The 72,089-nt window shown below is 43.8% G+C and overlaps 1 protein-coding gene and 1 long non-coding RNA gene across 2 annotated transcripts; one reads left to right on the top strand and one right to left on the bottom strand.

Annotated features, from left to right (window-relative positions):
* Positions 1–17,903: 17,903 nt before the first annotated feature.
* USP27X (ubiquitin specific peptidase 27 X-linked) lies at positions 17,904–21,945 on the bottom strand. Its single transcript, XM_051826916.2, has 2 exons — positions 21,871–21,945; positions 17,904–21,140 (listed from the first exon to the last, which is right to left on the bottom strand). The coding sequence occupies exons 1-2, from the start codon at positions 21,943–21,945 to the stop codon at positions 18,804–18,806; spliced, it is 2,412 nt and encodes an 803-aa protein (XP_051682876.1). The 3' UTR covers positions 17,904–18,803.
* Positions 21,946–28,362: 6,417 nt separating this feature from the next.
* LOC138847661 (uncharacterized) lies at positions 28,363–51,536 on the top strand. Its single transcript, XR_011385574.1, has 3 exons — positions 28,363–28,387; positions 28,477–28,528; positions 50,625–51,536. It is a non-coding gene; the product is annotated as an uncharacterized lncRNA (long non-coding RNA).
* The last annotated feature ends 20,553 nt before the right edge of the window (positions 51,537–72,089 follow it).

The raw sequence follows: 72,089 nt of genomic DNA, 5'->3' as shown, positions 1-72,089 counted from the left end.
CTGGATGCTCCACCTCCAATCCAGCTCTCTGCTATGGACTGGGAAAGCAGTAGAAGATGGCCCAACCTTGGGCCCCTGCACCCACCTGGGAGACCCAGAAGAGGCTCCTGGCTCCTGGCTTCGGATTGGCCCAGCTCCAGCCATTGCGGGCATTTAGGTAGTGAACCAGCAGATGGAAGACCTCTCTCTCTCTGCCTCTCCTTCTAAATCTGTGTAACTCTGACTTTCAAATAAATAAATAAATCTTTTAAAAAAAGGTTATGTGTGAGTATTGCAGATGATTCCATTTATATGACATTCTCAGAAAGATGTATCTACAGTGACAGAACACAGATTAATGGTTGGAAGGGTCAGGGGAACTAAGAAAGGAATAGCCCAGTGGAGGTTTTTGAACACTAGAACTATTCTTTTTTTATTTTATTTTATTTTTTTGACAGGCAGAGTGGACAGTGAGAGAGAGAGACAGAGAGAAAGGTCTTCTTTTTCTGTTGGTTCACCCCCTAATGGCCGCTGCGGCTGGCGCACTGCGGCCGGCACACCGAGCTGATCCGAAGCCAGGAGCCAGGTACTTCTGGTCTCCCATGGGGTGCAGGGCCCAAGCACTTGGGCCATCCTCCACTGCATTCCTGGGCCGCAGCAGAGAGCTGGACAGGAAGAGGAGCGACCGGGACAGAACCGGCGCCCTGACCGGGACTACGAGCCTGTGTGCCGGCACTGCAGGTGGAGGATTAGCCTATTGAGCCTTGGCGCCAGCCACTAGAACTATTCTTTATCCTCATTCGGGTGTTGGTTACATGAGCCTATATCATGGATCAGGTAGACTCAGGAAAACTGTATGGTGCTTTTGGTAGAGTGATAAATTCAAATAAATCTCCATATCACTGTGAAAAGAGTTTCAACTTTGTGGATCTTGGAGCTCCCTGAGATATCCAGACCTCTCTTTCATTATCACTGGAGTCAAAATTTATCAAACTGCATGCCAACAGTTAACTTTATTATATGTTGATTTTAAAATTAAAATTAAAAATTGCTAGAAATCCTAAAGAACTTTTGTTTATGTGGGATATATATTTGCCAAAATACAAGTTAAATGTGATCAAATATTCAAATATTAATTCATTTAAAATTACAATACTGATGACATGTTACATATATGTTCATACCCATAGTGGAAAATAACTATACATTTCAAAATATGTGAAAATCTATTCTACTCGTTTACATTTTTGAAAATCTCTTTAATGTCTGGCTTAATAGAAGACAGCTGAGGGCCAGCGCTGTGGTGTAGCCAGTAAAGCCGCCGCCTGCAGTGCTGGCATCCCATATGGGCACCGGTTCGAGTCCCAGCTGCTCCACTTCCCATCCAGCTCTCAGCTATGGCCTGGGAAAGCAGTAGAAGATGGCTCAAGTCCTTGGGCCCCTGTAACCGCGTCGGAGACCCAGAGAAGGTTCCTGGCTCCTGGCTTCGGATCAACATAGCTCTGGCCGTTGCGGCCAACTGGGGAGTGAACCAGCGGATGGAAAACCTCTCTCTCTCTCTCTCTCTCTCTCTCTCTCTCACACACACACACACACACACACACTCTGCCTCTGCCTCTCCTTCTCTCTCTGTGTAACTCTGACTTTCAAGTTTACAAGTAAATAAATAAATCTTTAAAGAAAAAAAGACAGCTGGACTCTCCTAGCTTCTTCTATATTCCATCTGTTGTAACATCATAGATCAGATAGCTTTGGGCCAGTTTCACTGTGTACTTGATAGAGTGATAAATTTGAATAAATCCCAGCATCATGGTGAAAATAGTTTTGACTTTGTGGACACCCCAATGGACCATGGAGTTCCCTGACCATGAAGTCCCTGTCCCTTCCATTATTACCACTGGTGTATGCCAAAATCTGATACTCTCCTTAAGCGGTTCAGCTTTAGCACAGGGTCAATGAACTAATTTGTCTTCCCTCTTTATCCCTGGTACTTGAGATCTCCCTTTCCTGATTTTGAACATGGCTATATCTATGAGGGTGCTTCAAAGCGTTTGTGAGCTATGCAATTGTAGGATAAGTTATTGGCACCAAAAATTTTGGAATCCATGCATATGAGGGGTTTTCCAAAAGTTCATGAAAAAGATGCTTATTATAAAAAAAACTATGAGTAGATTTCAAACATTTTTGAACCAAACTCAATTTACCTTTCAATTTCATTTTTCTGTGAATTTTCTGAAGTGCCCTTCAATTACATTTCATACGGAATTTATATATTTGCAGTGGGATGAAATTTGTCACATCAACTTTATCTACCTTATAGTTCTGATTCTCTTTATAATCACTGGGCTATTGGTCTTTCCCATTTTATTTGGCGTTGTTTCCTTGAGCTTTTTCACAGTGTTTTTATGCTTTCAGTTACAGGTATTGCTTATTTGATTCTCATGTAACTTTATCATTTATTTTTATATTTTGTTCTGAGATTTATTTAGTCTCCTATTATCTTAAATATCTTTTTTGAGCCCTTATATTTCTTTGTCATGTCCTTTTAAAAAAGATTTATTTATTAATCTGAAAGAATTGCAGAGAGAGAGAGAGAGAGAGGTCTTCCATCCACTGGTTTACTTCGCAACTGGCCGCAATGGCTGGAGCTGAGCTGATCCAAAGCCAGGAGCCAGGAGCTTCTTCTGGGTCTCTCACATGGTTGCAGGGGCCCAAGGACTTGGGCCATCTTCCACTGCTTTCCCAGGCCACAGCAGAGAGCTGGATCAGGAGAGGAGAAGCCGGGACTAGAACCGGCACCCATTTGTGATGCTAGCACTTTAGGCCAGGGTTTTAACCTGCTGCACCACAGCACTGGCCCCCGTCATGTCCTTTTAAAGAGCCACCATGATACCTATATAATATCTACATACCTTCTTGGTATCTATCATACTTCCAGTGCTTCTTCCTCTCATTTATGCCTAGGTCTTGAGTTGGTTCCTTTTTGATTAACTCTTATTTTTTTAATGGGCTGGCAACCCGTTGGAAAATGCTGTAAAGCAGTCCACATTCCTGACATAGGTTTATTGTATCAAATACCCTTTCTCAAATTATATTAATGTGTTTGTCGCAGGAGAATATCTCTCTTCTATATTTGCCATCCCCTACCAAGGGTAATCGTGGTGGAAGCAGCCTCCTGCACTCAGTGGCAAGACAATTAGAGAAGGAATAGTCTTTAAATAATTTTAAAATAATAAAAACACTAAAAGTTGGTCTGCTTTTTATTATTGCCAAGCACCAACAATTCTAAATAATGCCAATGACAAATGCCGACTGCCTCCCTCCACCCCCACCCAAGCTGCTGCGTCATCAAATCCACATGATTCAAGCCCTTTAAGATATAACAACTTTTATAAAAGACTCCTCTAGTTTTTGCTGAGCTACTTTGTATGTTCAGGTTGGGAGGGGGCAAACTTGATTGTTTTATAGGCAGATCTTTAATCCCTTTCACTGATTTTAGTCCCACTTCTCAATCTTACCAACCACCAAATCTTATCTAAGATTCCATTGGCAATAGACGGACTTCAAGCTCCACTCCAGCCTCCTTATAAAAATATTCTGGACTCAGGTTTCCCCTCTTTCTGTAGAACTTAGGCTCCATGAAGGCAGGGAATTTTTATCTGTTTTGTTCACTGCTATGCTCCAGGGTCTAGTACTCAATAAGTGATTGTCCACATATCTATCAATTATGAGCAACAACGTATTTTTGTATTTCTGTATTTTTGTGTACTGCATCTCAACAGACGCTACCAGAGGTAGTGTTATGGATGGGTTACAAATCCCAAAAGAAGCATGGACTCATCTGAAAGTTGCCAGATTCCATGGGACTGTAAGACTGGAGATTTCTTCAGCAGCAAACTATGTGGGCAGATGATTGAAGACCAGCTACAAATTTCTGATATCAGGATTGTGGCACCATCTCAGGGCTGGGTGGAGTAGATCTCAAATAGGATGACTGGTGAAATGGGAACTCAAAGATGAAATTAGATCAAATTATTTAAAATTAAGTAAATTTTTAACTATTGATTCAACATTTTTGGTATTCCTATATCTTTCAGGGCTTCTATTTATCCTTGTGTCTTTTTAAAGGTTTATTTATTTATTCAAAGAGCTGACTTACAGAGGAGAGAGAGAGGAAATCTTCCATCAGAAAGGGAGAGAAAAAGAGAGAGATCTTCCATCTGCTGTCTCACTCCCCAGATGGCCACAATGGCCAAGCCAGTAACCAGGAACTCCATCCAGGTCTCCCATGCCGGTGGGAAGGACCCAAGGACTTGGGTCATCTTCTACCACTTTCCCAGACACATTAGCAGGGAGCTGGATTGGAAGCAGAACAGCTAGGATTTGAACCAGTACTCATACGGGATGCTAGTGTCACAAATAGCAGCTTCACCCACTGTGCTCCGACACCAGCCCCTTTCTATTTCTTCTTTTTTTCTTTTAAATTTATTTGAAAGGCAGAGTTACAGAGAGTGAGAAGGAGAGATAGAGAAGTCTTCCATCTGCTGGTTCACTCCCTAAATGGCTGCAATGGCCAGGGCTAGGCCAAGCCAAAGCCAGGAGCCTGGAGCTTCTTCCAGGTCTCCCACATGGGTGGTAGGAGCTCAAGGACTTAGACCATCTTCTGCTGCTTTCCCAGGCACAATAGCCGAGAGCTGGATCAGAAGTGGAGCAGCCATGACTCCAACTGGTATCCATATGGGATCCAAACATTGCAGGGGGCGGCCTTGCCCACTATACCACAGCATTGGCCCTGTCTTTTTTTCTTAAATAAACTATGAAAAGTTATATTTTTATAGAAAAATATTTTATGTAAGATTTCATATTATTGGTAGAAAGTTGTCTATATATTTTTCAAGATTTGTTTATTTGAAAGTCAGAGTTACAGAGGGAGAGGAGAGAGAGAAGAGTGACAGAGAGAAATCATCCATCTGTTGGTTCACTCCCCAAGTGGTCACAATGGCCAGGGCTGAGCCAGGATGAAGGACGGAGGCTGAAGCTAGGAGCCTGGAGTTTCTTTTGGATCTCCCATGTGGGTGCACTTGGGTCATCCTCTGTTGCTTTCCCAGGTGCATTAGCAGGGAACTGGATCAGAAGTGGAGCAGCCGGGACTCAATCAGGCATCCAGATGGGATCCTGGCTTTGCAGGTGGGGGCTTTACCCACTGTGTCACAGCGCTGGCCCCAAATATTTTAAAATCTCCATTATATCTATAGTCTTGTTCCTCTTTTCATTCTTAATATTATCTACTTGTGCTTACTCTTTTGTTTTCTTGTCCAGTCTTTCTGGAAGTTTGTCTTTTCAAACAACCAAGGTTTGGTTTTATCAATCTTATTTATTGCATCCTTGTTTTCCATTTCTTCTATTTATATCTTTACATATATTATGCCTTTATTTTGGCTTTCATTAAACTTAATTTGTTGTTGATTTTCTATCTTCTTTAATTAGATGCTTCAATCATTACATTTTGGCCTTCTTTCCTAACGCATTCAAGGCCATACTATTTGGGTGAGTGCTACTTAGCTTTATTTCACAAGGCTTTTTTTTCAGTCATTGATTGTATTTTATTTATAGTTTTGATTTATTTTTATATTTACCAAGGATTTTGTACATTCTTTTGAATAACAAGCAATAATTGTGCATGTGGCTATACAGTACTGTGTGATACTTCAAGATATGTATACAGCATGTATACTCTTCATTTCCTTATCATTACTTTGTGTTTGGAGTGTTCAAGATCCTTCCTTCTAGTTCTTTATAAAACATAAAATCAGCTTTTGTGAACTGTAGTCACCTCTGTGTTCTGTGCAGCACTACAGCACATTGCTTCTATCTAACTTACCTGACAAGTTTTGATACCTACAATATCATCAAGTTGTACACACTCTCGCCAATAATTGTTTAAAAGTGGTTTTTAGCATTCCAAACATTTTTTTAAGTTTTTGCTTTGTATTTCTCATCAGGGAATGTGATCAGAAGGAAACTAAGTCCGTGGGATTTGCTGAGACTTGCTTCATAGCCTAGAATGTGGTCAACATCCCAGGTGTTCTTAGATGCAGACGTGTGTGTGTGTGTATGTGTGTGTGTGTATCCATTACATCAAGCTTGACAGTTGTGCTGTTCAGATCTATGCTATTGTTGATGTTTTTGTCTGATTAACATTCTAGAAGGGGAGGATGTTAAAATCTCACACGATGACTATAGTTTGTCGGTTTCACCTCTTTGAATTCTGCCCATTATTCCCTTATATAGTCAGCCCGCTGCATATGTGGATTCAACCAATCATGGATCAGAAATATTTTAAAAACCTGTCTATATTGAACATGTTCAGACATGTTTTGCCATTATTCCCTAAACATGACAGTGTAACAACTCTTTACATTGCATTTGCATTGTATCAGGTGTTACAAGTAATCTCAAGATGATTTAAAGTATATGGGAGAATGTGTATAGGTTCTAAACAAGTATTATGTCATTTTATATAAAGTACTTGAGCATCCTAAAATTTTGGTACCTTCTTAGAACCAGTTCCTCACAAATACTGAGTGATTACTGTACATTCTGAATCTATGTTGTTAAAATTTATAAAATATAAAATTTAGATTCTTTATATCTTCCTACTGATTTGTTCGTTTTAATAATTTGGGCTTTCTACCTATAATCTATTTCATATGTTATACACAGAAATACATTGGCTTTCTTTCAGTAAGTACTTTCCTGGATATCTTTTGTCATCCCTTAATACTTCCAACCTGTGACTTTCTGTTTTATATATGTCTCTTTAAAAAAAGCATATAGTTAGATTTTTCTCATAATCAAACCATCTATTGTTACTATTGTAATATTTTATTTGGATTTGTTTCCTCCATTTCATTTTGTGCTTTGTGTTTAGCCTAATTTGTCAATGCCTCTTTGTTTTTCTCCCCTCTCCTGCCTTCAGTTTGACCAATGAGATTTTCCTCCATTTTTCCATTAAGTGACTTGAAGGATATATATATATATATATATATATATATATATATATATAATCTTTAAAATGATATATAGTTTTTTTAGATTTATTTCTTTATTTATTTGACAGAGTTAGTGAGAGAGAAAGGTCTTCCTTCCGTTGGTTCACCCCACAAATGGCCGCCATGGCCAGAGCTACGCCGATCCGAAGCCAGGAGCCAGGAGCTTCCTCCTGGTCTCCCATGTAGGTGCAGGGCCCAAGCACTTGAGTCATCCTCCACTGCCCTCCTGGGCCACAACAGAAAGCTGGACAGACTGGAAGAGGAGCAACTGGGACTAGAACCCAGCGCCCATATGGGATGCCGGCGCTGCAGGCAGAGAATTAACCAAGTGAGCCATGGCGTTGGCCCCAATATATAGTTTTAAACATTTATTTAATTGAAAGGCAGAGTGACAGAAAGAGGGAAATCTTCCATCCACTGGCTCATTCCCCAAATGGCCACAACAGCCAGCTCTGGGCCAGGCTAAAACCAAATTCCATCCGGGTTTCCCATGTGGGTGGCAGGGACCTAAGCACTTGGGCCCATCATCCACTGCCTTCCCAGGCACATTAACAGGAAGCTGGATAGGAATCAGAGCAATCAGGACTCAAATACTCAAATAAGTGCTCATGTTGGATGCCAATATCACAAGTGGCAGATTGGTCCCATATTTTATTATTTTAAAAAATCATTCCATTTTTTTCCTCTACTAAGGCATAAGTTAGGAAGTAATGCAGTCCATTTATATCTTTTAAATGACTAACTCAGAAATAATGACATGCAGAATTAACATACAAAAGTCTAAAATTTGGAGGGAAAATCCTTTACCTTTCTTACAGGTAATACAAGAACTCAGAACTGACATGCTTACTGTTTTCTGGTATTCCAAACCCCACAAGCAAAGATGGTGATTGTTTTATGCCTGAATATTTATTTACATTTCTTCACGTGATGACTATCACCTCTACTTTTCATTCTTTGGCTCATCCCAGACCTTCTGCAGGGGACAATTTTCCCTCTACTTTTTACTTATAATACACTTTTTAAAAAATTTCCTTTAGTGAGAATCTGCTAGTGAAGCATTGTCTCAATGTCTTTCTGAAAATGTCTTTATTTCACTCTCATTCTTTGAACACATTTTCACTGATTGTACAATACTAAATTAACAATCAGAAGATTGAAGACTATCCTCTTCTCTTCTGCTTGTTGAGAAATCAGCTTTCTAATTGTTCCTACAAAGTGAGCTCTCATCTTCCTCTGGCTCTATTTTTCAGCTTTGTTTTTCCACCATGTCAATCTGTGGATGTGTTTTTTAATTTAAATTACTTTTTATCTGTTGAGTATCTTGCATGTGTGGATTGATTTCTTTCATTGACTCTGGAAAAAACTCTCAGCCAGATACTCTCAGCCATTATCTCTTCCATTGTTGCCTCTTGTACCATTAGTATTCACATCCTCTTTCTCTCAGTCTACAATCAAATATATGCCAATTCCCTCATTCTATCCTCCACATCTCTTACTCTCTTATCTGCATTTTCTATTTCTTGATAATTTCTTCTAGTTCATTAACTGGCTCCTCTTATGTCCACATTTCTTCCAGATGCTTCCATTGAGTTGGTATCTTTCACCTCTAAAAGTTCTTTTCACCCCAAATATGCTATCTTATATGTTCTTATATATATCTTATATGTTCTTCCTTGCAGATATTTTTTAAAAGGTTTATTTATTTATTTATTTATTTATTTATCCAAAAGGCAGAGTAACAGAGAAAGAGGCAGACACAGAAAAAGAGTTCTTCAGTCTTCTGGTTCACTTCCCAAATGGCCACAATGGCCTAGGCTGCCCCTGGCTGAAGCCAGGAGCCAAGAACTCCATCTGGGTCTCCCACGTGAGTGACATTGTCCCAAGCACTTTGGCCATATTCTGCTGCTTCCCCAGAAGCATTAGCAGGGAGCTGGATCAGAAGCAGAGCAACTGGGACTCAAACCAGCACTCTGATAGGGGATGCTGATATCACAAGCAGTGGCTCCCCTGCAGATATTTTCCAATTAACAATTTGCTTCTTCTTCTTCTTCTTTTTTTTTTTTTTTTTTTTTTTTTTTTTGCCAGGCAGAGTTAGACAGTGAGAGAGAGAGTTATAGACAGTGAGAGAGAGAGACAGAGAGAAAAGTCTTCCTTCCGTTGATTCACCCCCCAAATGGCTGCTACAGCCGGCACTGCGCCGATCTGAAGCCAGGAGCCAGGTGCTTCCTCCTGGTCTCCCATGCGGGTGCAGAGTCCCAAGCACTTGGGCCACAGCAGAGAGTTGGACTGGAAGAGGAGCAACTGGGACAGAACCCGGTGCCCCAACCGGGACTAGAACTTGGGGTGCTGGCGCCGCAGGCGGAGAATTAGCCTAGTGAGCCGCGGCGCTGGCCAATTTGCTTCTTTAAACATGGTACAAGGGCAGGCATTTGGCACAGCATCCAGATGCCACTTGGGATAAGCACATCCTATATCAGAACCTATGGGTGGGGCCAGCGCCGTGGCTCACTTGGCTAATCCTCCGCTTGTGGCGCCAGCATCCCATATAAGCGCTGGGTTCTAGTCCCGGCTGTTCCTCTTCCAGGCCAGCTCTCTGCTGTGGCCCAGGAAGGCAGTGGAGGATGGCCCAAGTGCTTGGGCGCCTGCACCCGCGTGGGAGATCAGGAGGAACCACCTGCTTCCTGGCTTCGGATCGGCACAGCGCTGGATGTAGCAGCCATTTGTGGGGTGAACCAATGGAAGAAAGACCTTTCTCTCTGTCTCTCTCTCACACTGTCTAACTCTGCCTGTCTAATAATAATAAAAAAAAGAACCAATGGGTTTGAGTCCTGGCTCTGCTTCCAGCTTGCTGCTAATGTGTACCCTGGGAGGCAGTGGTGGTGGCTCAAGTAGTTGGGTTCCTGCCATCCATGTGGGAGACCAAGAGTGAGTTCCAGGTTCCTAGCTTCAGACTTGCCCAGTCCTGGCTGCTGTGAGCATTTTGGAAGTGAACCAGCAAATGGAAGATCTCTCTCTCTCTCTCTCAAATAAAATGAAAATAAATAAAATTGCATGTGGCACAGATAGTTATTTTACAATATGTGTGTGGTAATTCTATGGTCTGAAGTCCATATGTTTTCTTTCTGAAGTCCATTGTTTTCTTTCCCTGGTGATTCTAACTCAAGTTGTCATGTTTCCTTCTGCACTTGACTATATTAGTCTGTTTTCTGGTCATTTCTCTGGAAAATTTACTGGGGTGGGGAGGGTTGTTCCCTAAGGCCTGGAATGGATATATTCTCTTCTGGAGGCTTTGTTTCCACGAAGCATCTTAAAGTACTACCCAACTGAGAACCATCTAAAATCAAATCCATAGCTTGAAGTTCTGACTGATGCAGGCCATGGGTAATAGGCAAGTGAATCTGTATGAGGGCTGGGGTACAGACTTATCTTATCAGGAATGGATTTTTTACCCTCTTTTTTAAACCCTTTCTTTTTAGCAAGAGAGGTTTACTTAGTGCCAAGGAGGTCTCCTATACAGCTCTCTGGGATTGTTGGGGAAAGGGCCAGGATTAGTTCTGGTTGACCGTTATGCTGCAACTATAGCCCCTTGGGGTCTCAGCTTAATGTGGAGGTGGTCTACTATTAAACTCCCGCCTTAGGCGCTCCTGAGCCTTGACTTTTATCCTTCTAGCCCTCTGTGTCCATTGAATCAAAGCCCAAGTGGGCAGTGCATGTACATGCTCTCAGAGGAAGTTGGATTTGATGCGCCAATATCCTGCTTACCTGTCTAGTTACAAGCTTTCATCCCAAAATTCGGCCGGGAGTTTCCCTCTTTCCTCTCAGCTCTTTCATGTTTTTAAAGTAGTTTTGAAAGATCTGTGTACTGCACTTTTCATTGCCTCAATAGGAAAGTTGAATCAAATAACCAAGACTGAATTGCCAGAAACTAGAAGCCCATACTTGACTTCACAAGGTCTAAATTCAGCCAATATCCCTGCTGTCTCCCCAATAATACAAGAACCTTAGAATGATTTAAATATTAATCATCCCCTGCTGTCTGGTATATTTTTGTGCTTCAGTGTTTTTAGTGTCAGCATGGTTTTATACCCCTATATTATTCAAAATTATTACTATTATGTATACTTAGTGCATGCTTGGATTTTCCCATATTTAAATTTTTGTTCTGTTCCTTGCCTCTTATTCACCCCTTCTCTCTGCTTTCAATTTCCACCTTTCTAAAGCAGATTTTCAGCAGTTGTTTTAGTGAGAGTCTATTATTGCTAAACTTCTGTAGTAATAGGGGTTTTTTTTTTTTTCCTTTTTGGAAAATGTCCTTTTGTCAGTCTCAATAAAAGAGCAGTTCTTCTCACCAATGTTCTTTGGAGGCACTAGTTCTCCTTCTTGGGGCAACTGGTTGCTCTCATTTACATTGTATCATTTCTTTGCAAGGGCTGTACAGTTGACCCACTTATATCCACAGGTTCTGCATTTGCAGATTGAACCAATCATGGATAGAAATGTTGGAAAAATAAAATTGTCTCTGTACTGAACATGTACAGACTTTTTCTTTGTCATTACTTCCCAAGCAATAGAGTACAATTAATATCTACATAATGTGTACATGGTATTCAGTATTATAAGTAACCTTAAGCTGGCTTAAAGTATATACAGGAGGATCTGTTTAGGTTCTATGCAAATACACCACTATTTTACATAAGGATATTGAGCATCCATGGATTTTGGCTTCCTTAGAGTATCCTGGAATCAAACCCCTGTGGATACTGAGGAACAACGATATTTTTATTGCTGATTGTTTCTGCGCACATCTTCAGCAGATACATTCTTTTTCTGTGGGGTTCCATGTGCCCTGGATCATAAAAATGTATTCTATTTGCTTTAGCTGAAGTTCTGAAGGTTTCAATGGTTCTGCCCCAATTTTTATTTTAATTTTTCAGCATGTGGTTCCTGTCACACACACCAGGGTAAATTTAGATCCCACATCCACATAGAAGATAGGTCTGGGGTTTTTATTTTTCCCCATGGTTCCAAAGAAAGCACAAGCCCTTTCATTGCTTGTTTTCCATCCGCTTTTCATGGACAAGGGAAGCTGTTAAAGGATTTATCCTGAGGTTTCAGTTGCAGCTCCTCTACTTCTGGTATCCCCAAGGCTGTGCTGCCCCAACCTGGAAGAAGCTCCTGGCTCCTGGCTTTGGCCTGGCCTATCCCTGGCCATTGTGACCATTTGGGGAGTAAACCAGCTGATGGAAGATCTTTCTCTCTCCCTCTCTGTCTATAACTCTGACTTTCAAATAAATAATCTTCAAAAAAAAAAGAGTTCTTCAAAAAGGCCATGGAAAGTGCATATTATGAAAAATAATGCATGGATTTCAATTTCTTTCTGCACCAAAATAAACATGTCTTTTTAGTGACTTATTTATTTGAAAGACGGAGTGTGGGGGGGGGTCTCCCATGCACTGGCTCACTCCCCCAACCACCCACAACATCCAGAGCTGGACCAGGCTGAAGCTAGCAGTCTAGAACTCCATCCTGGTCTCCCCTGAGGGTGGCAGGGGCCCAAGGACTTGGGCCATCCTCTGCTGCTTTCCTAAGTGCATTTGCAGGGAGTTAGATCAGAAGCAGAGCAGCCAGAACTCAAACACTCGCTCAATATGGGGTGCCGGCATCACAGGCAGCAGCTTAATCCGCTGCACCACAGCACTGGCCTCATAAGTGTATCTTTTAATTCCAGTGTTCCACAATCTTTTTGAAGTACCCTTGAATGTATCTGTAGTGGGAGTAGGTGCTATTCATGCAATAACATGTGTTATGTTGCCAGAAGAAACCATATTTTATACATACAGTGTTGCACCTTATTTACAATTAAACACTTTTTCTCATCATCTCCATCCTCAGAGACATCCCCTTATTTATGTTCCAAAGAAATGTTGATCCCCCTCGGGAGGATCTAGATTATGGGCACACATGAGGCCAGGTATCATGTCGGGTTATCTTCCAGATACACCACCCATGTGGTTTATTTTTTTAAAGATTTATTTATTTATTTGAAAGAGTTACAGAAAGGAAGAGCCAGAGAGCAGAGGTCTTCCATCTGCTCGTTCACTCCCCAAATGGTCACAATGGAAGCCAGGAGACAGGAGAGTCTTCTGGATCTCCCACGTGGGTGCAAGGGCCTGAGCATTTGGGCCATCTTCTTCTGCTTTCCAGGAAGCTGAATTGGAAAAGAGGCACCAGGGAATCAAACCAGCATATGGAATGCTGGCACTGCAGGCAGCGGCTTTACCCGCTGTGCCACAGCCCCACCCCACCCCCATCAGTCTCTTGGGGTCTCAAATGTCTCAGCAATTTTCAACTTTAAAAGTTTTTATTAATAGAATCCTCTCTTCAAATATGATTAGGAGCCCCCAAACGAAACAAGTGAGGTTGAGAGTTCTGATCCTCACCAATTTCCCCTCCCCCTCATTCTGGTGCTCCCTAGGGCATCCTCATAGACTCCTTAGGCTTCAAGAGCTAGTGTAAAAACATAGAAAATGGATCAATGGTTGTCAAGGTGTGGTCCCAGAACCAGAAGCAAGTGCGTCACCCAGGAACATATAAGAGAGGCAATTGTTAAGCTCCTATCCCAGATTGAACCAGAAACTATGGGGCAGGACCCAGCAATCCATGTGTTAACAAGCCTTCTGGGTACTTCCGATGCATGTTAAAGCCTGAGAACTTACTAAAATCCAGTATTCCTTTCGGAAGCTATTGGAAAGGCAAAAAAAAAAAAAAAAAAGCTGGAGTCTTGCCCAATATTAACTTTACTGGGTATTTAAATTATCCCATTTCTCTGGAAGGCTGTTTTCCATGCATCATTTTCTTGTATCTCTTTGACATTATAGACACTCTTGAGATTCAACTTTGCAATGGCCTGGGTCCTTCTGAATTGGTTCAGTGTTTCTGAAGTCACTGGTAAGAATAGGGATTCCTGTTATTATTTCATTAGACAGCAATCATGAGGTGCCACTTTCTTTTTCCTGGCAAAAAGACTTGAGGTCTAAGGCTCATAAAATTCTGTTGAGCAAAACAAGCCAGACACAGAGGAGTACATACACACTGAACAACTGCATTTATAGAAGGTATACGGGAAACCCTACTCCACAGTGAAAGAAGTCTGGCTTTAGGTGCCTTCGAGTTACAGGTAATATTCTATTTCTTGATCTGCTGTTGTTCACAGGGATGTGTTCATTTTGTAGGAATGCCTTAAGGTCATATGATATGTGCTCTTTTTCTGTATATTCCATATACTTCAATACAAGTTTTAAAACAGTGCTGGGACAGTCACAGGAGAAAGTTTTTAACGACACACTGCTGGGAGCGCTGAGCTCGCCACACATTCTCAGAGGACTAGGGTCTTTGCTTCTGTATGTGAAATACACATTTGGAGCAACCAGCCTCTTGACACCAGGTCATATTGCGTCTTGACAGTATGAGTCAGTTGTATGGGGGCCACTCTGTTTCTTGGCTGGAAAAGGCATTTTGGTTGATGGTGTCCCTGATCAGGATTCCCTGTGGGAGATGAAGTGGCAGGGCTGTGGATTTTTTTTTAAAGATTTATTTATTTATTTGAAAGTCAGAGTTACACACAGAGAGAAGGAGAGGCAGAGAGAGAGAGAGAGAGAGAGAGAGAGAGAGAGAGAGAGAGAGAGAGGTCTCCATCCGCTGGGTCACTCCCCAAATGGCTGCAATGGCCAGAGCAGGGCCAATCCGAAGCCAGGAGCCAGGAGCGTCCTCTGGATCTCTCACACGGGTGCAGGGGCCCAAGGGCTTGGACCGTCTTTCATTGCTTTTCCAGGCCATAGCAGAGAGCTGGATCGGAAGAGGAGCAGGCGGGACTCGAACCAGTGGCCATATGGGATGTTGGCACTGCAGGCAGCGGCTTTATCCACTACGCCACAACACTGGCCCCAGGGCTGTGATTTCTAATCAGGTTAGGCCAAGAAACCAGGGAAGAATGTGTAATGGGTGACAGGGCAGTAACCCATTGTTTTCTCTCCCATTCAGAGCTCTAAGGGTGGTTAAGCACCCACAATTTACCTATGCCCTTCCGGGCTTAAATAATCCCCTGGCCTTGCCAGCTGTGGATGTACAGGACATCTCAGTTAAATTGCACAGGTTCTTGCCATGACCTGTTCACGTAAGAACCCCAACCTGTATAGAAAATAACCCAATTGTACCTGAAAGTCCCCAATCTGTTGTCATCATCCCTCATTTTTCCTTAATTATTCTGGGCTCTATTTTTCTGTAGCTACCCCTTCCCCCATACACATGGCTGCTGCTGCCATGTTCACCATGGGAATGTTGGTAAATGTGCCCCTAAAGGCCCCCAAAGATGGAAATGCCCAGTCGTAAGCCAGGCATGCTCAAACATACCTGAATCTCAGTTATGGGTTCAAGGCTAACACATACCTGCTAAATCCATGATGCCCTAGGTTCCATGATGGTGTAATCTGGAAAGAGCTCCCAACTGCGGTTATATTCCATGGCTCGATTTAGGGGTTGGTGACTGGGAGAGGCATAGTGCTAGGCCTGGATGGCCCCCCTGCTGCTGATACAGTGGTGTTCTCAGGATGCAGGAGGGGACAGGTTCAATCCAAAAGTGCCAGGCACAGGTCATCCCTCTGGGGGTGGCATGGAGGTCAGTTTCAGCAATCTTCTACCATTCCTACTTCAATGAACTCCTCTTAGAACTATTCCTGAGTGCAGGGTATTTAAAAGACAGCTTTTGCATCACAAAAATCTAAATGAGACTTTTACCAAAAATGTGAATGCTGGGGTGGGTGTTTGGCATAGTGGTTAAGTCTCTGCTTAAGTATGGGATACCTACATCCTGTATCAGAGTGGCAGGGTTCAAATCCCAGCTCCTCCACTTCTAATCCAGCCTCTTGCTAATGCCAGCCCTGGGAGGCAGCAGATGATGGCTCAGTTAGGTCCCTGCCATCCATGTGGGAGACCCAGGTGGAATTCCGAGCTCCTGGCTTCAGTCTGGCCCCAGCCTGGCTGTTGTGGGCACTAGGAAAGTAAAACGGTGGAGGAAGCTCTCTCTCTCTCTCTAAAAATGAAAATAAATATAAAAATTTGTAAACGTCAGTGCCCTACCAGATGAAGAAAAGTTGGGGGAACGTTGCAGATTACAGGAAGCTAAAGAGACATGACAACTAAGTGCAACACTTCACCCTAGAGCAGACCCTGTAATAGAAAGAGGAATGCAATAAAGGAGATTAGTGAGTGGGTCAACAGGAAAACTTGAGTATGAATGGTAAAGTATGTTTAAACAGTGTTACATCTTCTGAGGCTCTACTGGGGTGATTAAGGAAATATGCCTCTTCTTCAGGAACATACCCTGAAGTATTCAGGCCCATAGGGCCATGCTGTGTCAATTATCCTCGTATGGTTCAAACAACACATTTATGAAGGAGTGCTCACGTACACAAAGGAAAAAGTAAATGGAGTAACATGTTAACAGGTACACCTAGGTAACACACATATGGATGTTCTTTATACTGTTTTTATTTCTGTCACTTCTCTGAATGCTTGAAATTAGTCCCAAACAAAAAAAAATTTTTTTTTTTAATTTAAAGGACCATCTCTGCACAGTCAGAATCTATTGACACAGGGCTGCCTGAATTCTTCTCATGGCAAAGATGAGCAATGGGGACGTGGCTGCATCTTCCCAGACACATCCCCAAAGGCAGCCAGACACCCTGTATGAAGTTGCCAAGTGGTATCCGAAGTCACCCATATCTTGATCTCCCCCATCCTATAAGACACTGAAAATAACAACTTTTTACTCTTTGCTCCTGAGGATTACAGACCCTGGGTATCGATAAAATGTTGCTTATAAAAGGAAGGTGTATGAATTTATTCATATATTTATCCACTCTTTCATCCATCCATTCATCCACCCACCCATTCACCCATTAAATATTTTTGAAAGCCTACTTACCAGGTGCAAGGCTCTGTGCTAGCTAGCAGGAGACACAACCCCTGTCCTTAAAATCTATTTGGGGATGCACAAACAACCACATAAATTTCTATTTGCAAACGACTTGACCACAAAGTAGACTCGTGAAGCCATGGGGAACAAGGCTGTTACCAGAGGCAGTGGATGCAAGCCCCATGGATCTGGTAGATTGTTTTCCTCCAGGCAACAACTAAGTAACACTTACTCCTTGTGTACATGGTGTTCAGAAGAAAAGGACACAGCCCTTACTCCCCCACCCCTTCCCAGGCTCATCCCATCTGGTTTGGCTTAGTTCTCTGCAGGCTGTTCTGCCCTGTGAGGTCAGGAAAGGACCAGCAAACCTGTTTGTATATTTCTGGCCTGATGGACCAAGTGAGCTTGGGAACAATCTTTCTCCACTGATCCGTGCCTCTGGGTGAACACGGCAGCTAAACCCATAAAGCTTTTAGAAGACAAGAACCACCAAATGCCCTCAAGTACAAGCCCTGCAGCCTATGAGAATCACATCACTGGGCTGCTGAGTCATGAAAACAGTATGACTGTCTTCCACATGGATGGAATGATGACCTTCATGGACTCTTGTGGCTCTCCCCACCTCCAAGGCCAAGTGTAACACTAACCGTGATGCCCTGTATATAAGGGACAATGGTGGAGTCCATTGACTTGGGGCTCCAAGCACACAGTGTTGGGGGCGGGGTAAGGGGTTAAGAATGTGCACACACATGCATGCGTGTGACTACATGTGACACAACATGTTCTTTCTGTTGCCTGAGTCTCAGGCGGGACTGCCTCTCCCCTCTGACACATTCACCGCCTGGCCCAAAGAAGCTTCAGATTGGGGATCCAACAAACGTTTACTGAGTCCCTACAAAGTTCCAAGCCTTTTACTTTATACTTTGACACATTTATATCATTTAATCTTTAACAACAACCCATTAAGGTAGGAATTATCTGCATTTTACAGATGAGAAAACAATCGCAAAGAGGTTCATTGATTTGCTCAAGTATATCATACAGCTTTTTTTTGTTTTGTTTTTAAACACGCACACACTATACTGTCAGCTGAGGCCTGTCTGTGTTGATCACTTATCTTACAGCATTTCTTGTCTTCTCTACTTTGGGAGCACTCACCACCCCCCCTTACACAAGCCCCCTTATTCCATCTCCTTTCACTAGCCCATGTGGGCTTGTCTTTCTTTTTTTTTAAATACTGCATTTAATAGCACAAAAATCACTAATACAAAGAAACTGGCAAAGGTGTTTGTCAATGAAGTATCCCTGCCTCCTCCGCTTTTCTGCTTTCACACCCATGTATGTAATGGGCAACGTTTTTATAAGCTTTTCTTCCCCCCCCCTCCAAACGTATAACTGTTATGTGATTGGTCAATTGAAGCTGAAACACCCATGGAGAAAGATGTTTTACGGTTACAAGGGCACACCCCCCCCCACCTCCCCCCTCCCCCCCACCTTCCCACACAACCTTTTGGAGGAATATAGGATATGTACCAGTGTCAGATTTTCCTGCTCTTGCCTTCCCCACCCACAGCGTTCCTGCCATTTAGTTTTCCTCTCAGTGACTACTTAGACTAGAGCCTCATCTCCCTCCCCTTCTAATCCTCTTCCATTCAGGACCTTCGGGACACTGGGTACTGTTCAGTTCTTACTCTGTCAGGCCCCTAGGCCATGGTCAAGTAGGTCCTTCAAATCTTGATGCCAGTTGTACTATGGGTGTCGTCATCTTCCGTTCCAGGTAGATCTTGTGTGTCACTTCAGTAGGCTTGCGTATTCATTTCTTTCACTTTTTCTGACTCATGTTCCAGGACCTGTTTGTGATAGAATAGTAAATACCCTTCACTGTCCAATACGTCCTTAATACTGGCCTTGGTGATGACGGCATCATCACACTTGAACCACTGGTCCTTGTGGTGCCGGATGAAGCTGGTGTAGTGGCCACTCTCTAAGGTTCCCTGGTGATTAACCACAGCAAACAAGGAATACTTATTCTCGTTGCTTCCACTGTTGGTTGGCAGCTGCAATTGTCCATTTATTCTGCTCTCTTTACTCGAGGCCATAAATGGTGTCATATCCAGCTCCAGAGGAAAGGAAATGTATGTAGTGATCTTGCGCCTCTGTTTGGCTGAGTGTTCAAACCGTTTGAAATGAAAACAGGCAACAACTGGCAATTTATTCATGGTGAGCTGTTTGGTGGATTCTTGGTAGCTTTGGCACCCACCGCATTTGATTTTGGCACTGCTACCTAAGTGCTCTGGCCTCGTAAACCTTCGCAAGCAGTCCGTGAGGGTGCTGATACCTGGTAGGTGGCTTTCCCCATTCACGCTGCTCTCCCTCCCTGGGCTCATGGGCCAGAAAGATGTGCTGGAGCCAGGCAAGTCCAAACTGATGTCCCAGCACGGGTCTATGGTGGTGGAGACGCCATGGCAGGCCTGGCAGGTGACATCCGACTGCAGGCCCCCCGTGAAGATTTGGTCTATGATGCAGTTACAGTGGTTGGGATTGTTGGCCGCCTTGCCCACGTCATCACCCTTGCAGTGCCTGTGTAGGACATCCAAGGCCGCGATGAGGAACTCGTGGGCATCCTGCTGCCTGTACCCTGCTAAATGGCGAGCGTGGATCCACACCAGGTGCAGTAACTTGTAGGGAACATGAGGAGACGGGTTTCCGGAATAGAGCTCCCGAAAGAGCGAGGACATCTCACAGACCAGACACAACTCCGGGCTCGGCATCTCACAGCGGTGCCGGTCAGAGAGAAAGAAATCTCTCAGGATGGGAGTGTGCGTCAGGGCCTGGACGATGCAGTTCATAAAGCACGTGTTGCCGAGGTTGATGAGTCCCCTTAAGCCAATGGTGAAGCTGGAGGCAATTCTCCTTCTCCTGGGGTTGTGTCCTAGCAGTTCTAACTCGGGCTTGGTGGTTTCCCAGGTCGGGTATTTGTCACCAAGCCCAGGCCCTGAACACTGCTGGTGAGAAACCTCGCTTGAGGCGGAGGCTTGTAACTTCAGAGCTTCTCCTTGCTCTTCTTTGGCAATCTGCTCAATGTCTTTGTCATACACATAGTCCTTACACATGAAGCAGTAGATCCCCCCGTAATAGAGGTCCACGGCTAAGGTGTGTTGCTTCGCCTCGGCGTGCTCGTGAATGTGCTTCTCAGTGAAGCAGCCAAAGAAGACACAGGAAAGGCAAGAGTGGAGTCTGTTCAGATGGGCACCGCACACATGGCACACGCAAGACTTGGCCTTGCTTTTCCTGGTCTCGGGAGTTCCACACCACACGAAGCACTGGTAGATGACCCGCAGTTCCTGCCTCCAGTTCTCTCCCACCTTAAAACTGTTCACGTGGGAACAACCCGGGGGCCCCAAGGCAAAATCCACATCCAGGCATCCGCCCCCAGGGCCGCGTCGGGGTCGGGGCCGGGGCGGGGGCCGTGGCCTAGGCTGTGGAGGGGTCCGGAGCCGGGTCTGGGGCCGGGGCCGGGGTCGGCGGCGCGGGGCACGACTGCGACGCGGAGAGGGATCGGGGGGCCGCGGCGGGTCGGAGGGGAGGGTGGGGGGAGGAACCTCGTCGCCGCTGCAGCCACCGCCGCTCCGCGCTGGGTCCTCATCCTCCAGCTCCTGCTTCGGCTCCCCCTCCGGCTCCTGCTCCGCCTCCCGTACCGGCTCGGGTTCGGGCTCCAGCTTGAGCTCAGCCCGGCGGCCGGGACCCTCCGCCGTCTCTACCTTCCCGGCGGCGTCCACCTTCCCCGCCGTCTCCACCTTCCCGGCGGCGTCCACCTTCCCCGCCGCCTCCACCTTCCCCTCCACCTTCGCCTCCGCCTCCGCCTCCACCTTCCTCTCCGCCTTCTCCGCCGTCTCCGCCGTCTCCGCCTCCTCTACCTCCTCCGCCTCCACTGGCGGCGGCTCCTCCCCCTGCTCGCAGGGCTCAGGCGGCCACTGGGCGTGGCGGCGCGGGGGCCACGCAGACCTGGGGTGTCCCCCGCCCGGCCTGAGGGAGCGCGGCGGCCGTGGCAGCTGGACCCAAAAGGGACTTTCACTGAAGGAGGCGGCGGCGGAAGCAGGCGACGCCCCCGGGGATCCTCCCGCCGAAGCCCCCTAGCGGAGGCCGCTTCTGCAGCCAGGCCCCGTTTCCTTTAATTCAATATTTCCCAAACTTGCTTGTTCACGAGAATCACGTGGGGGAGCGTGTTCAAAAAAAAAAATCACAGAGTCCTCGGCCCCACCCGCAGGCCTACTGAATCAGTCTGGAAGGGAGGCACTCCGGAACCTGTATCTCTAACTGGGGCCCTAGAGGCTGCTTCTGATCAGGCAAGTTTGGGAAACACAGCTCTAATTCATTGAGGCTGGCGGGAAGGGGGGCGGGGACCGCGCAGTCTCTTTAAGGCGCTTCCAGTTCTCAGCTCCAATCGCTGCTCTGACCCCCTTCATCGTCTCCTCCCCTCTCCTCGTCCTTCCCTTCCCCTGTTCAGGCTTCCCCCAGCACTGCGGGGCGGGGGGCGCAGCGGTTGCCCAGTCCAGAAACGTGTCTCCCGCTAGGAAATGCCCCCGCAGAGGAGAGTCCGGAGGGCAGGCCATCCTATTCGGCGGCCGAGGCTGCCCTCAGCCCTGCCCCCAAGCTCCCCTCCCACCCCGGGACCTGCCCTTCCTGAAAAGGATGAAGCTCCTACTCCCTTCAGATCCGCAGGGGCAGTGCCCCCAAGGCCACTGGGCCTGGAGAGGCACATCCCCTGCCCATCTTATCAGCTCTCTGCTGAGTCTGGCTCTGCCCCTCGCCTCCTCCCTGGGCTCCCAAGGCCAGGAGTGGGATGCCAGCTAGCCTCCTGACCCGGCAGACGCTGAGCAGCCCGGAGACAAAATTCAAGGCCAGCGAGCGAGACCAGGCCAGCTCCACAGCCAGCATCTCCCCTACAGCTGGGAGAGGGGCGCAAGCTACAAGACACAGTCCCAAGACCCTTGCAACCTGCAGGGTCCCAGGCCGGGCAGCAGGTAGAAATGTGTGGAGCGGCCAGTGGGGAGAGGGGGCGGGCCTGAGTGTCAGGGGCCTCTGGGAACCCGTGTGTGGAGGGGCCTGCTGTAGCTACTGGTTCTGGGGAGTGCAGCCCAGGGCAGCGGGCGAGCCTGCTGCTCTCCGAGTCCTGATAGCTGCTGGCCATGGCCTAGTGCACACTGCCGGGCTCGGGCTTGGGCTTGGGCTCGGGCTCGGGCTTGGGCTCGGGCTCAGGCTCGGGGGCTGTGCTGCCTGATGATACCCAGCCAAGCTCTCCTTGGCCTGCACAGGCGGCCCGCACCCCCACACACACACCTGTCCCCTTCCTCCAGGGAGGGGGCGGGGTGGGGCAGGCCTCCTGGGTTAGCAGCAGGTGTTGGTCTTGAGGACTCGGGAGCCCTAGACTGCCTGGCTCCCACACAGCGGAGGGTGGCCTGCTGCCTGCCCTTAAGTCACCTGCTTAAGTCAGCTCTTCAGTTCCTTGAAGCACCCAGCATCTTCCAATGGATGCCTGCCCTGTGTGGCCTGCAACCAGAGGAACCCGACCTAGCACGTGAGCTAAAGGAATTTTCCTGCTGTTGCTGCTGCTGCTGCTAAAAGTGACTGATGTCATGGAGTGTGCCGAGAGGACCAGGGGTTACTCATCCCAACTATCGGACGAGAAGGAGAATTAACCATCTCTACCGTGCCTGGAACTCTCTGCCCTTAAAGACCACCCATGTTAAGCTGGTTGCCTTACTGATCAACTCCCTGCAGAAGCCCACAGGCCCACCCCGCCTCTGCTCAGGCCAGCATGTTCTGGCAGTGGAGAGTTTTGCCAACATTCACTCAACAGATGTATATTCGTCTTTGACCCACAGCCAGGTGTTGTATTAGGAACTGTGGGCACAGCACTGAACCAAACTTACCCCAGGGCCACAGTCGGGGCTAGCTTCTCCCAAAAGGCACATTAAGGAAGACTTAAATCACTAGCAGGGAAGAGATACTATAAAGCAAACAGTCAACGTATATATACCAGAAACACTTTCTTGTTTTTTTATAATAGTCCTCATGGGAAAAAAAAAAAGAGAGAACTTGGTTGAACTTTCTTACAATCCCCCCCCCCCCCGATTGCATGCTACTTTCACTTGGAATCACTGGTGGAGAGTGCCACCATAATCTTTAGATGCTTAGTGTTTGTATGGGTCTGGATTCCATCCCGAGGCCAATGTCACCATCTCTGCCTGCAAACACCTAACAAAGCTGGCAGAAGGAGCTGAGCTTAGGAGAGAGTTCCTCCTTGCAGTTGCTGCGGCTAGGCTAAATACAACTCTGGCCACAAGGTGGCAAAAGAGTAAATGACAATTTCTCCTTTTTTTTTTTTTTTTTTTTTTTGGTATGTTTACATAAAACTATTGGTTTATATCAAAATTCTCTCTAAAAATATTTGAAAAATGGTATGCTTGATACCAAGCTCCTTCACACCTTCTTAGACTGACGTCTGAATTTTTGTATCACAAATGTCAGTTGCTGCAACAGTGTAATTTCTGACAGGTGTTAAAAATAAAACTCTTACGTCACTATTTTACATGAATCCGGCGAAATCTAAGGACCTTCGTGATTTGAGAGCCACTGTCACTTGGCTTAAAAATTCATAACTGAGCTTTTGTTTGATACTTGGAGGTTTTACATTTTCCCTATTCTCCTTGAGTTCTTGATTCCACTCGGTTTCAATAGAATTTGATTGCAATAATATACATTTTTGCTGTTGAAATGATTTGATTGGTTATCCTGTATATTTCTCTGCAGCAATATATATATATATATATAGCTATTTGTCTGTTAAATGTTCCTGTGATCACAAAACACTAGGTATTGTTTATAATTTTGCTCTTACTTCATTATCATGACTATTAGTATTAGAATATGAGGAATCGAAAGATTGTAACCATATTAATCTTCATAGGTAAGTATTAAACATAAAAACAAAAGTTTGTTGGAAACAAGACTTTTTTCAGGAAAAAATGGTGTATCTGTGTATAAATATTATTGCCAGAATGAGACAGGATTCAGCATCAATTTTCATTTTTCTGTTTGGTCCAATGTTAGCACACAGAAGTAAATGGAAATGACATTTTTTAAAGCATCTTGCAAGTCTTTGGATTCCTTTGAAGATAGATGGGAAAATTACACAATGATTTATCTTCAACATTGTTTCTCATGATGTATCAGCTAATAACTCCACTGGGTTTTCCTTCAATTTTATTGGAAGCAAAGAATTGGATACCATCTGAGTTGCAGAAGGATTTGATTCCCATTCATTTGTGGCAGCAGGTTTTTTTTTTTTTATTGTTGTTGTTGTTCATCACTTACAGCAGTGTTTGGAATTGTCTGTCTGGTACCTTGAGGGTCTTATGCCACAGGGCAGTGCCCCCAGGTGTGATTCAGGATGAGCAAAAGATATACTTTGCTTTTGTGATGGGCAAAAAGGGCCACTGGGAAAAGGAGACAAAAAAGAGAACCTACTTGATTTCTCCACTACCAGTATGTTCTCTGGCAGATCGATTTTCAAAGACTGAATACAAAATTTGAGGATTTAGAGATTGATACCCTTAAAACTCCTGTACCCCAGGGTAATGCATACTCCATTTTGAAAGTTACTGGTTTGTATTGATTATTATTAAAGTAGTATATCAATATTTGTGGTTTATAAAAAAAAGGTATAAAAGAGGGCATGCCATGAAAAGTTAAAGTCCCTCTCTCCCCCACCAATCATACCCAGTTCTATTTCCCTGAAATAACCACCTGTTAACATGTTTTCATTTATCCTTTGAGAAATCATCTATGCAAATACCATTGTCTTATACATATATCCCTTTTATGAAATGTAAATCAAACTGTAATATACAGAAGTTTTCTCCAACTTGATATACACATCCAGTGCAATGCCAATAAAAATCCCAATGAGGTTTTTGGGGGGAGACTTTATAAAGTGATCCTTAAATTAATACAGAAGACTTGACTAGAAGGCATTTTCCCCCTTCCTAGTTTCTCTTTCTTCTCCTGCAAATGAGGGTTTAGTAGACATCTTGCATTCAGTCATGAGGAAGTATAAAAAGTACTGATCATTACTATGCCTATTCTAACATGAGGAAAAAAATGCTATGGTGTATTTTATCAACACAGTGGTACATCACTTCATGTTTTGACATTGCTGAAGCCTTTATTTAGGCCTTTTTTAAAAAGATGCTTTCAATGTTGCAGGATTCATCATGTATATACAGTAAGAATGAAAAATCTTTTAAATGAGCATTGATGGCTATATTCTGACCTGTTCCAAATAAGAGATCCAATTGTTGTTAGGAAGTAGTTTCAGAAAATAACAAAAACAAAACACAAGTGACCAGTAAGGTTTACACTTCTGATGAGAATAAGAGAGCTAATTTGGTAGTCATTTATCCACTAAGCTGAGATTTTTATTCTAGATACTCATCTTTCTTTCCATTGCTGAAATCTTTGAATGACAGTCCATGATTATATTTGGTAACATTTTCAATTTTCTTTCTTGATGGCACATAAAATACTGGTGTGTCTCACACTCGACAGAACCAGTGTGAGGCTCAAAATGTCATCCTATTTAAGTATTTATTATTTGGATCCCAGTTATGTGTAGCTGAACACAATTTCTAAGTGATAGCAGGCTTTCTGTTTGATCCCTAGCAAAGTCTTAAGTCCTTATCCTGGCCTTTAAGAACCTCCAGGATCTGCCCTTGATTTCCTTTTTTTAATTTATTTATTTGAAAGTCAGAGTTACACAGAGAGGAAAGGCAGAGAGAGAGAGAGAGAAAGGTCTTCCATCCATTGGTTCACTCCCCAGTTGGCCGCAATGGCCGGAGCTGTGCCGATCTGAAGGCAGGAGCCAGGAGCTTCTTCCAGGTCTCCCACGTGGGTGCAGAATCCCAAGGACTTGGACCATCTTCTTCTGCTTTCCCAAGCCGTAGCAGAGAGCTGGATCAGAAGTGGAGCAGCTGGGTCTCAAACTGGCGCCCATATGGGATGCCAGTGCTTCAGGCCAGGGCGTTAACCTGCTGCCCCAACAAAAGCTAGCCCCTGCTCTTGATTTCTTAGACCCTGCTACCTATCAATTCAGCCTTGTCACAAACGGGACTTACTGCTGGGCCTTTACTAAGCTCAGCTGTCTCCTGTTCCCAAACCTATGCCCTCATTGTTTCTTCTGTTTGGAAAGTTCTTCCCTTTGAAATCTTCATGGCTTTCTCCCTCATTTGCTTCACAACTCTGCTTAAGGGTCACCTTATCTCAGAGTCCCTCCTTGACCTCTATATAAAATAGTACCCCATCCTTGTTTTATTTTTCTTCAACATCACCACATACAAGAGATTTGCAAAAATTCATGGAAAATGTTTATTATTATAAACAATATTGTCAAAAAAACTATGGGGGCCAGCATTGTGTCACAGCAGGTTAAGCCGCTGCCTGTGACACCTGCATCCCAAATGAGTGCTGGTTGGAGACTTGGCTGCTCCTCTTCTGATCCAGCTCCTTGCTAATGCACCTGGGAATGCAGTTGAAGATGGCCCATGTGCTTGGGTCACTGCAACCCATGTGGCAGACCAGGATGGAGTTCCTGACTTCTGATTTTGACCTGGCCCTGCCCTGGCTGTTGTGGCCATTTGGGGAGTGAACCAATGGATGGAAGATTCTCTCTCTCTCTCTCAAGTAAAATAAATAATTCTTTATTTAAAAAAAAATAACAAAAAACTATACATGGATTTCAAAAATGCACTAAAGTAGACTTACCTTTTATTTCCATTTTTCACAAACTTTGTGAAGCCTCCCTGCATATTAAATATCACACACACACATACATATATGTATAAGAATTAATGTAAAGTCCATGAGAATAAGACATTCCCTATTCTATTCCCAATGCCTCTTTGGCACTTAATACGTATTTAAATATTTGTAAAGTGAACCAATGACTTTTAAATTATGAGTGCAATAGACCATATTTTCATGCTTATGGACCATTTTGTACTACATCTTTGTCTACTGTTCCTGTGGCTTTTATTAATCATAATAAGTAACACCTAGGTGACATTTGAAGTATCCTAAGAGCTGATCTATTAAGTCGCTTAATCCTCACTACAATGTTAAGAAGTAGGTGCTGTTATCAATCCCATTCTATAAGTGAGAAGACTGCAGCACAGAACGATTGAGTGACACCCAAGGTCATGAACTAGTAAGTGATGTCCTTGGGACTCAAACCCTGCAATTGGAATTTAGAGCTTGGGTTTTTAACTGCTCAACTATGAGCCCTTTGTCTGTCTGATTAAGATGGCCTCCTCTCATCTGATTTGGACAATGCCAAATTGCCCCAAGCTCAAGAAAAGTCAGTCTTCTGGCCTATTCAAGCTGACCTGAAGAGTCAGCTTGGCAGTCCCTGAACACTGTGGCAGCAGGAGTAGGCCTTGCTCTCTGCACCCCTACTCCCGTGGCCAGGGAACTGAGCAATGGAGTCCTCAGGATCCACCACACACTTCCAGGTGATGCCAGTCCTACAGAGGGAAGCAGCAGGCCTCATGGCGTGGAAAGAGCAGAACAAAGAGGAGCTCACAGCTTCCTTCAGCACACATCTAGCCCTGGGTAATCTGGAACCATGTGATTCCAATGGACTGCACTGAAAGAAAGGAAAGGCTCATAGAGGGAGAGAAAAGATGTAGATGACACTGCTTCATATCATAATCAACCATTCCCCCAGTTTTAAGCACATACTGCCTCCTGCTAGGCTGCTGCTTAGCTTCCCTCAGTCTTTGGCAACTCCGACTGTTAATCCTACAGACTGATGCACCATTTGAGTTGCACTTTAAAAATTATTTATTTGAAAGGCAGAGGGAGAGAGGGAGAGTGAGTGAGCGAGAGAGACAGAGAGATGGAGAGATATGGAGAGATGAAGAGAACTCTCCCATCCACTGGTTCACGCCCCACATGCCCACAACACCTAACACTAGCCCAGCCTGAAACCAGGAATCAGGACCTCAGTCTGGATTTCCCATGTGCGTTTGTGGCAAGGATCCTACTGCCTCCCATGGTGCACATGAGCAGGAAGCTGCCATTGTGGGAGGAGCTGGAACTCAAACCCAGGCACTCTGATATGGGATGTGGTCTCGCAAGTGGTGGCTTACTCGCTGTGTCAAACACTGTCTTCTGGCTCCCAGTTTGGATTCTCTACCTTATCTGCCTTATGTGGCCTCTGGTCAGCTTCCCGCCTGCTGGCACAACATCTGACCAACTGTTTTTCTTATCCTTGCCTTTTAGGAAAACCCTGGGATCCCAAAATCTATGTCTACTGCTGTAGGTTGGTTCTGTGGGATACAGCTTGGCCCTGCACTTGAGCTTAGACAGAAGCACAATGAATAACACACTCTACTATTTTTCTCATCCAAGTATAGAATCTGGCTTCTTGTGCTTTTCCCAGAGCCTCCTTAAGGTTTGGAAGGTAAGAAGGGGCATAGCTTGTTATATGGCACCCAAACTGGCAGGTAAGCACCTTCATCAAACTTTATTCTGTTTCAAAATTTTAATCCTTTTAAAGCCACAAAATGTAATATGAACAAAATTAAATAACCTCAACAGAGGGAAATTCAGCAATGTCTGGCAAAATTACAGATGTTAGTCCAATAATCCCACTTCTAGGAATATAACCCAAAGATACACTAGCAAAAGTAAAAAAAAAAAAATGACATATTCACAAGGCCATTCATTGCAGCACTATGTGTAAAAAAAAAAAAAAAAAAAAAGAAAAAATGGCCACCATTAAGGGACCAGTTGAATAAATTATAGCGTAGCCAAATTGCAGTACTATGGAATGAGATAGATTTCTATCTGATAATTAGGAATAATCTCTTGAATATGTTGTTAAGTGGAAAAAGCAAAGTACAGAAGCTTGTATATAGTGTGCTTCCTTTGTGTACAAAAGTTGGGGAAATACAAATATCCACATAAATGTTTACTTACATTTTCTAAAATGGTACAATGGAATGTCAATTATTTAAATGACTACCTATGGGAGAAGGAGGGAATAGGGTAGAGGGCACAGACAAGAAATTGAGACTTTTAAAAACACACCTTGTCTTATAGCTTTGACTTTGGAATTCTGTCCATTTAAAAGGGGAAAAAAATCCCTAAAAGCAAACTGAATGAAATGACTCGAACTGTATAGCAAATTGGTAGTATAACCACAAAAAGAAAACAAGTATTTCAAGTGACTTTCAAACAGTGTTCTGACTATACATCCCTAATGAAATGTGTCCTCATGAAACAAGGAACTGCAATGAAGTCTTAAACTGTGTTTAGTGGGGTTTGGTTGCAATAGCTGGTATTGTTAGCATGAAACTGTTAGATGTATGTTGTAGAATAATGCAAATACATACTTATGATGGTGACTTCAGGATTCAAGATTTTAAACCTAAAAGTAAAAAGACACAATTATAACATTACAAAGGGAAAAAATCTCTAGGCTTACACTTGCAATATATTCCTACAAAGTTATGATTTATTGATTTATTTTTCTCTTATAAAAATACATATTCCTATCTCTGTCCATTGAGAAGATGTGAAAGCAATGACAACTTAGTCACAATGAATACATAAAAATGTCCATATTGTGGTCTCTAACATCACTCCTACTCCGAGGAACCAATCCTCCTTGGAGAAGTGATTATTTCAAGGTCTGTAACAGGAAATGAACCTGAGACCGTCTGTTTTTCCAAAAAGCCAAGTAGCTATCAAAGAGTGATGGAGTCATGTCAAGAGAACACAGGAGCCAAGGTGAAGGGGAATTCTCACTTGCCATTGGGACAATTAGAGCACAAAAAAAGTACTTGCAATTCATCAGGCAACAAATGTACGAAGTATGTGAGTTCATAATCACATTTTTTTAAAAAAAATGGTCATCTCAGGTACCAAAAGAAGAAAAGATCAATATTGCAAATACTAATAAATAAAGAATTGATCTTATTTTTCCAATATGCACTGTATTTGAGGATAACCAAATAGCTAACGATATTCTTTATTTAACAATTCTAGCTAACAAATGCAGAAGGAATGACAGAACTAGTATATTACCATTTGTAATCCCTAATTAAATAGTAAGATCTAAGCCAAGGTTTCTCAACTCTGGCACTATTGACATTTGGGCCCAGATATTTATTTGGGGCATGATCAAATAAAAGCCACAGAATGTTTTTTCTCCAAAGAAACCTTTTATTTAATGAGTAAAAATTTCATAAACACAACTTTAGAAATATAAATGATTCTTCCCACTATATCTGCCCTTCAACCCCCACTTCTACCCCACCTCGTCCTCCCTTTCCCATTCCTATTCCCATTCTCCATTAAGAATCATTTTCAATTAACTTTATACACAGAAGACCAACTCTGTACTAAGAGTGCAACAATTTGCACACACACACACACACACACACACAAAACCTGAGAACAAGTTTTACAGTTAATTCTCATAATACAACTCATAGAGGACAGAATTCCTCCATGGTGAGTAAGTGAACAGTGACTCCTGTTGTTAATTTAACAATTAACATTCTTATGTATGACATCAGTGATCACCCAAGGCTCTTGACATGAGCTGCCAAGGCTGTGGAAGCCTTTTAAATCCACAGTCTCCATCAGTATTTAGACAAGGCCATAAGCAAAGTGTAAATTATCTCCTCCCTTCAGAGAAAAGTACATACTTCTTTGATGGCCACTTCTTTCCACTGGGGTCTCTCTCACAGAGATCCTTCATGTAGGACATTTTTTTGCCAGTGTCTTGGCTTTCCGTGCCTGAAATGGTTTCATGGGATTTTCAGCCAGACCAGAATGCCTTAAGGGCTGATTCTGAGGTCAGAGTGCTATTTAAAGCAATTGTCATTCTATGAGTCTGCTGTGTGGACTGCTTCCCATGTTGGAACATTCTCTCCTTTGTAATTCTATTATTACCAGACATTTGATCTTATTTATATGATCTGTTTAACACTTAATCTTATCTATATGGTCACTATAACATTTGATATTGTCACATTAACACTTAAGATGGAATTTTTACCACCCAGCTTAATGGGATTTGGGGTCCCATGGCAAGTTTTTAAACTGTACCCTTAGAAGTAAGTCCTTAGGAATGTATGCAGAACTAAGCCATAGTATTTTTAGCAGCATCTCTGGCACCTCCTCACCAGATGTCAATAATCATAGCACTCTCCCATCTCCCAAGTCATGATAATCATAATTGTCTCTAGATATTGTCAAATGTCCTCTGGGGAATAAAATCCCCTCCAGCTAAGAATCATGAGTGGGTAAAAAAGTATTAGGTAAAATGATAGGGAACTTTACAATGGAGGGATCAAGTTGATATTACCTGAACTTATTGATCAATGATGGCATCAGGAAAAGTGGAACAACTACATATAGCCACATATTATGGGCCTCCTGATGTGATGCAACAGGAAATATATAGAGCCACCTATGATGTGCTGATACCCAAAACTAGAAAAAAAACATAAAACCTAAATCTAATGAAGGGTATGGTGAACATAGGAGATAGAAAAACAATCAGCCAAATCCAGAATATAGGCTTTTTATTTATTTGAAAGGCAGAGATACAAATAGGCAGAGAGAGAAAGAGAGGTCTTGCATCCACTGGTTCACTCCCCAGATAGCCGCAATGGCCAGAGCTATGCCGATCGGAAGCCAGGAGCCAGGAGCTTCTTCAGGGTCTCTCCCACGTAGGTGCAGGGGCCCAAGGACTTGGGCCATCCTCTACTGCATTCCCAGGCCATAGCAGAGAGCTGGATTAGAAGTGGAACAGCTGGGATTCAATCTGGTGCCCATATGGGATGCCAGCACTGCAGGTGGCGGCTTTACCCATTACGCCACAGTGCCGGCCCCAAATATGGGATATTTTATAAGGATAAATAACCTGATTACATCAGCAATAAATGGCACTTACAAGGGGATGAGGAATACTACACTTGATCTTAGCCAAAAGGCCAAGAGGTGATGAGGAATAGAAAGAAGGAAAATTTATAGATTTTTTAAAAGATTAATTAGTTCATTCAAGATTTAATTTAATTGAAAGGCACAGTTACAGAAAGAGAGAGAGACAGAGAGAGAGAGAGAGAGAGAATCTTCCAGCTGTTGGTTTACTTCCCAAATAGCTGCAACAGCCAGGGCTGGGCCAGGCTGAAGCCAAAAGCCAAGAGGTTTATCTGGGTCTCCCACGTGAGTGTAGGGACCTAAGCACTTGGGCCATCTTCCACTGCTTTCCCAGGTGCATTATTAGGGAACTGGATTAGAAGTAGAGCAGCCAGGAATCAAACCAGCACCTATAGGGAATGCTGGTGTCACAGGCAATGGCTTTACCTGCTATGCCACAATTCCAACCCATATATATATATATATATATATATATATATATACACCTACAACAACCAATAAGACATAAACCTACACATTCGAGAAAGTGAGACAAAGAGATACAAAGATAAAAGTGATACAAAGAGATACACTTTATAAGCACTATAGGGAAACAAAACTATTCAGTTGTAAAAACAAAGTTCAAGTAACTTACAGGAAGACAGGAAAAATACAGAGACAACAAAAAACAAAGAGATCAAATAAAGATAAGCAACTAAAATAGACTTAAGTCTTAACAATCCATAACAAAAACTGGAAACACTCAAAATGTCCTTTCATAAGCAAATGGTTAAGCAATGTGTGGTAATTCATACCATGGGTTAGTATTCACCAATACAGGGACAATAATTTCGATGAACCTCAAGGGCATTATGCTGAGTGAAATCAAAACCAATCTCAAAAGGTCCCAAACTGTATGATTACATTTACATAACATCTGATGCCTTAAAGAGAGAAAATTACAAAAATGGAAACCATATTAGTGGTTGCCAGGGGTTAAGGGATGAGGGGTGAATGTGATTCTTTTTTTCCTAAGATTTATTTATTTATTTGAAAAGAGAGTTACAGAGAGAGAGAGAGAGAGAAAGAGAGAGAGATATCTTCTATCCACTGATTCACTCCCCAAACGGTCGCAATAGCCAGGGTTGGGCCAGGCTGAAGCCAAGAGCCAAGAGCTTTTTCCAGGTCTCCCATGTGGGTAGCAGGGGCCCAAGCACTTGGACCACCTTCTACTTTTCCTAGGTCATTAGCAGGGAACTAGATCAGAAATAGAGTAGCTGGGACTCAAAACAGTGCCTACGTGGGATGCCAGCATGGTACGCTGTGGCTTTACCTGCTACACCACAATGCTGGCTCCTGGATGTGATTCTAAGGGGGTAGCAAGAGGGAGATCTTTGTGATGAGAAACAATTCTGTATCATGCTTTTGGTGCATGCTACATGCACCTACATGTGATAAAATGTTGTAGAGCTATTGACACATTAACCCAGTGCCAGTTTTCTGTTCTAGAAAATGTAACAATTGAAGGGCCTGGATTGTAGCATAATGGATTAGGCCACAGCCAAGGACACCAGCATCCCATATCAGACACTGGTACAGGTCTTGGTTGCTCCTGTCCCAGTCCAGCTCCCTGCTAATGTACCTGGTATGGCAATGGAAGATAGCCAAGTACTTGTGCCCATACACCCATGGTGGAGACCAGAATGGAGTTCCTGGCTCCTGGCTTTTGCTAGTCCCAGCCCCAGCCATTGATTTCATTTGGGGAGAGAACCAACAGATAGAAGTTCTTTTTCTCTCTGTCTCTCCCTGGCATTCTGCCTTTCAGATAAATAAAATAAATCTTTAAAAAATGTAACAAGTGAGAAAATTTATTTATTTATTTATTTGGAAGAGTTACAGAGAGAGAGAGAGAGAGGTCTTCCATCGATGGTTCATTCCCCTATTGGCCTCAATGGCCGGAGCTGCGCCAATCTGAAGCCAGGAGCCAGGAGCCTCTTCCGGGTCTCCCATGTAGTGCAAGGGCCCAAGGTTGGGATCTCTTCCACTGCTTTCCCAGGCCGCAACAGAGAGCTGGATTGGAAGAGGAGCAGCCGGGACTAGAACTCGCGCCCATACGGAATGCCGGAGCTTCAGGCCAGGATGTTAACCCGCTGCACCATAGTCTGGCCCTGTCTCCCAATATTTTAATACAGATGCATAGAACTGTGTTTTATCCTGTACTTTCAGATTGGATGCTTATCCCAAATTTACTACTACTTCAGGTATGGAAAAGGCCATGGTTTTGAAGGCACTATCTTGCTTTCACCCAGAAAAAAAAAAAATCCTGCAGTTATCAAGGACTTGTTCTTAGAGGGCAATGAAGAATTTTAAGTCACAATTTTCTGCTTCTACCACTTATGTAAAAAGTGCAGGGGTTTGCATTGTGGCACAGCTGATTAAACTGCCACTTGCAATGCCCACATCTCATGTCAGAGCACTACTTCTAGTCCCAACTACTCTGCTCTGATCCAGCACCTGCTAATGCATCTGGGAAAGCAGCAGAAGATGGGCCCCTACCAACCAGGTGGGAGACAAGGATGAAATTCCTGGCTCCTGACTTCAGTCTGGACCAACCCCAGCCATTGAACCCATTTGAAGAGTGAACTGTGGAATGGAAGAGGTCTCTCTCTCTCTCTCTCTCTGCCACTCTTTCAAATAAGTAAATAAATCTTTAAAAAATAAAATAGAAATGCACATAATTTTCACCTTTGCATTTAAATATTTATTTTCATTTTATTTGAAAGGCAGAGAGACAAAGACAGAGATCTTTTATCTTCTGGCTCACTCCTCAAAACCAGCAGCCCAGAATTCAATCTGGGTCTCCCATTTTGGGTGGCAGGAATCAAATCACTTCAGTCCTCATCTGCTGTCTTCCAGGGTGCACATTAGTAGGCACTTCAAGATTGGATTCCCAAGTGACTTTTTTTTAAAAGATGTATTTATTTGAAAGGCAGAGTTACAGAGAGGCAGAAGCAGAGAGAGAGAAAGAGAGAGAGAGAAATGGTGGCCCTTAGAAAACTAAACAGGCAGTAAACTATTGAACACAAGAGGTCACATATACAAAATATGGTGAAGAAGCCAGAGTTATCAACAAGTCTCAACTGGTTAAGTAGCATTTGATACATCAGAAGAAATTGTAAGGGGCCAGCGCTGTGTTGTAATAGGCTAAGCATCCGCCTGTGGTGCCGACATCCTGCATGGGTGCCAGTTCGAGTCCCGACTGCACCTCTTCTGATCCAACTCTCTGCTATGACCTGGAAAAACAGTGGAAGATGGCCCAAGTGCTGGGGCCCCTGCACCCATGTAGGAGACCCGGAAGAAGCTCCTGGCTCCTGGCTTCCAATCAGCCCTGCTCAAGCCATTGCGGCCATCTGGGGAGTAAACTAGCAGGTGGAAAACTTCTCTGTGTGTCTCTCCCTCTCTCTGTCTGTAACTCTGCCTCTCAAATAAATAAATAAAATCTTCAAGAGAAAAAAAAAGAAATTGTAAGAGTTTGTAAGGCAAAGAAGCAAGACATTTAGAGGAGACTGTTGCAGGCAGTTTAAGTAAAATCTCTGAGGTCACAGGAAATTTTGGTGGGTATATTATAAGAAATGACGGGTAGATCAATATGACCATGGAAGGGAAGTAACAGAATAGGAATCTGAAGCTGTAAACTAGATCCAGATCAAAAAGGGCCCTGCTGGGGCCGGCGCTGTGGCGCAGCGGGTTAACACCCTGGCCTGAAGTGCCGGCATCCCAGCTGCTCCACTTCTGATCCAGCTCTCTGCTTTGGTCTGGGAAAGCAGTAGAAGATGGCCCAAGTCCTTGGGCCCCTGCACCCGCGTGGGTGACCCAGAGGAAGCTCCTGGCTCCTGGCTCCTGACTTCGGATCGGCGCAGCTCCGGCCGTTGCAGCCATTTGGGGAGTGAACCAGTGGATAGAAGATCTCTCTCTCTCTCTCTCTCTCTCTCTCTGTGTGTGTGTGTGTGTGTAACTCTGACTTTCAAATAAATAAATAAATCTTTAAAAAAAAAAATAAAATAAAATAAATCTTTAAAAAAGGCTATTCTTGCCATGACAAGGAGCTTAGCAGTTAGGTTGAAGGTATTGGGAGACAACAGGAAAATCTAGTAGTTAAGCTGGCACCGTGGCTCACTAGGCTAATCCTCCACCTTGCGGCGCCAGCACACCAGGTTCTAGTCCCGGTCGGGGCGTTGGATTCTGTCCCGGTTGCCCCTCTTCCAGACCAGCTCTCTGCTGTGGCCAGGGAGTGCAGTGGAGGATGGCCCAAGTGCTTGGGCCCTGCACCCCATGGGAGACCAGGATAAGTACATGGCTCCTGCCATCGGATCAGCGCTGTGCACCGGCCACAGCGCGCCGGCCGCGGCAGCCATTGGAGGGTGAACCAATGGCAAAAGGAAGACCTTTCTCTCTGTCTCTCTCTCTCTCTCTCTCTCTCTCTCACTGTCCACTCTGCCTGTCAAAAATAAAAAAAAAAAAAAAGAAAGAAAATCTAGTAGTGACATGCCCTGTGCACAGATCATGTTGCCTGAAGGCATGGAGAAGGTGGAGGCTATGCAGGTCATTATGATGAGGGCTACTGATGGCAGGATCCTGAGCAATGGTTGTGGACAGAAGGACTGACTCTTAGGTAGAATGGAAGATTGACCAGGTGTGGAGAGTGGTGCAGGACTAGGGATAAATCTCAAATTTCTGCATGGGCGACAGGGGAGAGTGGTGATATTCACAGAGGTGGACAACACAGGCAGAAAGACAGGTAACAGGGCTGGGGAAGGTAGTAGTTTCTGGTTAGTTATTGTTGGCATTGCCCAAGGATCAGCTTATCAATTCTTCCTTGGAAGGAGCAGTCCTGACCAGACAATGACCCTCTCACCCCAATTCTCAGAACCAATGCTCAGACCAGGGCACCCATCTTGACTTCTCACAACTACAGACTGCCCCTGGGGGCTAGTGTTGTAGCACAGTGAGTTAAGCCGCCACTTGCAATGCTAGCTAGCATCGCATATCAGAGCACCAATTTGAGTCCTGGCTGCCCTGCTTCTGATCTAGCTCCCTGCTAATGTGCCTGCACGGAAGCTGATCTTTGCCAAAGCATTTGAGCCCTGCCACTTGCTTGCAAGACACGCCCATCCCGCCTATTATGGGCATTTGAGGAGCGAACCAATGGGTCTCTCTCTCTCTCCCTTTCAAATAAATAAAATAAATACTTAAAAAAAAAGACTACCCCTGGTCACATTTCATCTCTGCCCCCCGAATCAAGAGCAACCTCAACCTATTCAAGAATGTCACCACTGTATCAGGCCAAGAATCAAAGTTCACCCCAAAAGGGCTTTCCATACCTCCCTACCTAACACTAGATTAGAAAGATTCGGATCGATAGCTACTGCTAACTCTAAGAGTATTGGCCTCAAATGGGACATGCTTGACCTCTTAACACTCTATATTTCTAGTGGTTTTATTCCTACAAACTAACATAGTACCTTCAGTGAGAAAGGTATAGGGAGAAGGACCCATAAACAGTGATTTTTCACATGAGCCATGTGTTGTGTATTGAGCCATCCTGCCAGAGGGATCAAGTGGGAACTGGTTTAATGAACTCACATCTTAGGTGAGCTTAGGCAAGGTATTTAACCCAGATCTCAGGGCCTGAAGTTGAGAGCAACAGTAGATTCTGGTACTACTCTGTCTACCATCCTATAGGTTTCTCTGAGTTTTATTTTAAAACACAAAATAATTCAAATTGGACCAAGTTATAAATTGGTCCTGGCTGATTGTCATTATTATTATTGAGTGAGAACAACAGTGGCAGCAGATCAACATTAGCCCAGTTCAAGTCCACATCAGGGAGACCACCCCACACATAGAATTGGAAAGATTTCTAACATCTTCACATTGTCAGGATGCCTTTAGGAATCTCTAAGTGTGCCAGAAAAATTTACTGCCCAGAAACTTGACACAAGGAGAATCCGAAGTCCTGGGAGAATTTTGAGCAGCAGATTCTGGGACTAGAGTCTCTTAGATGAAGATGATGTTATTCCACATGGAGAGGCAGGAAAACAGTAAGGTTTCAGACACAGCACGGTAAGTATCACCAGAGTGTGTGACACAGCTTCCCCTTTCCATGCGATGGGAAGAGGCAGCATGAACAAACTGAACAGAGTGTGGGACGATCCTGACCTATTTTTGTGGAGAAATGAAAGTGGCAGGCCAGTCAGTTTCAGCTCTAGAGGTCAAATAGCAATAGCACTAACAAATGAAGGGAAAATTGTAGGGAATTGGAAACCTAGTCTCAGTGATTCACTAGGGACTCCACCCTAAGAAGTAAAGGGAAAAATCTGTCTGAAAGTGATGAGATATTTGGGGAGTGCCAAGGCAAAGGACAAGCCCCTGTCATTATGGTGTGCCCACCCCCAGCTGAGCTCCACCAAGAGAGCATGGCTCCACTAGAAGCTGTCAAGGCAAATCAAACAAGGAAGATGATTTTCTCAGCAGACAATTAACCTGCAGGAGACAGAGGGGACAGAGCAGCCTGAGGCAACAACATGAAAAAAAGAATCCCGATTCTGCTCAGCCACCTACCCACCATGAAGTGAGATGGACATTTATCACTGAAACCCTTGAAATCCAGTTGAGTACAAGAAAGTTTTCAAGGTCAGGGAGGGTATCCTAAGGACTGAGAAAAATTAATGTGTTTTTTTTTTATTTGAAAGGCAGAGAGACAGAGAGAGAGATATCTTCTATCCTCTGTTTCACTCCCCAAATGCACACAACAGTCAGGGCTGGGCCAATCCTAAGTCAGAATCTCCAACCAGGTTTCCCAAATGGATGCCAGGGACCAGAGAGAGAGATATCTTCTGTCCTCTGTTTCACTCCCCAAATGCACACAACAGTCAGGGCTGGGCCAATCCTAAGTCAGAATCTCCAACCAGGTCTCCCAAATGGATGCCAGGGACCCAAATAATTGAGCCATCATCTGTTGTCTCCCAGGGTCCACATTAGCAGGAAGCTGGATTGGGAGCAGAGGTGGGACTGGAACTCAGGCACTCCAATATATGACATGGGTCTCCCAAGCAGTAACTTAACCCTCTGTGCCACAATACTTGCCCCTGAACATTTTTCCAATTGGCTGATTGAAGTGAGATAGATACAGGACAACATGACGCTGGTGACAAGAGGAAATTGTCAGAGCTTTTGCTTGAAGAACTAATATTGGGGGATATGTAGAAGGAGGTCAGAGAACATGTAGGAAACATTTGAGGATAGGATCAATCAGAAAGCAATGGTGAATGGAGACAGAGGTTCTCATGAGAACCAATGGGAAGCCATTTTGCTAGTCATTCAGAAGGGCACTTCATTCAATTAGGATGAAACTCCTGGCCTCCCCAATCCCAGGAAAGGCAATAGTCACATAACAACAATGTCAACAACAACAACAATAAATAATATTTAAGATTTTATCATTTAGCCTATTATGTGAAATATGGAAAGATTGTATTATATGACTTCCCAATTATTATAATCAAAAGAACTAGAAAGTCCGGGCCAGCGCCATGGCTCTCTAGGCTAACCCTCTGCCTGTGGCGCTGGCACACTGGGTTCTAGTCCTGGTCGGGGCGCTGGATTCTGTCCCGGTTGCCCCTCTTCCAGGCCAGCTCTCTGCTGTGGCCCGGGAGTGCAGTGGAGGATGGCCCAAGTGCTTGGGCCCTGCACCCCATGGGAGACCAGGAGAAGCACCTGGCTCCTGCCTTCGGATCAGCGCGGTGCGCTGGCCACAGCACGCCGGCCGTGGCGGCCATTGGAGGGTGAACCAACGTCAAAAAGGAAGACCTTTCTCTCTGTCTCTCTCTCACACACTATCCACTCTGCCTGTCAAAAAAAAAAAGAAACTATAAAGTCAAAACAAAATGTTTTATGCAAATTGCTTTATAGAAACCAGTAGAAAGCAAACTTTTGGTGGTTGTGATGATTAATTTCATGGTGTCAGCTTGATTGGATTAGCCCATTAAGTCCCAAGTTTTTAATTCTGCAGGTATTTCAATGGCATAATATTTATTTCAAAGACATGTATTTATTTGAAAGTCATAGTTACAGAAAAAGGGGAGAGAGAGAGAGAGAGAGAGAGAGAGAGAGAGAGAGAGAATGAATGAATCTTCCACCTGCTGATTTACTCCCTAGATGGCCACAACAGCCACGGCTGGGCCAGGCTATAGCCAGGAGCCAAGAGCTTCTTCTAGGTCTCCCTCCAGGTGGCAGTGATCCAAACACCTGGGCCATCTTCCACTGCTTTCCAAGACACATTAGCAGGGATTTGGATCAGGAATGGAGAAGCCAGGACTTGAACTGGTACCTTTATGGGATGCCGGAGTTGCATACAACAACTTTACCATCTCCACCACAGTGCTGGCCCCCATAATGTTTGTTTCAAAGTTACCATAAGTGAGATATTTATTGCTCAATGTAAGTCATTTAAAAAAAAAACATTTATTTTTTATTTGTTTGAAAGGCAGAGTTACAGAGAGAGGAGGAGAGAGATAGAGGAAGAGAGATCTTCCATTCACTGGTTCACTCCCCAAATGGCCACAATGGCCAGAGCTGGGCCAGGCTGAAGCCAGGAGCCAGGAGCTTCTTCTGGGTCTCCTACATGGGTACAGGGGCCCAAGCACCTGAGCAATCTTCTGCTGCCTTCCCAGGAGCATTAAGAGGGAGCTGGATCACAAGTGGAGCAGCCAGATCTCAAACCAACATCCTTATGGGATACCAGTATCACAGGCAGAGGCCTAAGCTGCTACACCACAACACTAGCCCTCAGTATAAGACTTTATAGGTATCCTGTGTATGGGACCATGAGACATAATTGGTTTAGTAGTACCTAGAAACCTGAAGAAGTGCTGTTTGTATCTGGGAGAGTATTTTCAGAAGAGATCAGCAAGAACAGAAATGGGAAAGGTGAGTGTATCTGTATCCCTGGAGCTGATGTACAGTCCACGGATATCAGCATGGGTATCAGGCTCTCTGGCCTTTGAACCAGTGGTCCCTGGGTTTCTCAGGCCTTCAGCCTTTGGCTGACAGTCAACCCATTGGCTTCGCTTGGTTTAGAGGCCTTTCTGACTGGTACCCAGCCATGAGGCTGGTATCCCAACCTCCCCAGCTTCTAGACAGCTTGTCATGGGATTTCTCAGTCTCCATAATCATGGGGGCCAATTTCCCTAAGTAATCACCTCTCATATTTCTACCCACATATATCCTATTTTTTTTTTTTTTGGACAGGCAGAGTGGACAGTGAGAGAGAGAGACAGAGAGAAAGGTCTTCCTTTGCCCTTGGTTCACCCTCCAATGGCCGCCGCAGCCGGCGCGCTGCGGCCGGCGCACCGCGCCGATCCGGTGGCAGGAGCCAGGAGCCAGGTGCTTTTTCCTGGTCTCCCATGGGGTGCAGGGCCCAAGCACCTGGGCCATCCTCCACTGCACTCCCGGGCCACAGCAGAGGGATGGCCTGGAAGAGGGGCAACCGGGACAGAATCCAGCGCCCCGACCGGGACTAGAACCCGGTGTGCCGGCGCCGCTAGGCAGAGGATTAGCCTAGTGAGCCACGGCGCCGGCCCACATATATCCTATTGTTTCTGTGTCACTGCAGACCCTTGGCTAATACAGCAGGGAACCTGCTTGGGGATGGCAAATCCCTGAAGCAAACTGATGGCAGCACGTTTCTCAGAAAGGAATAGGCAGAAACTGAGGATGATCTTGTTAACTGTTTTAAAAGTTACAACGTACATTTACCATATGTTCCCGTAATCTCACTCTTATTGTCTTTACTCAAGAGAAATGAAAATATATAAGGGAACTTCAAAAAGTTCATGAAAAATGTACATTCATCCAAAAACCTATATATGAATATTTATAGAGGCTCAAAGTATCCTTCATGGGTCCATGGATAGACTAACTTTGGCATGTCCACAGAAGGACATGCTGTCATCTCTTGGAATTCACAAGGGATTGGTTCCTGGACCTCCAAGAATACCGAAATTTGTAGATGCTCCAGTCCCTTATATAAAACGGCCTAGTATTTGCATAGAACCATGCATACCCTCCCATATGCCTTAAATCATCTCTAGACTTATTTGAATACTTAATATAATGTAAATGCTATGTAAATAGTTACATTATATTGTTTAGGGAATAACAAGAAAAAAGTCTGTACACATTCAGTACAGATGCAAATTTTTTTCCAAATAGTTTTAATGTGTAGTTGTTTGTTGCAATCTGCAGATGCAGAACCTGTGACTAAGGAGGGAAGGCTGAATTATTCAGTGAATAGATGGGAATCAACCTACTGATACACCTGATAACATAGATGGATCTCAAAATGCATTACGCAGAGTAACAGTAGCCAGAGTCAGAAGCCTACGTACTGTGTGATTACATCTATATTCTGGAGAAGGACAAACTTTGGGAATAGAAAATAGCTCAATGGTTGCCAACATCTGGGGGAGAGAGGTTGACTACTACTAGGTGCAAGAGATCCCTTAGATTGTGTTACTCATTGCACAACTGTACATATTTGTAAAAACTCATAAAACTTTACTTTGTAAAATAGTGAAGTTTACCATATGTAAAGTATATCGTAATAAATCTCATTTTAAAAATTGAGTTTAAAAACTTTTTCAAAGGCTTATTTTACTTATATGAAAGAGTTACAGTGAGGGGAGAGGGAGAGATAGAGAGATACAGATAGATAGAGAGAGAGAGAGAGAGAGAGAGAGAGATCTTCCATCTGCTGGTTCACTCCCAAATGGCTGCAATGGCCTGGGTTGGGCCAGGCCGAAGTCAAGAGCCATGAGCTTCTTCCGGGTCTCCCACATAGGTGCAGGGGCCCAAGTACTTGGGCCATCTTCCACTGCCTTTGCAGGTGCATTAGCAAGAAGCTGGATCTGAAGTGGAACAACCAGGTCTTGAACCAGCTAGTGCTGCAGGTGGTGGTTTAACCCATTATACCACAAGCCAGTTCCCAAAAATATTTTCAAATGTGTTTACCTAAAGAGTAATACATAGGAGGGCCAGTGTTGTGGTGTAGCAGGTAAAGCCGCCGCCTGCCATGCTGGCATATCATATGGGTGCTGGTTCGAGTCCTGGCTGCCCCACTTCCCATTCAGTTCTCTGCTATGGTCTGGGAAAGCAGTGGAAGATGGCTCAAGTCCTTGGGCCCCTGCACTCATGTGGGAGACCCGGAAGAAGCTCCTGGCTCCTGGCTTCAGATCAGTGCAGCTCCAGCCATTGTGGCCATCTGGGGAGAGAACCAGCAGATAAAAGACCTCTCTCTCTCTCTCTCTCTCTCTCTCTCTCTCTCCCTCTCCCTCTCCCTCTCCCTCTCTCTAATTCTGCCTTTCAAATAAGTAAATAAATCTTAAAATAATACATTGGGGCCAGCGTTGTGGTACAGCAGGTTAAGCCTCTGCCTGTGACACAAGATCCAATATGGGCTCCAGTTCGAGTCCCAGCTGCTCCATTTCTGGTCCAGCTCCCTGCTAAGGTGCCTGGGAAAGCAGCAGAGGATGGCCCAAGTGCTTGGACCCCTGCATACATGTGGGAGAACTGGAAGAAAGTCCTGGCTCTTGGCTTTGGCCTGGCCCAGCCCCCTGGCCATTGCAGCCATTTAGGGAGTGAACCAGCAGATGGAAAACCTCTCTCTCTCTCTCTCTCTCTCCCCCCTACTCTCTACATAACTGTGCCTTTCAAATAAAAATATCTTAAGAAAAAAAGAGGAATATATTGGGAGATTAAAAAAAAAACTAATGTGGTTGATTCTAGTTTGGACTTATTTTCAGATCAAGCACAGGGCCCCAAACCACAAAAACCACATGATTTCACCTATTATTTCTGGAAAGAGCCCAGTATTTCCACCTTTCAGGGAAAATGGATGTGTCCTGAGACACTGTGTTGAACAATAAATCTTGCCTGGCTGTTACTGTAGTTTAAACACGGGATGCTGTACAGAGGGGGAAATGAAGTTGTTTTGGTTCTGAGCCAAGAATGTCTGGAGATATCTGACCATTCCACCATCACAAATTTCAGACTAAGAATACAGGAATAAAGGATCCCAACACATAATTATTTCTCCTGGCCACACTGAGATCATAGGGGAAAATATAGAAGGGAACAAATACCTGTACTTTCCTACTAAATTCTGGGTAGAGATATAGTTTGTTAAAAAAAAAAAAAAAACTCCACGTGTGCAGGCATTGTTTATAACATGGGAAAATTTACAAGAGTACCTGAAATTCCACAAACAGCACCCAAGATGGAATTGAGCTTAAAGCAGACACATCTTGGGAATCTCAAGGATTTCTTTGCTTCTTCTTTTTCCTAACCCAACAGAGGCATCAATCTTCATAATAGGGTGTGGAGAAAGAAAAAGCTGCAATTAATTTTTATCGAGGATGCCGATGGATGGTAAAATCCATCAGAGGAGTAACATATTCATACTTCAGCACAAATTGGTTTAAGGACTACGACTACCTCAAACTCCAACAGAAACATTGCTATTGATGTCATAGAAGAAGTGAGTATGATAGACCAAAAATTGTTGGTCTGGAAGTAGATCTATTGCCAAAATTCATCCACAAACGTCCCCGCCTGATTGATTCAGAAACCAAATGGAACCTGGTAAAGGACTATGCTCTATTATTTCAATTTCAATTTGAGGTTTCAATTTGTCCATAAAACCCTTGGCATTGCTAATAGCCTAAGACCATTAATTGAGTGGAGAAATTCTTGGAGAAGCCTCCAAATCCTCTATGGGAAATAGCTATATCAATATCAATTGGCGTCTGTCTCTTTTTTATTATTATCCACCAAATAATCTCCAGAGAGAACCACCAACTGCAGGATAAATGCAATTATTCTTTGAGGATAACCCCCTTTGCACAAAGGAAAAGTGGACCGAGAGTCCAGAGACATGGAATCTAAATAAGCTACCTTGGGAAATGGAATTGGCCTTTGGGCTTCCAAAAGAGCAGTCCATTTCGAGGATGTCTCAATACCGTGGTAACAAAGTCATCCTATTTCTTTCTGACAGTCAGTAGGTTGTTGGACCAGTGAGGCATTTGGCACTGGATAAACTTTATTTGGCACTACCTCTGTCCTACTTCCTGATAGAGTCCGTTTGATAAAACATTCAGGTGCGCAGACTCTGTAGCCACTGCTGCCAGCGTTCATGTCCTACCTCTACCTTCTCCTAGCTGTGACATCTTTGGCAGATTAGTTAACATCTGTGTGCTTCAATTGCTTCATCTGTAAAAACAGCCACAGTTAATAACCATGGCCCCATTTTAGCGTTGTTGAGAGTGGTATCTTAAAGTAAGTAAATGCACTTAGAACAAGCAAGAACATGTGTATTATCTATTAATATTACTACTTCCAAAACTATAAAAGTGAGCAGAGAAATTAAACTTGGGAACATTGGATGCCTCAGTCAAAGAATGCAGTAAGACTCAAAACCAGAGACCTGAGCTGTGTCTTCTCTGTACTTTTGTTTCTGGCCATTACAGCTTTGAGAAGCCCCAGTATTACCGAAGCATCTCACACATGCACTCCTTTCTAATGAACAGGTCCCAGCATTTCCCTTTACATTTCTGGAAAACGTTGCCATAGCTAATCAAAGTCAGTATGGGGATCTGTTAGTCTCCTAGAGCCGCCAGAACAAATGATCACAAACTAAGTGGCTTTAAAAAACAGAAACTGGAGGCTGGCACTGTGGTGTAGAAGGTTAAGCCTCTGCCTACTGTGCAGACATCCCATATGGGCGTTGGTTCGGGTCCCGGCTGCTCTACTTTCATTCCAGCTCCCTACTAATGGCCTCAGAAAGCAGTGGAAGATGGCCCAAGTGTTTGGGCCCCTGCATCCATGTGGGCGATTCAGAAGTAACTCGTGGCTCCTGGCTTCAGATCAGCCCAGCTCTGGCCATGGTGGCCATTTGTGGAGTGAACCAGCAGATGGAAGACCTCTCTCTCTCTCTCTCTCTCTCTCTCTTTCTCTCTCTGTAAATTTGCCTCTCATTTAAATAAATGAATATTTTTTTTTATCTTTTATTTAATGAATATAAATTTCCAAAGTACGTCTCATGGGTTACAATGGCTTTCCCCCCCATACCGTCCCTCCCACCCACCACCCTCCCCTTTCCCACTCCCTCTCCCCTTCCATTCACATCAAGATTCATTTTCGATTATCTTAGTATACAGAAGATCAGCTTAGTATACCTTAAGTAAGGATTTCAACAGTTTGTTCCCACACAGAAACATAAAGTGAAAAATAATAGATGATTTTTTTTTTAAATGATGATGAAATCAGATCAGACCTATTGTCATGTTTAATCCCAGTGAGAGTCAAGTTGGGAATTGATAGTTTCTTTTTTTTTTTTTTTTAACAGAAGATCAGTTTAGTGTACATTAAGTAAAGATTTCAACAGTTTGCACCCCCATAGAAACACAAAGTGAAATATACTGTTTGAGTACTCGTTATAGCATTAAGCCTCAGTGTACAGCACAAATGAATCTTTTTTAAAAAACAGAAATTTATTTTCTTACAGTTCTGGAGGCTAGATGTTTGAAATCATCCATACTCTCTGTGAATGCCCTGGAGGAGAATTTGTTCAATGCCTTTCTCTTAGCTTCTGGTGTTGCAGATATACCACTTTAATCTCTTTTTCCACTGTCACATGGTGTCCTCCCTAGTGTCTGTCTCCAGATCCCTCCTCTCCTTTCCTCTCTTCTCCTCTCCTCTCCTCTCCTTATAAAGACACCAGTCATATCGCATTAAGGGTCCACTCTAATGACCTTGTTTTAACTGCAAAAACTCTATTTACCAATAAGGTTATATTAAGAAATACTGGAGATCAGGAGTCCAGTCCATTTGAGGAAAGCACAATTCAACTCGTAAAAGGATCCAAGACAATAGACATTTTACTGTACTTGAAACCATTGATGCTGTCACACATTGGATGGTGGAGAGAAATGAACAGTGAAGGAATGTCTGGTTTTTACTTGCCTAGAATGCTTCCTGTGATGGTTCCAAACCAGCCTCCTGAAGAGTTGTTTCCAAGTGGCCCGTGGTTGGGGGGATAAATTTAAGTAAATTTTGTAAACACTGCTCAGGATTGGCTTTTCCTGATAGTAGCCCACAACTACTTTTCTTTCGGTTAATTAAGTTCCAACTATCAAAGACAATATACCCACAGCAAGAGATCACCCAATTAAGACATTTTGCTGCTAAATCAGAGGAAAGATACTTTCAACTCAGAAATTACCCAGTGAATAGCACACCTCACAAAAATGTCTGAGCAGTGACACATATCTCATATCACCAGTCCTGTAGACATTGTAGATAGAATGAGACAGGTATAAAGGTTTCACTGTCTAAGACTGTGATGCCTTAGGGTCTAACTGGCTAAAAACCCTTTAGTTTGATGAGCCCAAGGATGCAAAAAACATACATATTAGGCTTGACTGACAACTAGGTGGAGCTATTAATACATGGGGGGGGGGTCCAAAAGTGGGAATAGGAACAAAACACAATTTAGCAAAGAATTACAACTTTGTTCAGGAGGAGTTTACACTTTAAATCAATTAGTTACTTTTTTAAAGATTTATTTATTTACTTGAAAGTCAGAATTAGAGAGAGGAGAGGCAGACAGAGAGAGGTCTTCCATCCGCTGGTTCACTTCCCAGTTAGCCACAATGGCCGGAGCTATGCCGATCCAAAGCCAAGATCCAGAAGCTTCTTCCAGGTCTCCCACGCAGGTACAGGGGCCCAAGGACTTGAACCATCTTCCACTGCTTTCCCAGGCCATAACAGAGAGCTAGATTGGAAGTGGAGCAGCCGGGTCTCGAACCAGCGCCCATATGGGATGCCAGTGCTTCAGGCCAGGACGTTAACCCACTGTGCCACAGCACCAGCCCCATAAGTCAATTAGTTATAATATGATAAAGTCCAGGCCAAGAAAATACTTGGGCCAAAAAGAATGTACAAAAATGATTGAGAATTAGCTATGGTACATTGCCATATCTTGAGTAAGGATTGAGGGATGATGGACTGCTTCTCTGTAATGTGGAAACTGATACTGGGTATATGCAGGTGGGATAAGATCAATCAACCCTGGTTTGTCCATGCATTGCATTTTTTGCTAAAGATCTGTTTGTTTATTTGAAAGGCAGAGTTACAGAGAAAGATGGAGAGAGAGAGAGAGAGAGAGAGAGAGAGAGAGAGAAAGGCAGAGAGATAAAGAGATATCTTCCATCTACTGACTCACTCCTAAAATGGCCCCAACAGCCAGATCTGGGCCAGGCTGAAGCCAAGAGCCTGGTACTCTATCCAGCCCTCCCAGGTGGGTGCAGGGGCCCAAGCACTTAGGAAATCCTCCACTACTTTCCCAGGCGCATTAGCAGGGAACTGGATCAGAAGTAGAGCAGCCTTGGCCGGCGCCGTGGCTCAATAGGCTAATCCTCCGCCTGCGGCGCTGGCACCCTGGGTTCTAGTCCCGGTCGGGGCGCCGGATTCTGTCCTGGTTGCTGCTCTTCTAGTTCAGCTCTCTGCTGTGGCCCGAGAGTACAGTGGAGGATGGCCCAAGTGCTTGGGCCCTGCACCCCATGGGAGACCAGGAGAAGCACCTGGCTCCTGCCATCGGATCAGCGCGATGCACCGGCCACAGCAGAGGGTGAACCAACGGTAAAGGAAGACCTTTCTCTCTCTCTCTCTGCCTCTCTCTCTCTCACTGTCCACTCTGCCTGTCAAAGAAGAAGAAGAAGTAGTAGTAGTAGTAGTAGTAGTAGTAGTGGAGCAGCCTGGACTCAAACTTGCACTCATATGGGATGCCAGAACTGCAGGCACTGACTTAACCTGAGAAGCTCTCAATTCTTTCCCCAGGGGTCAAAACCAGATGCCAGGCTGTAGTGGCCATAAAAATACACCAGTAAGATTTCCTGCTGTAAGAAAGATAGCTAACCAGTAACCCTAGCTGTCAACTGACTTGAGCCAGCACCATGCTCCCCCAGGTCGACCAACAGCCACTGACTATGGTGCGAGTTCTAGTGCTGGTCCATTCTTGTGGCACACAAGCTTCCTGTAGCCCATTTTCTTGGTTCGAACTTTCTTTGAGCTGTGAAGCAGAATGGGACTCTTTTTTTAAGATTTTATTTATTTTATTTGAGAGGTGGAGTTACAGACAGTGAGAGGGAGAGACAGAAAGAAAGGTCTTCCTTCTGTTGGTTCACTCCCCAAATGGCTGCAATGGCCAGGGCTGGGCCAGGCTGAAGCCAGGAGCCAGGAGCTTCTTCCAGGTCTCCCACTCAGGTGCAGGGACCCAAGAACTTGGGCCATCTTCTACTGCTTTCCCAGGCCGTAGCAGAGAGCTGCATTGGAAGTTGAACAGCCAGGACTAGAACCGCCACCCATATGGGATGTCGGCACTGCAGGTGACAGCTTTACCTGCTATGCCACAGCACCGGCCAGAATGGGACTCTTTCTATCCAATCCTACTTGCTTCCACTTCTCCCTTCACAGATGGCAGACATGGATTATTGTCTGAAGTTTCTGTACCCCCATGCTCATTGCAGCTCAATTCACAATAGCAAAGTGATAGAATCAATCTTGATGTCCATCAGTGGGTGACTGGATAAAAAAAATGTGACATATACACAATGGAATATTAGTCAGCCATAAAAAGTCTTGACATTTGCAACAAAATGGATGGGATTGGAGATCCTTATGCTAAGTGAAATAAACTAGATGCAGGAAGACAAATACCACATGTTTTCTCTCATTTATGGACGTTAATATATGTGTGAGTGCCATATTCATTGGTATATAAATATGTATAAATTCTTGGCTGAATTATGTCCCTTACATAATAATATGTTTTATTTCCTCATTTTATGATCTTTGTAATGAATCCTACAGTATATGATATTAATGTATCCACCTCTTCTTTCAAAAAATATGTGTGTATAATATTTATATATGCAGCAAATAAAAGAAAATGTTAAAACTTTGTGTGCTCATTGAAACCTTGTTTATACTTCGTGTACTCTCCGAAATATTTTAAAATAAAAGACAAAAAGTGATCCCCAAACACACAAAATAAATGAACACGTAGAAAAATTGGTAAAATCTGAACAGGATCTATAGTCTATTTCATTCTATTGTGACGATCAGTTCCCTGATTTGGCCAAGGTAACTATAGTTATATAAGATATCACCAATAGGGCAAGATAGATGTGAGTACACAGGACCTCTCGGTACTATTTTTGCAACTTCTTGTGAGTCAGTCATTTCAAAAGTTAAAGAGCTTTAGAGCAGAGTTCAAATCTCAGAGGCATATTAGCATAAGGAAAAGTGGTGGCTGGAAATGGTGATCTGTGTAGCTGTGATTTGTTACAGAACAACAGTTACTAAAATATGGAGGAATTGCTGTAATCCCACGTCTTTATGCAAGGCAACAACCAAGTATATTTGTGGTCCAAAGCAGGGAAGATAATCTGCAAGAAACTGAAACTTTGTGCTTTGTTATTTGTAATTTGTTATTTGTTATTCAACAGGAGTGATTTTCACAGGCCAAGAAAGAAATATCCATGTCAAACTTTGCAGCTCAGAAGCAATTTGGAGGAAACCCCCACGGACCGTAGTGGGTCACTCCTTGAGGAAATGTTGCATCACCAGCCATCTTGATGGTGCAGAGGACAATGCGGTGTGGGAAAATGTGGACAATTCCAATTCTGAGCTGGAAAATCAAGTTCCGTATGTGAAGAAATTTTAGAAATACTTTCGGCAATTTACATTGCTTATCTTTTTTATCAGTTCATAACAGTGGTATATGAAGATAAAATGTCTATATGAGGGCAATTCAAAAAGTTTGTGAAAGAAATCCATGCTATCTTTTTAAAAGTTTCAGTAAAGATAATAGCACATATTTATGGGCTACACTGTGTCACTTCAATACATGTATAAAATGTGTACTGATCAAATCAGAGTAATCAACATTTCCCCTTCTATTTGTTCATAAAATATGCACGAGGTTATTGTGAACTACAGTCATTCCACTAGGCTAGTAGCACTGGAAACTTATCCCTTCAATTTAACTCTGATTTGTTACCTGATATCCAAACTCCCTCTATCCGCTTTCACCACTCCCAGACACTAGTAATCACCCATGTTCAGACTGAGATTTTTTTCTGTTTTTTTTTTTCAACTTCCACATATAAAAAAAAGGAAGACCTGCAGTATTTGTCTTTCTGTGGCTTTATTTCGCTTAACGTAATATCCTCCAGTTCCCTCCATTCTGCTGCAAATAACACGATTTCATCCTTTTACAGCTAACATTCTGCTCTGTGTAGATATGCCAGATTTTCCTTTTCTATTCATCTGATGATGGACATCTTGGTTGATTCCATATCTTGGCTATTGTGAATAACTGCTGCAATAAACGTGATGGAACAGGTATCTGTTTGAAACAATGAGCTCATGTCTTTGAGATATATACCCAGTAGTGGGATGGCTGGGTCATATGACAGTTCTATGTCTAGTTTTTTTAAAAGAAATATCCATTCTCCAGATTCCTCTATTTTGTTGCAAATGACTGGATTTCTTTGTTTTTTACTGCTGTATAGTATTCTATAGAGTACGTGTGCAAACTGTTGAAAGCTTTACTTAATATATACTAAATTGATCTTCTGTATATAAAGATAATTGAAAATGAATCTTGACGTGAATGGAAAAGGAGAGGGGGCGGGAGAGGGAAGGGTTGTGGGTGGGAGGGAAGTTATGGGGAGGAAAAAACCATTGTAATCCATAAGCTGTACTTTGGAAATTTATAATCATTAAATAAAAGTTAAAAAATAATAAAAAAAATCCATTCTGTTTTCCATCGTGGCTGCACTAATTTACATTCCTACCAATATCATATGAGACTCCCCCTTTCTCTATATCCTTGCCGACATTTGTTACTCTGTCTTTTTGATAATTCTAATAGGGGTGAAGTGATATCTCACCATGTTTTTGATTTGCATTTCCCTGATGGCTAGCGACACCAAGCATTTTTTCTTGTATTTATTGGCCATTTGAATGTCTTCTTTTGAGAAATGTCTATGCAGTTCCTTTGCCTATTTATTAACTGAATTGGTTGTTTTATTGTTGTTGAATTTCTTGAGTTCTTGATATAGTTTGGAAATTAATCCTTTGTCAGATGAGTGTTTGTAAATGTATCTTCCCATTCTGTAGAAAGTCTATTCAGTCTTTGCCTTTGCTGTGCAGAACCTTCTGAGTTTGATATAATCCCATCTGTTTAGTTTTATTTTCCTTGCCTTTGTTTTGGGGGTCTTATTCAAAGTCATTGCCTACATCACCAGCTCTCTGCTATGGCCAGGGAATGCAGTGGAGGATGGCCCAAGTCCTTGGGCCCTGCACCCCATGGGAGACCAGGAGAAGTACCTGGCTCCTGCCATCGGATCAGCGCGGTGCGCCGGCCGCGGCGGCCATTGGAGGGTGAACCAACAGCAAAAGGAAGACCTTTCTCTCTGTCTCTCTCTCTGTCTCTCTCTCACTGTCCACTCTGCCTGTCCAAAAAAAAAAAAAAAAGTCATTGCCTACATCAATGTTGTGAGGTATTTCTGCTGTTTTATTCTAGCAAATTCATAGTTTGAGGTCTTACATTCATTTACCTGAAGTTGATTTTTTTAATTTACTTATTTATTTGAAAGTCAGAGTTACAGAGAGAGAGAGAGAGACAGAAACAGAGAGTCGGTCTTCCATCTGCTGGTTCACTGCCCAAATGGCTGCAATGGCCAGAGCTGCACTGATCCGAAGCCAGGAGTCAGGAGTTCCCTCCACGTCTGCTATGTGGGTGCAGAGACCCAATGACTTGGGCCATCTTCCACTGCTTTCCCAGGCCATAGCAGAGAGCTGGATCAGAAGTGGAGAAGCCAGACTCGAACCAGCACTCATACGGATGCTGGCACCGCAGACGGCTGTACCTGCTATACCAGGTCCCTTAAGTTGATTTTTGTACGTGGTGAGAAGTAGGGATCTAATTTCCTTTTGCTACGTATGTATATCCACGTTTGATAGCACCATTTAATGAAAAGACTACCCTTGAGGTCAACGTTGTAGCACAGTAGATTAAGCTGTCACCTGTGACACCAGATCTCATATGGGTGCCGGTGCAAGACCTGGCTGCACCTCTTCCCATTCAGCTTCCTGCTGATGCACCCGGGAAAGCAGTGAAAGATGGCACAAGTGCTTGATCCCCTGCACCCCTGTGAGAGACATAGAGAAAGCTCCTGGCTCCTAGCTTCGGATAGGCCCAGCTCAGGCCATTGCAGCCATTTAAAGAATGAACCAACAGATAGGAGACCTCTCTCTCTCTCTCTTTCTGTCTCTCTCCTCTCTCTCCTCTCTCTCTTCCTTTCTCCAAATGTATGTTTTGACACCTTTTCAAAAATCAATTGGCTGTATGTACTTAGGTTAACGTCTTCATTCTCTATTCAGTTTCACTGACCCGCGTATCAATTTTTATGCCAGTAGCATGCTGTTTTAATGACTATAACTTTGTGTTTATTTATTTATTTATGCTCACAGTCACTTAGGCTATTCTGGGTCTTTTTTGGTCCCCTTATGAATTTTAGGATTATTTTCTATCATTATGTAAAAAAATGAACTTGGTATTTCGATGGTGATTGCATTGAATCTGTAGATTGTGTTAGGTAGTATGAGCATTTTAATAATATTAATTCTTCCAACTCGTGAACAAGGGATATCTTTTCCATTTTGTGTGTCCTTGATGATTTTGTTCATTAGTGGTTTATAATTTTCATTGTAGAAGGTTTTCACTTTTTCAATTAAATTTATTTCTAAATATTTGATTTTTTTGTAGCTGAGTGATGCTGGGGCTTATGGCACAAATAACTGTGGCCCTGGAACTGTATGATGTGGATGGGAACTTCCCCAGCTTCTGCTTGGTGGGATGACTGATGCTGGGGCTTATAATAGGAAAAGCCATAGTCCCAGTGTTAGGGGATGTGAAGAGGTCCTTGCCCAGGTCCCATGGGGTAAATACAGGGTATTCCTAGGATTGTGCACTGACAAGCAAAGACCTGGATCAGTGGAAAGCAGGTGGGATCTTTCCTAAGTGCCACAGAGTGAGGTCAGGTGATTCTGAGGAATATATACTAATTGTCACAGTTCCAGAGCTATAAGACAGGAAGGAGCTCATGCCCACATCCCAGAGGGAAAGAGTAGGCTATGCTGGGGATTATGTAAGGGAAGCCTTGGGTCTTGAGCAGTGGATTGCAGGTAGGGACCTACACCAATCCGACAGGGTGAACTGCAGCTTGCTCTGTGGAACAGAACTGCAACAGTCCCAGTCCCAGCGCTGCAGAACTCAGGTCTCACACAGTGACTGCAGGTTATACCAGGATCCCTACTCTCATTCTCCTGTTTCCACCATAGACAAACTCTCCATATAGTTGTAATACGCTCCTGATATGCCCGTATTTTTCAAGAACGTATAGTGAGGCTTGATGTCATATTTTTTTTTTAACTTTTATTTAATGAATATACGTTTCCAAAGTACGAATAATGGATTACTATGGCTTCCCCCCCATACCGTCCCTCCCACCCACAACCCTCCCATTTCCCACTCCCTCTCCCCTTCCATTCACATCAAGATTCATTTTCGATTATCTTAATATACAGAAGATCAGCTTAGTATACATTAAGTAAGAATTTCAACAGTTTGCTCCCACACAGAAACATAAAGTGAAAAATAATAGATGATTTTTTTTAATGATGATGAAATCAGATCAGACCTATTGTCATGTTTAATCCCAGTGAGAGTCAAGTTGGGAGTTGATAGTTTCTTTTCTTTTCTTTTCTTTTTTTTTTTTTTTTTTTTTTTACAGAGGATCAGTTTAGTATGCATTAAGTAAAGATTTCAACAGTTTGCACCCCCATAGAAACACAAAGTGAAATATATTATTTGAGTACTCGTTATAGCATTAAATCTCAATGCACAGCACATTAAGGACAGAGATCCTACATGAGGAGTAAGTGCACAGTGACTCCTGTTGTTGACTTTACCAATTGACACTCCTGTCTATGGCATCAGTAATCTCCCTATGCTCCAGTCATGAGTTTCCAAGGCTATGGAAGCCCCTTGAGTTCTCCGACTCTTATCTTGTTTAGACAAGGTCATAGTCAAAGTGGAGGTTCTCTCCTCCCTTCAGAGAAAGGTACCTCCTTCTTTGAAGACCTGTTCTTTCCACTGAGATCTCACTCACAGAGATCTTTTTGCCAGAGTGTCTTGGCTTTCCATGCCTGAAATACTCTCATGGGCTTTTCAGCCAGATCTGAATGCCTTTAGGGCTGATTCTGAGGCCAGAGTGCTATTTAGGGCATCTGCCATTCTATGAGTCTGCTGAGTATCTCACTTCCCATGTTGGATCACTCTCCCCTTTATTTATTCTATCGGTTAGTGTTAGCAGGTACTAGACTTGCTTATGTGCTCCCTTTGACTCTTAGTCCTTTCATTATGATCAATTGCGAACTGAAATCGATCACTTGGACTAGTGAGATGGCATTGGTACATGCCACCTTGATGGGATTAAATTGGAGTCCCCTGGTATGTTTCTAACTCTACCATTTGGGGCAAGTCAGCTTGAGCATGTCCCAAATTATATATCTCTTCCCTCTCTTATTCCCACTCTTATGTTTAACAGGGATCACATTTCAGTTAAATTTCAACACTTAAGAATAACTGTGTATTAATTACAGAATTAAATCAGTCATATTAAGTAGAACAGACAAAAAAACTACTAAGAGGGATAATGTATTAAGTTGTTCATTAACAGTCAGGGCTATGCTGATCAAGTCACCGTTTCCCATAGTGTCCCTTTCACTTCAACAAGTTTCCTTTTTGGTGTTCAGTCAGTTGTCACCGATCAGGGAGAACATATGGTATTTGTCCCTTTGGGACTGGCTTATTTCACTCAGCATGATGTGTTCCAGATTCCTCCATTTTGTTGCAAATGACTGGATTTCGTTGTTTCTTACTGCAGTATAGTATTCTAAAGAGTACATATCCCATAATTTCTTTATCCAGTCTACCGTTGATGGGCATTTAGGTTGGTTCCAGGTCTTAGCTATTGTGAATTGTGCTGCAATAAACATTAGGCTGCAGACCGCTTTTTTGTTTGCCAATTTAAATTCCTTTGGGTAAATTCCAAGGAGTGGGATGGCTGGGTCGAACGGTAGGGTTATCTTCAGGTTTCTGAGGAATCTCCAGACTGACTTCCATAGTGGCTTGACCAGTTTGCATTCCCACCAGCAGTGGGTTAGTGTCCCTTTTTCCCCACATCCTCGCCAGCATCTGTTGTTGGTAGATTTCTGAATGTGAGCCATTCTAACCGGGGTGAGGTGGAACCTCATTGTGGTTTTGATTTGCATTTCTCTGATTGCTAATGACCTTGAACATTTTTTCATGTGCCTGTTGGCCATTTGGATTTCCTCTTTGGAAAAATGTCTATTGAGGTCCTTGGCCCATCTCTTAATTGGGTTGTTGGTTTTGTTTTTGTGGAGTTTCTTGATCTCTTTGTAGATTCTGGTTATTAACCCTTTATCTGTTGCATAGTTTGCAAATATTTTTTTCCCATTCTGTCGGTTGTCTCTTCACTCTCCTGACTGTTTCTTTTGCAGTACAGAAACTTCTCAATTTGATGCAATCCCAATAGTTAATTTTGGCTTTGACTGCCTGTGCCTCCCGGGTCTTTTCCAGAAACTCTTTGCCTGTGCCAATATCTTGAAGGGTTTCTCCAATGTTCTCTAGTAACTTGATGGTGTCAGGTCGTAGATTTAGGTCTTTAATCCATGTTGAGTGGATTTTTGTGTAAGGTGTAAGGTAGGGGTCTTGCTTCATGATTCTGCACGTGGAAATCCAATTTTCCCAGCACCATTTATTGAATAGACTGTCCTTGCTCAAGGAATTAGTTTTAGATCCTTGATCAAATATAAGTTGGCTGTAGATGTTTGGGTTGATTTCTGGTATTTCAATTCTGTTCCATTGGTCTATCCTTCTGTTTCTGTACCAGTACCATGCTGTTTTGATTACAACTGCCCTGTAGTATGTCCTGAAATCTGGTATTGTGATGCCTCCGGCTTTGTTTTTGTTGTACAAGATTGCTTTAGCTATTCGAGGTCTCTTGTGCCTCCATATAAATTTCAGCACCAATTTTTCCAGATCTGAGAAGAAGGTCTTCGGTATCTTGATTGGTATTGCATTGAATCTATAAATTGCTTTTGGGAGAATGGACATTTTGATGATATTGATTCTTCCAATCCATGAGCATGGTAGATTTTTCCATTTCTTGGTATCCTCTTCTATTTCTTTCTTTAAGGTTTTGTAATTTTCATCATAGAGATCTTTAACGTCCTTGGTTAAGTTTATTCCAAGGTATTTGATTGTTTTTGTAGCTATTGTGAATGGGATTGATCTTAGAAGTTCTTCCTCAGCCATGGCATTGTCTGTGTATACAAAGGCTGTTGATTTTTGTGCATTGATTTTATACCCTGCTACTTTGCCAAACTCTTCTATGAGTTCCAATAGTCTCTTGGTAGAGTTCTTTGGGTCCCCTAAATAAAGAATCATGTCATCTGCAAAGAGGGATAGTTTGAGTTCTTCCTTCCCAATTTGTATCCCTTTAATTTCTTTTTCTTGCCTAATAGCTCTGGCTAGAACCTCCAGAACTATATTGAATAGCAGTGGTGAGAGTGGACATCCCTGTCTGGTTCCAGATCTCAGTGGAAATGCTTCCAACTTTTCCCCATTCAATAGGATGTTGGCTGTGGGTTTTTCATAGATTGCTTTGATTGTATTGAGGAATGTTCCTTCCAAACCCAGTTTGCTTAGAGTTTTCATCATGAACGGGTGTTGTATTTTATCAAATGCTTTCTCGGCATCTATTGAGAGAATCATATGGTTTTTCTTCTGCAGTCTGTTAATGTGGTGTATCACATTGATTGTCTTGCGCACATTAAACCATCCCTGCATACCAGGGATAAATCCCACTTGGTCTGGGTGGATGATCTTTCTGATGTGTTGTTGCATTCTATTGGCGAGAATTTTATTGAGGATTTTTGCATCAATGTTCATCAGGGATATTGGTCTGTAATTCTCTTTCAGTGCTGCATCTTTTCCCGGCTTAGGAATTAAGGTGATGCTGGCTTCATAGAAAGAATTTGGGAGGATTCCCTCTTCTTCAATTGTTCTGAATAGTTTGAGAAGAATTGGAGTTAGTTCTTCTTTAAATGTCTGGTAGAATTCAGCAGTGAATCCATCTGGTCCTGGGCTTTTCTTTGTTGGGAGGGCCTTTATTACTGTTTCAATTTCTGTCTCAGTTATGGGTCTGTTTAGGTTTTCGATGTCTTCCTGGTTCAATTTAGGTAGGTTGCATGTGTCCAGGAATCTATCCATTTCTGATAGGTTTCCCTGTTTGCTGGCATACAAGTCCTTGTAGTAATTTCTGATGATTCTTTTTATTTCTGTGGTGTCTGTTGTTACATTTCCTTTTTCATCTCTGATTTTATTGATTTGGGTCTTTTCTCTTCTTTTTTTAGTTAGTTGGGCCAATGGGGTGTCAATTTTGTTTATTTTTTCAAAAAACCAGCTCCTCGTTTGGCTGATTTTTTGTAATGTTTTTCTTGATTCAATCCTGTTGATTTCTTCTCTGATTTTAATTATTTCTCTTCTCCTACTAGATTTGGGTCTGGTTTGCTGTAGGTTTTCTAGATCCTTGAGGTGAATAGAAAGCTCATCTATTTGGTGCCTTTCCAATTTCTTGATGTAGGCACCTATTGATATAAACTTTCCTCTTAACACTGCTTTTGCTGCGTCCCATAAGTTTTGGTATGTTGTGCTGTTATCCTCATTTACTTCCAGAAAGTTTTTGATTTCTCTTTTGATTTCTTCTATGACCCATTGTTCATTCAGGAGCATGTTGTTCAATCTCCATGTGTTTGCGTATGCTCTAGGGATTCCTGAGTTGTTCATTTCCAACTTCATTCCTTTGTGGTCTGAGAAGCTGCATGGTATGATTCTAATTCTTTTGAATTTGCTGAGACTTGCTTTATGGCCTAGTATGTGGTCAATCCTAGAGAAGGTTCCATGTACTGCTGAGAAGAATGTATAATCTTTAGCTGTAGGATTGAAAGTTCTGTATATATCTGTTAGATCCATTTGGGCTATAGTGTCGTTTAAATCTACTGTATCCTTGTTGATCTTCTGTCCTATTGATCTGTCTATTTCTGAGAGTGGAGTATTGAAGTCCCCCAGTACTATTGTATTGGGGTCTAAGTCTCCCTTTAAGTCCGTTAACAAATCTTTTAGATAAACCGGTGCCCTGTAGTTAGGTGCATATACATTGATAATTGTTATATCTTCCTGTTGAATTGATCCCTTAATCATTATGTAGTGTCCCTCTTTGTCTCTCTTAATGGTTTTTGTGGTAAAGTTTATGGTGTCTGATATTAAGATGGCTACGCCTGCTCTTTTTTCATTTCTGTTGGCATGGTATATCTTTTTCCAGCCTTTCACTTTCAGTCTGTATGGATCTTTGTTGGAAAGATGTGTTTCTTGTAAGCAGCAAATAGATGGGTTTTGTTTTTTAACCCAATCAGCCAAACGGTGTCTTTTAACTGGACAGTTCAGGCCATTCACGTTCAATGTGACTAATGATAAGTGGTAACTTTGCCCTGCCATTTGCCAAAGATAAGTTCTAATATATGCTTTGAATTCCCTGTGATCTTTTGCTGTGAGCTTTCCTTCCTTGGTTTCCTTCCTTTACCTTCTTTCATATTGATGACCGTGTTTCTTTGTTTCTGTGTGTAACACATCTTTAAGCATCTTTTGCAGGGCTGGACGCGTGGCAACAAATTCTTTCAATTTCTGTTTGTTATGAAAAGTCTTTATTTCACCTTCATTCACAAATGATAGCTTTGCAGGATATAATATTCTGGGCTGGCAGTTGTTCTCTCTTAGTACCTGGGCTATATCTTGCCATTCCCTCCTAGCTTGTAGAGTTTCTGATGAGAAGTCAGCTGTGAGTCTGATTGGAGATCCTCTGAGAGTAATCTGACGTTTCTCTCTTGCACATTTTAGGATCTTTTCTTTATGTTTCACTGTGGAGAGTTTAATTACAATGTGCCGTGGTGAGGGTCTCTTTTGGTCATGTTTATTAGGGGTTCTGTGAGCTTCCTGTACTAGGATTTCTCTGTCCTTCTCCAAACCTGGGAAATTTTCTGCTAATATCTCACTAAAAAGGCCTTCTAATCCTTTCTCCCTCTCCATGCCTTCAGGAACTCCTAGAACCCGAATGTTGGGTTTTTTAATAGTATCCTGAAGATTCCCGACAATATGTTTTAGATTCCTAATTTCCTCTTCTTTTCTTTGGTCTGACTGTATCCTTTGCTGTTCTCTGTCTTCTAAGTCCGATATTCTCTCTTCTGCTTCTCCCATTCTGTTTGTAAGGCTCTCTATTGCGTTTTTCATTTGATCTATTGAATTCTTCACTTCAGTCACTATCCCAGTTTCCTGTTGTACTAGTTGTTTCGTTTCATTTTGATTCCTCCTTAATATTTCATTTTCACGAGAGAGATTTTCTATCTTGTCCATTAAGGATTTCTGTAGTTCAAGAATTTGTTTTTGAGAACTTCTTAATGTTCTTATCAATTTTTTGAGATCTGCTTCTTGCATTTCTTCTATGTCATCATTCTCATAATCTTGAATTGGGGTGTCTTTTTCATTTGAGGGCTTCATGGTGACTTCCTTGTTTTTATTACCTTGGTTTTTGCGTTTGTTATTTGTCATATTGGAGATATTTGGTTTCTTCACTGTGGTGCTTTTTCTTGTTATACTATGACTCTAGATTAAGTGGACTATCTGTTTTTGATGGAGCCTTAGGGCTTGAGATGGGTGTGGCCTGAGAGCTCTGTTTGGTGTGCCAAAGGTGACACTCCCAGGTTAGGCGTGGTAAACCTCTCTCTCTCTCTCTCTCTCTCTCTTTTTTTTTTTTGATTCAACAGGGAAGTTATTCTGCACAGCTGAACAAAGTTGGAGGTAGTTAGCAGGCAAATGATATACCCACAGGAGCCAGAGATCAGAAGCTCTTTCCCAAGGACCACACAGGGAATCTGTTCGGCCCTTAGAGTGGGCTCAAATTCTCCTTCAGTCTCCCACTGGGTTGCCAAAGTTACGGAATTGTAGCGTCTCTGGAGAGTGCTCACGTGAATTCCGTGAGTTCTCTCCCCCACCGTCTCTTTTTTCACAGTCTCAGTTCAGTAGCACCATAAATTTACTAAGTCCTAATCTCCTGTTAATTCGCCCCACCCAGAGTCAGGTTTTACTGCTAGGCTCAGGGCCGGTGCAGACCTGAGGTCGCTCTGCTTATGACGTATGTCCAAGGTGGCGCCTGCTCTTTGTCTTGCTCGCCCTTGAGAGGTGAGCGGAGAGAGAGAAACCCGTGTCCATACCAGTCACCTTTTTTTTTTTTTTCCCTCTCTCTCTCTTCCAGTTAGCTTGGTGAAGTCCCCCCCGCCCCGGGGGTCGTTCCCTCTAGTCTCCTCTCTCCGCTTGCCTGCCGGTGTCTCGGGTTATTGAGGTTCGGCTCACCTCGCGTTCCAGCGCTGGTGTGTTGAGTCTGCCGCTGATGTCCCGAACTGTGGGCTCCCACGCTCTCCACGCAGGTCTGCTCCCCTTCCAGCGCCGATGTGTGGACTCGGAGCCCTGGACTTCCCAAGTCTCCCCGCTGTTGCACTCCCCTTCGAGCACTTGCGCACAGCTCAGTCCCGCGGCTCGGCTTCCGCGGCTCCGTCCCGCGGCTCGGTCCTGTGGTTCGGCTTTCGCGCGCGGTGGGCGACCTTGTTCTCCCAGTAGGTCCTCCGATTCACGCCCACTGGATCCAGAAGAGTTTTGTCTGCAATATTTTCCTGGTTCTTTTTTCTGAGGCTACCGTAACTCCCCTTTTATTAAACTAAATTTTCCCGGACTATCGGTGCGCGCCCTCACTATTCCGCCATCTTGGCTCCGCCCCCGCTTGATGTCATATTTTTTAATGTCCTTTTCTTTGTCAGAAGTTCAATTTTTAGTTTCTTTTCCAGATGGTAATATTCACTTTACAGATCTAGCTGTGTTTATATCTAATATATATGTTTTATTACATATATAACATATATGTTTTTTGGATGTCTATATCATTTATCATTCAGCTTTTACTCAGCATAATGTTTCTCAGTCCAGTAACATTACATGGCTACTATTTGCTTTAGGAATTGAAGTATTTTTTTTTATCTAACTGGGCCTGTTTTGTATCATGAAAGACCAGTCTCAGAGTGTCAGGGTCAAGGACAAGGGACTCTTTCGGGATAAGAAATAACTGGTGGTGAACTCGGTAATTGGCTTGTTGAGCACCCCCAAACCCTCTCTGGCATACCTTTCTTTGTGACACACACTGGAAAGCTAAAAAACTCTATTGTGCCTCAGAAACAAGAGAAAGCATGCAATTTAGGCTCTGCTATTCAGGTGTGTGTGTGTGTGTGTGTGTGTGTGCACCTTCTTTTGGGTGAGGAGGGGAGTAGCAAGAAGAGACACTCCATTCTCGTTCTGCCGCTGAGAATCTGTTGGGACAGACTGGTTCTGGAACAACAGAGCAAATGACAGCTTCCATGTTTTGTTTTTCAGGACTGCATCAAGGATATCAAGCTCCCAAGAGCCAGCAGCTGTGGTGGCAGAGGCCTACTCCCAGTATTCGGGCTAAAGGGGCTGTGATCCTGAGTCCAGCTGTCAGGAGAGAAACATCCTGATTTTCCAGCTGATGGTGGAAGAGGGCACCTTCTTCCGAGCGTGAGAGTTTTTCTGGTTGTTCAGGTAGTCACTCCTGAGCCTAGCCGTTTCTCCTTCAACCCGTCCGCTGATTCTGTAAACACCTTATTCCCTATGTGAAAGCCATGTCTTTGTAAAATAGCTGGAGTAATTTCTGTTCTGTGCAAGTGAAATCTCACTGATAAACACGCTGATAAAAGGAAGTCCTTCCTATATGAACAGCTCGTTCTTTGGAGGGGCCCTCATTAATGCATGTCAGGTACACAGTCTCTTTTTACAGCCCACAAGTCCCAGACTAGTGACCAAATGAAAGGAATCTATTATATGTTGGGAGTGCAACTCCTTTTCCAGGGCAATTAGAACCCCTTATCCTCAATGGAATTTGCTTTTAGTTACTTGCTACATCTCCCCTCTCAGAATAAATTAACCTAATGAAGAAATGTCTGGTTCTTTTTTTTCCCCCAGGATCCTGACAGCAAAGGCTTAGGTCCAAAAAGGGAGGAGATGAGGCAAGAAGAGTGGGATTGGAAGAATGTCTTTAGCAGGCCACCCGAAAGAGTCAGCCTGTTGAGCCTGTTCATGGTGACCAAGGTGGCCTGCTCACTAGCCCCTCCTCCCTGCTTTATGTATTCTCTCACCTCCCGCCTGTATCCTGTCAATCGGAAAACGCGGGGACCAGTGTTCTGGCACAGAAGTTTAAGCCACTGCTTGAGATGGCGGCATTCCCATATGGGGGATTTGAGTCCTGGCTTCTCCACTTCAGGTCCAGCTCCCCGCTAATGCACCCAGGAAAGCAGCACAAGATGGCACATGTATTTGGGCCCCTTCCACCTATGTGGGAAACCCGGATGGAGTTCCATGCTCCTGGCTTGGGCCTGGCCCAGCTGTGACTGTTGCAGCCACTTAGGAAATGAACCAGTGGATGGAAGTTCATGTGCGCACTCTCTTGTGCTCACTCATGCTCTCGCTCTGTCACTCTGCCCTTCAAATAAACGAATACATCTTTGAAAATAAACCAGAAATAAACTGATTCCATATCTGAAAACTGGGTCCCTCCTGCCTTTTTTTTTTTTTTCAAAAGTGGATTTGAGAAGCTTTAAAAGGCTTCTTCGTTGTGTATAAAAAACTTGCGGCCGGCGCCGCGGCTCAACAGGCTAATCCTCTGCCAGCGCCAGCACACCGGGTTCTAGTCCCGGTCGGGGCGCCGGATTCTGTCCCGGTTGCCCCTCTTCCAGGCCAGCTCTCTGCTGTGGCCCGGGAGTGCAGTGGAGGATGGCCCAAGTGCTTGGGCCCTGCACCCCATGGGAGACCAGGAGAAGCACCTGGCTCCTGCCTTCGGATCAGCGCTGTGCGCTGGCCACAGCGCGCCGGCCGTGGCGGCCATTGGAGGGTGAACCAACGGCAAAGGAAGACCTTTCTCTCTGTCTCTCTCTCTCTCACTGTCCACTATGCCTGTCAAAAAAAAAAAACTTGCATGTTCATTCTTCACCAACATTTAAATAACTGAATACAAACACTTAAAGGTCAAGGCATTTTTGAAGGATTTATTTGTTTATTTGAAAAGCAGTTAGAGAGAGAGAATCTCCCATCCGCTGGTTCACATCCCAAATGGCCTCAAAGTCTGCTGGGTTGGGACTAGGTTGAGGCCAGGAGCCTGCAGTTCCATCCACTCTCCTAGGTGAGTGGGCATTCTGGTATGCAATGCTGGTGTGGCAGGCAGCTGCTTAACCCACTGTACCACAACATTGGCTTTATGAAGGTAAAAACATTATCAAGGGTGAAAGTCCCTGAACTCCCTGTTAGCCCACAAAATTCTCAAACATTTAAAAAACATTGGTGTTGGGAACTGAACATTTGTGTTCAGCCTAAATCCATATATCAGGGGCCCTCACTTTGGCATAATGAGTTAGGCCTCCACCTGCAGTTTTGGCATCCCATATGGGCACTGGTTCAAGTCCTGGCTGCTCCTCTTCCAATCCAGCTCTCTGCTTATAGCCTGGGAAAGCAGTAGAAGATGGCCCAAGTCCTTGGGCCCCTGCATCTGCGTGGGAGACCTGGAAGAAGCTCCTGGCTCTTGGCTTTGGCCTGGTCATTGCAGCCATCTGTAGAGCGATTCAGCAGGTGGAAGACCTCCCTCTCTCTGTCTCTCTCTCTATCTCTCTCTGTAACTCTGCCTTTCAAATAAATAAAACAAATCTTAAAAAAAAACATACAAAAAGAAGGCAGCTATGTGCCAAGCAGCAAGCAGGTGCCCACCAGGCACAGGGTCTGTCAGCACCCTGATTGTGGACTCTCTGGCCTCCGAAACTGGGAGAAGTTCATGTTTGTTGTTTCAGTTACCCAGCCTGAAGTAATTTGTTTTAGCATCTCAAACTGATTACGACAATTGGTAATGAAATAGTTTTTGATTCTGGGATTTGTTTTTAAAGACAAAGTGCATGCTTTTCTTGCTTATAAGCCACTATTCTGAATCTGATAAGGTCACCCCCGGAGGAGTCCTCCCTCCAGATGAGTCTCTTTAGGGAACATGCAGCTCAGGTGTAATTCTAGGTGGTCAGCACCAGGAAGAGTTCAGAAGCCTGGAGGGTCTCACTACAGGAAACCCTATCTCGGTTCTCCGCTTGCTTCTCTGGTCCGTGGCCCTCCACCTGGGTCCAGTAAATACCCCCAGCCCCTGCCTAACTGACGGTGATCAGTGATCGGTAAACGCTAAGTCTTTTCATTCCCCGATGTCCTTCCTTCACATAAGAGTGCCTCCAAGTCACGTGTTCACGACTCTGACCCATGGCCTTGGTTTTTCTCCCATTGTGAATCTTGAAACAATCTTTATTCACATTCACCGTGGGGATTCCACTCCCAGCAAGGAGTCAGAATGGTAGGATTAAATGAAGATTTCCTAGGGGAAGACATGTCAGGATAGGAGGTTGCTCCCCACAGAAAGCCCCCATCAGACTTTGCTTCTCCCCCCCCCACCCCCCCAGTCTTGTTTTTCAGTCTCCAGTGGTCAGATCCCTCTCCTCCTTGCCGCCTGTACCATCTCCCAAACATGCTTCAATTTTCCCTGGCTTCAGCCTCTCCCTCGGGGATCTTGCTCTGCTCCTCTAAATCTTGCTGCTTGCTCTTGCTGGGAACGTTAAGCTTCTTCTGGCTTCTACCTCCAAACTTGCACACTTCACCCACTATTGAAAACTGAAAGAGGGGGGCCGGCACTGTGGCCCAGCGGCATCCCACAGGGGCATTGGTTTGAGTCCCAGCTGCTCCATTTCTGATCCAGCTCCCTGTTTATGGTCTGGGAAGGCAGCAGAAGATGGCCCAAATCCTTGGGCCCCTGTACCGTTGTGGGAGATCCGGAAAAAGTTCCTGGCTCCTGGCTTCAGCCTGGCCCAAACCAAGCCATTGCGACCATTTGGAGAGTGAACCAACAGAAGGAATCTCTCTCTCTCTCTCTCTCTCTCTCTCTCTCTCTCTCTCTCCTTTCTCTCTCTCTGTAAATCTGACTTTCAAATAAACAAATAAATTTTAAAAAATAAAACTGAAAGAACTCTGATAGGTCATTACTTATATTGAAATTGATGATAACCCAGTTCTTCTGTTAACAGGGCATGTCTTCTTGAGAAAGTTACGGGGTATTATATATAGTTTTCACTTCTACCACCAGTACAACAGAAACATTCTGGTATCTTTCAGCTGATGTATGGGGGAGACACTATGTTTTAGGCCACACTTCCTGTAGAAGCCATCCAACTGGACATTGTCAGATATGGAGTAGGGAAGAAATACAAAGTATGGATTGAGTGAAATGAAAAACTCATAGACGTCATTTTTTAAAAGATTTTATTTATTTATTTGAGAGGCAGAGTTGCAGACAGTGAGAGGGAGAGACAGAGTGCTAGGTCTTCCATCTGCCGGTTCACTCCCCAAATGGCTGCAATGGCCAGAGCTGGGCCAATCCAAAGCAAGGAACCAGGAGCATCTTCTGGGTCTCCCATGTGAGGGCAGGGGCCCAAGTACCTGGACCATCTTCCACTGTTTCACAGACCACAGCAGAGAGTTGAATCAGAAGAAGAGCAGCTGGGACTAGAACTCACACCCATATGGGATACCAGTGCTGCAGGTGGAGGATTAACCTATTGTGCAACAGCACTGGCCCTCATGCAACTCATTTTTACCAAAAACTGGTCCCTGTGTCTGCTCTTGTGAGTATCACTGATTGACACCTGAAGCTGATCAGTCCACAAGAAAATCTGAGTATTCACAGTAGTTTGTTTAGTCCAGCTATCTGAATCAGACAACTACACTGTAGTTATATTAGATGGAGGTATCTTATGGTGGCACAGATTAAATTGAAAAAAATGATGCATTTAAAAAAACTGGTTGATTGGGTCCAGTGCTGTGGTGTAGCAGGTGAAGCCACCATCTGCCACACCAGCATCCCATATGGGCACTGGTTCAAGTCCTAGCTGCTCCACTTCTGACCCAGATTCCTGCTAGTACACCTGGGAAAGCAGTAGAAGATGGCCCAAGGACTTGCACCCACCTGGGAGACCCAGAGGAAGCTCCTGGCTTCTGGCTTTGGATCAGCCCAGCTCCGGCTGCTGCAGCCATTTGGGGAGTGAACCAGCAGATGGAAGATTCTCTCTCTCTCTCTCTCTCTCTCTCTCTCTCTCTCTAACTCTGCCTTTCCAATAAAAATAAATAAATCATTTTCTAAAAAACTGGTTGATGACTAATATAAAATGCTAAGGTCTTATGCATTGCAGCACTAAGAATCTAAAAGACTATGACAAGGGCTCTATGTTTGAGATGGGTTTTGTAAACATAAGGTAAAAGAAGATAATTTTAGGAGGAGGTGCTGCCTCGTGTAGGGCTTTTACCTAGGTAGTTGCCAGTCTCCCAGTCTCCTCTGGGTCCTGCAGAGGTCATGGGGTCCTGATCCTGGGACAGAAAGAGCACAGGAGGCAACCTGTGGTTGAGGTGTGGGCTGGACTGCACCATAGAGATTCCCTCAGCTACGTCCTTCCAATCAGGCCAAAGCAAAGGCCAGAAGAGCAGTCCTGAGAACTGACCTCCATACACTGCTACAAATACAGGAGCTTGCTGGGAATGTCCGCTAATGGAGGAAAACAAACAAACAAACAATTGGCCCCTAGGGAAGGGATTCATTGTGTGCTGGAGCTGGCTCCCATAGGTTCCTGAGAGCCCATTGTGGGCGTATCTTTCCAGCTGCACGTTCCCTCCAACAACATCATGCTGGTAGCTTGAAATTGGCTATTGTAGGAGTATTCATACCACAGAAATAGGCAAACGCTACAAATCAGGGTTTGTCTCCGGCTAAAGACCGTTTTACTAGCATGCCCCTGCCCCTGGTGTGTGTTTAGAGAGGAGACACGAGTTCCCCGTGACAGCCCCTCTGAATGCACAGTCCCTAACCCTCATTACCTGGAAATGGACACCTACTGATATTATCTGCCTGCAGCATCCCCGTTTTTCTTCCTCTGGCCTCAACACGCCCTGTTCTTTTTCTTGGTCCTGATAGTTTATTTATAAATCTATGTTTTACTCTACAGATTTGCAGTGGGCCCCCTCATAATATATATAAAGGAAAGTGGGTCACAACTATACAAATTAAATCCAAAACTGATGGCTACATCAGAACATTTTACTATAGAATAAAAGAAGTTATGGCACCTCCACCTCCCACCCCCTTATTAGTAAAGGCTACAGCGACAGTGTACCTACTGTGTGCCAGTGCTTTAAATGGATTTTCTCCTATCTGCACAACCATTCTGGGAGATGGGGGGTAGTATCTGTCACTTTGTACCTGGACTGCTCAGTGAAAGGCCAAAGGACATACCACACTAGGATCCTGAGCCAGAATTTGAAGGCAAGGCTGTGTGACTTTAAAGCCCATGTCCATAACCCCTTCACCGCTCTGTTCTCAACACGTTTATTAAGCAACAGTGCTACGTGGGAAGAGAGAAGGGGCTCCAGGACCGCCGTTCCCCTTTGCCCAGCCTGTCTCATTATACTTCAGACCGCGTGTGGCGAGAGTGCTGAGGGAAGAGCGCCAGCTGCCGCGTGGGATTGCCAAGCAACAGCTCCTGAAACCAAGTCAAACCATGGCAACCAAACACCGCAGACCCAGCCAGAGCCTCATTTCATTTGCAAGAGTAAGAGGAGGGCTTTGTCAACAACCGATGAGATCCACGAGCAGACTACCAGCTACGCAAGCACAAGGAATTCTCATGATCATCATCATCATTCTTTTAAAGCACACAACACCAAATAATGTGTGAAAACGGTTCCTTGGGAAAATGCAGCATTAGACACATCATTATGCACATATAAACTGTGTACACACACATTTTGGAAAAATGTGTAGCTCCCATATCAACAATCTCCTCTGATTGCCCCTTCTTTAATAGAACTATTCATTTTCAGGGGGGCGAAGGAGGGTTAACACGTGAATACGTCTCATTTAAAAATCAATTTATTTACAAAGCACCTTCTAATTAATTCCCCCCACAATAACACTGTGTGCTGGGTATTGTTTTTTCCACTCCATGGGCAGGAAAAGTATGATGTGGGGATTATAAATGAGTTTTCGCGGAGTTGCACAGCTAATGAAGCACCGATCCAGGACTCCCTCTTGCAAAAGTGTCTTGAGTCTCGGACTGCTTTGACAATCTAATCACACCACAGCTCCTCTCCCTTGAAAAAATGTACCTATAGCACCTGGCCTGCCTACAATTCAATGGAACTTATGGTCCCCTCCAATGTGCAGCCACTGGATGCAACAATAGTGAAAGAGCAATATTCAGTTGCTTTTAATCATTATACACAGTGCTGTTGGGGCATTTTTGGTTTAGTGATTACAGGAAGTCTCCCTCAAATTTATTGAGCTGCGAATAATTTCAATGTGCTCAGTGTTTTTTGTTTGTTTTTTGGAGAGAAGGAGAGCACTACTTCATCTGCTGGTTCACTCCTCGAAACCTTGCAGTGGCCAGGGCTGGCCCAGGCCAAAGTTGGAAAATAGAAACACAAGCCAGGTTTCCCACATGTGTGGCAGGGACCCAACTAACTTGAGTTACCACCTGTTGCCTCCCATAATGCACATCAGCAGGAAGCTGGAACTTGGAGCAGAATGTGGACCAGAACTCAACCCCCAAGCACTCTGATATGGTTTGTGGTTGTCCTAACCGGCATATTAACTGCTCAGCCCAATTCCCACCCTTGCTCCAATTTTGATACCTCAAAATTTTAATCCTGACATTATCTTCTGCCCACTGTGTTGGCTAGGCACCCCTCCACCAGAAATGTTGTCTCTCAATGAACAACTGACCTTGGAGCAAGTGGCTCTCTCTCTCTCTCTCTCTCTCTCTCTCTCTCTGGGAGTGTTTGGTCATTTTGCTCACCTGCTGCAATCTGGACATTGTCACTTTGCTGCCAAGAGACCTCATAGCTGTTTCAGCAATGGGAAGAATGATAGCCACTACTAAGGTAGTAGGGCAGTATACTTTTTTCAGAGGTGGTAAAGCAGTTTGCTAAGGACCTATACCAGGCCACAGGCAGTGGCTTTAACCAGCTGTGCCACAGCGCCTGGCCCCAATCTTTTTAATTCCTTCTCCACAATTTTTGAGGTAATTTGTACAGTATAGACCTTTGGCTTCTGACTGCTCCTCCCCTAACAGCTGGTGCTGGGCTGTCTATGAATACCACAGATTCTTTTCTCCCCTTAGTCTCATGGTCCAGACTAAAAGCTAATTGAGTGCCCTTTCTGACCCTCCAGAACACACCACTGTGGTATTAAGAGATGAAAGGGAATCCATATCCAGTGAAGAAGGAGAGAGAATTGAGGAAAGAGAAGAGGGAGGAGAGAGAAAACAGAGAGAGAGAGAGAGAGAGATTTTTTGAGGCGCTAATGGAGTAATGGAGGTTGAAGTCTTGAACATCATCAGTATCTCTCAGCCTTCCTCTCAGCCCCCGCTTCAATGTATGGATAGCTGAAGTTCCCTTGGACAGACCGTATGTTCTTCTATGCTTCTTAATAAGTCATGTCCTTATTTCTTGGTATTCAAAAGACCTAAGATCCTACAACTCAAAGAAAAAAATGGTCTTTCAGTTCTATTTTCTCAGTGAAAATCTTCTGAAACCTCTTCTGGAAATCAAAAGCTGATCTTGAGCTCTTTGATATTATTTGCACTTCGGCTGAAATAACTCTACCTTAAGGCAGGAGCCTTGCACCTGCCACATTTGTAACAGTGCTGGGAGTACAAGGGCAAGCTAGGTCTGGGGTTGAAAAACAAAAGTTAATAATTTGCAATACCATACTTCCACAAGAAGAAAGCCAAGTAAATTTGCCAGTAAAGAGACAAAAGTTTAAGAGGAAAAAAGACCAAGGTATATCCTAAAAATGAGACTCTGCCTGTTCTCTTACTTCACCCTAAAAGGGAGCTCCATACAGAAAGAGGGGATTCTAGTCTTGGTTTTGTTCCCCTTGGATATTCCGTCTCCTCGCATGCTAGCCATAGTGATCTGGAAAGTATTGAAAAGATGAGCATTGTATCACTGAAATCTATAAAATAGTGGGGCTATACCCGCCATCAGATGAGGAAGTGCGAATCACAGAAAAGAAGTAACTTTCTCTTGGTACGTAACTAAGAATGTAATGTGGAGTCTGCTTTCTGCCAAGCTGTATGCTAATCGTCATGACCTTAACCTTGGCTCCTGTCAGGGTTAAAGGGAGGAGAAAACAGCACCTGAGTCTAGAGTGCGTATGTCATAGTGGAATCTGGGGCATAGGGTATCTTATGTGAGCTGGGCCCTGGTCCAGTTATCTACAAGTTCAAGACATTACAATCACAAGAGCGACTACATGCTGTCGGAAGAGGGCATCACCTATCACTCCTGATGTCACCTTCCCTTGGGTGGGCATGAAAATGCAGAAGAGAGTTAACTCAGCAGCCTTGAGACTGTTACCTTTGGAAAAGCCTGCTTTTGAGGCCAGCCCTTGGCCAGCATATGGGAAGTTGGCACTTGTGGTAGGCAGAACACTGGACCCCAGAGAGATCCACATCCTAATCCCTGGGACTTATGAATATGTTACTCTACAAGGCAAAAGAGATTTCGCTGATGAGATTAA

This window comes from Oryctolagus cuniculus, chromosome X (assembly GCF_964237555.1).
Source record: "Oryctolagus cuniculus chromosome X, mOryCun1.1, whole genome shotgun sequence".
Taxonomy (NCBI): Eukaryota; Metazoa; Chordata; class Mammalia; order Lagomorpha; family Leporidae; genus Oryctolagus; species Oryctolagus cuniculus.
This window is presented reverse-complemented; position numbering and strand designations above follow the sequence as displayed.

Excerpts from the sequence above, each read along its gene's own strand:
- USP27X (XM_051826916.2), bottom strand. The coding sequence starts at position 21,945 with ATGCTGGCTGTGGAGCTGGCCTGGTCTCGCTCGCTGGCCTTGAATTTT. Across the intron at positions 21,141-21,870 it reads GGCTGCTCAGCGTCTGCCGG|GGGGCTTCGGCGGGAGGATC; the intron begins GTCAGGAGGCTA and ends GGCCTCCGCTAG.